General features: G+C 43.4%; 2 protein-coding genes across 2 annotated transcripts; one reads left to right on the forward strand and one right to left on the reverse strand.

The window, feature by feature from the left end:
- Positions 1-11,704: 11,704 nt before the first annotated feature.
- Positions 11,705-15,693, reverse strand: LOC310951113 (prostaglandin reductase 3-like). The gene is made up of 2 exons (XM_083919202.1): positions 15,120-15,693; positions 11,705-12,722 (listed from the first exon to the last, which is right to left on the reverse strand). Exons 1-2 carry the CDS (start codon positions 15,392-15,394, stop codon positions 11,792-11,794), a joined length of 1,206 nt encoding a protein of 401 aa, XP_083775328.1. The 5' UTR covers positions 15,395-15,693; the 3' UTR covers positions 11,705-11,791.
- An 817-nt stretch (positions 15,694-16,510) lies between these two features.
- Positions 16,511-50,684, forward strand: LOC310950548 (teashirt homolog 1-like). The gene is made up of 3 exons (XM_083918415.1): positions 16,511-16,720; positions 16,924-17,489; positions 45,957-50,684. The coding sequence occupies exons 2-3, from the start codon at positions 17,450-17,452 to the stop codon at positions 49,493-49,495; spliced, it is 3,579 nt and encodes a 1,192-aa protein (XP_083774541.1). The 5' UTR covers positions 16,511-16,720; positions 16,924-17,449; the 3' UTR covers positions 49,496-50,684.
- The last annotated feature ends 21,405 nt before the right edge of the window (positions 50,685-72,089 follow it).

Below are 72,089 nucleotides of genomic sequence, written 5' to 3' on the forward strand. Positions count from 1 at the left end.
GCCATCCAACTCTGAAAAAAAATTATCACAACACATCAGTTGCAGTTCTTTTAACGGGTCTGACTACTGCTATTTGTAATAGGTTTTGTTCAGATATGCTGGGTTTCATGGCTTATTGTTGTTCGGAAGATTATAGCTAACCTGAATGTTTACCGTAGCTATGGCAACACCAACAAGCTAGTGTTTTAACAGCAATAAGCCATAAAGATAGAATTTGGCACTTGAACAAAACCATTTAAAACGTCCAACGGTCAAACCCCTCAGGACCTTAAGGATGTGTTGTCACAAGTTAAAACATCAAAATTAGAAGCATAAATCCCTCTCTGACACAGCACCGTCCTCACAGGCGCTCTCCGGTCGGAGAATATGAAAAAAGGAGGCGTTTCTTCGTTTCTGTCTTTCTGATTTTATATTTTGTTATTATAACAAGGTAAGCAAAAATCAAATACATTTTTATTTTTTGTATTTTAATCTGTTTGTGAATTGAAAATCGAATGAACAAAAGATACACAGACCCAAATCAAACTTGTTTTTTCGTTTTTCGTGTCTTGATTTCCAATATGATTTTGATTGATTTTTCAATATGGATTGAACGGAAGATACACGGATCAGACCTTTCACAGACACAATGAACCCCTCTTGACAGTCTTTGGTTGAAGGTGAAAGCAAATCCAATTCTATTATATCTAAATAGCGTACATTAATTCAATTAAGCTGCCACAAAAAAGAATGTTATTTACACCTTATGAGATTACCTGGACTTAACTTCCTGGGGTTTTAAATAATTGACAAACAGCATGTGCGTACTTAACTAAGCCTCATATTATGCGCACAGTTGAACATGTCATCAGTTAATCTTAATGCTTTTTACTCCTACATTTTCTCTCATTTTTCCCTCTTTGCCTCGCTCTGCAGTTCCATAGTTAACACTTATTAAATTAGCAGTCATCCAGTGATCAAACAACAACCCTTTTCCATCTAGCCGACTAAATGACAGCGGAGGTCTCCTCAGCATCTGGTGAGATGCCTAGTTTGGTAAAGATGAGCACAGAAGCCGTGCTAATTAAGATATTTCAATTCCAGCAAACCATTTTGCAGTGCACTACAAAGCTCTGCTGTTTGGATTTGTTTTTAAATCTGGTAAACAAAGAAACAATGCTGTATTCAAGATGCCTGGCTTCCCCTGCAACTTCTCAAACTGTCATTTATCCTCTCACCTCTGTGGATTGGGTCTGAAACAGTAGAGGAATGGCGGAGATGGAGTGAGCAGAGGGAAAGGGGGGGGGTGAAGGATTATATAAAGAAGAAGCTGCACTTGACGGTAACTGGTTGAGATTAGCGCCTTAGGGGTACAGCAGTGGCTGTGATTTTGATACTGCGCCCCCAGCTAAACGCTGAAGGCCGCCTTGCCTAGAGGAGTCTGCCTTCACCCACAGGCAGTCAAAGATTGTTTTCTTACCAGCATCTCCTCCTCCCCCTCCTTCTCCTCCACCCCACAGACACCTGTCATCTCCAATGTCAAAACTCCGCACAGAAAGGAAAAGACAACGCAAAGAATAAACAAAAGAAACATGCTTTTTTAAAGGCACACTCTGCATACAAATCTGTGAGGATGAGGCCCAGGCTTCACCTGCAGCAGTCTGAACCAAGCATATTCAAAGTCATGACTAACAGGGCTCTGCTGGCTAATCAGGGTGTCTTAACAATAATAAAAAACTATCATTCTTGCGCAGATATAAGTGGAATTATCAATTCAGGCCCAACAAAAACATCTTTTTTGATTTATATGAGTCCTGATCACAAACACGTGCTACACAACTACACGTTATATTTTTGATAAAACACAATCATTATTTGCAACAAATAAAAACTAGATGCATCTTTACCTGAATAAAATGGTATCGAAATGCAATAAAAATCTTTCAAATCTTGATATATGACAACATTCCTGCTACAACCACACTCACAACACATTACTAAGGTGCAAGACTGCAATGAAATTAAGTATGTAGGGGCGCCCGGTGGTTCAGCGGAATAGCAGTATAGCTGGCTCCCCATATACCGGCTTGTGGCCCTTTGCTCCATGACATCCCCTAAATAATAATAATAATAATAATAATAATAATAATAATACAGGGCCAAAAGAATAATCTTTTAAATATATAGAAAATAAGGCATAGGTCCAATGCAGGTTTTGACTGAGAAATGATAAAGGATTAAGTTTTTTGCCCTGATTGTTTTGATCATTAAATACTTACACTGGACCTAGTGCTGTAAATGTTAGAGCCTAATACTTTTCTTATTTCTCAATATTTCTCCTTCTAAAATTATTCCATCATAACTAACAAACCACAATGCCTGCGGACAATACAAGAACAACTACAATATGATATTATTTGGTTTATGTGATGTATTAAGAAAAAGGTCACCAGACATCATCAATTAAGAGAGAACAATGATGCTCCAATTAGCTTGGTAATCAGACTGAAATGCCCTTTCAAGACAAAAACACATCAGAGATGTGGTAATAAGTCAGATGTCTATAGTGAATACTTTCTGTGGGGATTATCATTAACTTTTGATGAAGATGACAAAACTACAAGAACTTGTGAAACTCACGCTGGTTTAGAAAAGTGGATTATTTTTTGTGAGTGTGAACAACCTTTCCTGCCCTGAGAAAACAAAGCTACCTGAAAAGTGTAGTGGCCTTTGTCGTCCATGTAGTTAAGCAGAAGTATGAGATGACGTGACACTGGCAGCCCTGCCAGGCGGTGTCGTTGCAGCCAATGGGGGGCAGAGGACACCACGGAGAGTAATGGCTGCTACATGCGATCAGCCTCACAGCGATAAAAACACACCGCCACGTTTCATCTGCTGTTTTTCTCTATTTTAATTTCTTCTGTTTGTTTGTTTGTTTGTTTGTCGACCTTGCCGTGTCAGCTGACCTTCCTCCATCCAGGACCCTGAAGAGAGGGGAAGGGGAAAAAACAACAATGAGAAGGACGCTGACATTTCTGTGCAGAGAAAGAACAAACAGCACATACAAAATGCCCCCCACTCCCCTCAGACAAATTTACTCAAAAATATGTGTGTGTGTCTTGAACGTCCGAGGCTGTCCGGCTTGCGGCCACCATTGCCAAGGAAGTGTCATGGTGTCGTGACAACTTCAGCGACTGCAGTGCGATGGGTGACCCTCGGCCGGCAGAGGGGGGGTGCTGAATCCTCCACCCACCCTGGATCCTGACAGATGTCATATACCTCCTCCATGGGCACCTTCTGTTTCCTGTTCACCTTTCTCCATCCTGCAGCGTTAGGGCTCCTGTCTCCACCTCGTCAAAGCACACACACACACACACACACACACACACACACACACGCACGCACGCACGCACGCACGCACGCACACACACACACACACACACACACAGAGAAGGAGAAAGATAGACAATGAAGAAGAGACATATAGTTGATTTAGGTTTTTAAACACCAATATTTCTTTTTCATTTTCAGTCGATTACACCAAAATAAACGCAAAGATTGACCATTTCCCTCATAATTAAACTCTTCATAGAGCTTTTACACACATTACACTAAAGCCAGCAGTTTTATTAATAAAAGCACAACATTGGTCTGATACATCAAATTCATTCTCATTGTCTGGCTCTATCTATGCCTTTTGTTTAAATACCGCCTGCTTAACTAAAAAGATGAATGTGTATGCTGCGCTCTCTGGCTTTCATATCACCTTCTCAGAAGGCTTTTCCTGTTATTTACCAAAGGGTTTTCTCTGAGAACAGTTGGTATTTTAGTCTTAGCACACCCCACTCAAAACCTGTTTGCACAGATTTTCCCAATCATCCTTCAGACCATAGTTTGACAGAAACACTTCAACAAAATGAGATTCTGCCTCGTTACATTGTCTTATACTGTTACATCAAAAGTGTCACCAGCCCACTCCATGAATAACAAGTCTAACAAACCAAAAAGCCTTATGATATTAGATTTCCATAAACCTTCTGCTGGCTGCCTCCTCGTAGGGATTGTGTATCATCCACTCAAAATGCTCTCCTAGATGGAAATGTGTAGACTAAATCTGATCATGGCGCTAGATTATGTTCACTTCTCACTCCTGAAACACAGACTTGGGTAGGAAACGGTGGGGATCCTGTGACTAACCCATCAATCACGCTGACGTTGTGCTCGAGTGATGGATATTCTAATTTCCCTTTTATATACAGGTGCACAGGATGGATGGATGACGATTAATGGACGGGCAAGGCTGTTTCCACAAAACAAAGAAAGACGCAGCACAGCCTGCGGCGTCACTTTGGAGGGCAGGGAGCTACATTTCCCTGTGTTTTGAAGATGATACCTTACATTTGGGACTTGATTTCCCTGTAAACACGTGAAGACAAAGTATACATCCTGAGGTGACAAAGGTGTTGCTAACACAACAATTGTCTTCCCTCTGCAGGGACCTACAACAGGTTCTGCAGTCACTTCTATGACAGCCCTCGACACCCTCACCTCATTTTCACACAACCTGTTTCGCGCATTCTGTCAGTGCTATCACCTCTGTAATTATTCCTTAATTTTCACCCCACTGTTCAGTGCTTAGCCCGTAATTTATTGATAAACATCGTCCTCCTCAGGCCAATTCTTCCGACGTAGGGTGCCTATCTGTCAAACTCTTCAAAGTCGAAGTTGTGCCAACCATCCTTTTGATGAAATCTTCTGACGTATCGGCGCTGCAGGCTCGAATCTCTGAAGACGTCTCCTCAACAATCTCTTATCCTTTCCTTTCAAGCAAAACTTGCTCTCTGTTAGGCTTTTAAGCGCACACCTCTTTCATATAGGTCCTTACGTTTAACCGTTTGTGTCAAGCTGAAGGTTAAATGGTTTTGCTCCACTAATTGGCCAAAGTCATCACGGACACGGAGACAAACAAACTTGTGGAAAAGGACACAAATGTGAGTTCACTAAATTGATCTCTAAAATCCCTAACAATCTTTCATTGCGTTTTCAACTAAATGTATTGTTGAAAATGATTTTATTTTACGCAGCAAGAAGGCTGAAGTCATTATGTTTTTACTGTATTAATAGGACAACATGTTTTGTATTATTTTAAGCATATCAGCTGATTTACTGGTGCTATTATGCACTGACTACACTCATTTTTTGGTCTTTTTCTCAGACATCAGTTGCAACCTATTTCCCCTGTGATTTCCAGTTTTTCCCTTCACAGCTGACATTGAACATGGACATTCATAAACCATCCAGCGCTTGAGACTTTTTATAAGACTTAACAACCCAGCCTGAGATCTCTCTTCCACCTCTGTCCTTCTCCCTCTCTCTCTATCTCACTTTATCTCTCGCTCTCCATCCCTCCCTCCCTGTCCGAAGCTGTCCTCCCAGCCATCTGTCATGTGATGTTTATGGGCCCTTTTGCTTTTGTGTCCTGATGACCACTGTCACAGAGAGCTACCCATTACCGATGTGGCCTGATGAACGATGTTACCCAGACGCATTGCTGACACCCCTGTGTCCTTGGCCGCAGAGACGCTGCCTCGCTAGCCAGCTCATGCCAGTAAAGAATGAGGACATGGGGGGACCTGGGGGAGCTGGACTGAGGACCTGCCCGTCATCCCACCGACAGGATGCTCATAGCAGCCCCTCCCATCACTGTCTCCCGCTCCTCTTTATCCAGCCAATGGAAATATGGGGCTGGTCAGCATGGCAATGGCAATGATGTTGTCATTAATCCTGAGGTGGTGAATAGTGCCCTTGCCTTTCACCTGAATATATATCTACATCCGAACAGACAGTGAGGGACCCTTGCTCCCCTCCAGAGGCTACAGAAGGTGCCCTAAAGGGTTAATGTAGGTAGAGAGAGATGATGAATGTTGTTGAGTTTCATTTTATCCATCAAATAGAAATGCTAGTGCTTGTTTTGATATTTTATTCAATATGTTTGCTGGTAGTGCAGCTTGCTAGAATGAAGTGTTATTATACCGTTAACAGTGGTAGATAAACTGTAATTTTTTTCTGTTTTTTTGCACGCTGTTCAATCCTGCTTTTAAAATGGTGTGTGCATTTGGGTGGCTCTTGAACTTGGCCACAAACCTGCAAATTATCGTCTGTCAAATATTGGCAGTTACAATGGTTTGTTCTACATGCCTGGATGTTTTCTACTGTTTGTGTGATCAGCAAGTCAAAATCTGCCTAGATGTCTCAGTTAAAACCAGCTGAATTACTATTTTTCAGAATGTCTTCAAATTGAAAAAATGGTTTGAAAAGAAAAAGGAAATATCTGCTATAAAAGTTAGTTCTTGACAAAAATAAATTCAACTCAAGGTCCACCTTTTAGTTTTTCAGGAGAGCACGTTCTTTCTCAGCAGATGCTTGTATAACAGTCACTTGTGAATGTATTTTTTCTGACTTTTCTCGAATCTATGCCATTTATTGTATAATACTGAATCTCTTCATGAATTCAATGAAACGGTCTCAAAGGGGAACACGTGTTTTTGCTTGAACTGTTCAGATGTGGAGCCTGTGACAAGAGATCACAAGAAGAGGTCGCTTCATTTTATAGTTTCTCAATTGCTTTGGTTCAAGTTTTGAAATGGTCTTAACATTCTCTAAACTGTAAGTGTCAAAACTCTTTCATGGGACCCTACAACTCAATTGCACGTGTTCAAAAGGTAGAAACTCTTATTGTGTCAGTAAACTGACCAACGCTACCAAAGTGAAAGGTTGTTTTGTCATTGTGTGAGCTGTACGTGACAAAATGTTGCAATGTTTTTTCACCATGGCAGTCAACCCTGGAAATGTCTCTTCTATACACATTTCTGTTGATACACTTCCCGTTTTGTCCGTCTTAATGCTTTTGTGTATCTCTCAAAAGAGAGACTCTACATTACAAACTGCAATGTTCAAAACTGTACATTAAAATACTGTAATGCGCAGAAAAACGATACAGTATGCACATTTGAATGTATAACATAGTGAGCATAAAATGTGCAACAAAATGACATCCATGTAAAAAAATACAATGAAAAAACCTTCAATACAGAAGTCACCTGAAAAGTAAATTCATCGCAAACAAGTTTATGGAAAATACATGCACATCAGTCAGATTCAGATACTTGAATGGATCAGTTTGCATGGGATGGCTCAAATAATCAAAAAATGTTTAGAAGTTGTGAAGAGAGTGAGGTTTGATAAGCAAGCCATGTGCAAGTGATTACTGTGCAAATTGTAGACAATTGTGCTGACTTTTCCACACAAAAAATTGGGATTCAAGCAATTGGCTTGAATGAATGAGAAATTAAAATCTATTCTGAACAACAAAGTAATTGTCTGGAGATGTGAACTTGTTGTTTTGAAAAATAAAGATTATCATCCAAGAATTGAGCCAGAGCAAATGCCATTGGCTTGGACTGAGGTTAGATAGATGATATGGAACAACGCAGGTGATTCAGAGGAAAACAACAGAAAAGATAATGCTCTCACAAAAGTGTAACATACTGTGAACAATCTGCTGGACAAAATAAAAATCTAATTTAATCAGTGAGGCCTTCTCTCCTCTTGTGTCACGCACCAACCCTCCCTCCCTCCCTCCCTCTCTCTATGAACGTCTTTACTGGCCGGTGAAGCCGCTGATGAATTCTTAAGCAGATCACACTGATAATTGTATTTCATAACTGTCAGTTGTGCGAAGGCTGCCAGTGTGCCCAGGAGCTATTTGTGTCTCAGTGTGTCCTCCGCACACCTTCCTCCCCCTCCTCCCCCCCACTCTGTCCAACCCTCCAATCACCAGGGATGTGCTTACTGTCTCCGGCCCCGAATTACTCAATCAGGAGGACACATTTACGGATGACACCTTTATTACAATTAATCAGGGGAACTTGATTAAGAAAGTTATTCCTCCCCTTCATTGAGACTTACACAAGTGGCTCTGCTGCATATTGTAATTTATGTCCCACTGAGCTCTCACGCCGCTGATAGACAGAAAAGCCGACAGATTGCCAGCCATACTGAGACATGTGGACGTGTGTGTGATAGAGAGTGGGTATGTGTGTGTGTGTGTGTGTGTGTGCTTGCAACCCCTACGCACATCGACATATCCAGAAACACATGCACAGCCACAAACAAACACATCCCCTATCATTCTGTCATGCACAACTCAGGTTTCGCAAAGAGTTTAATAAATGACTTTAATTGGCTGTAGAGATGTGCTCGCTAAAAGAGGTTTGAATATTCCATTTCCCTTTCTTCTTGTCTCTTCTTTCACTCTCCCTCTCTTTGCACATAGACACACAGGCTCCTGAATGAAGCCATCTCTTTACCTTTACTCACAGTTCCTCGGTCTGCTGTGGCTAATTAGTCGTGTGGGGTTTTAGGTTTGGTAATTAGACGGAGGTAGGAGTGACGGGGGATCGGGGAGTTTGGGAGTTGAGGGGGTCTGACTGACTTACACAAAAAGAAACTGGACTGGATCCTGGCAGCACCAAGCAGCCAGCCAGTGTCCCTCAGGCGCCTAGAGGTAGACTACCATCCCACTATATGAGGGTGATGTCTTTGTTATGTGCCACATGTTCCAGTGATGGGAAACTATGGAAAAAGGAGGTTTAGTGCAAAAAAAAAGAAGAGAGAGAGAGACCTTTGAGGATTTCACTTGCCTGAATGTCAACATGCAACAATGAAAACCAGCTCTGTGCTCTTGGACAAAAGTACAAAAACTTGTGATTTCAAGAGTTTTGTGGATTTCAAAACATGTATGCTTTATAAAGCAGCACCTTTCTTCTTCTTCTTTCCTTTTTCTGTAATCTAGGGGGCGGCAATGGCTTAGTCTGTGGGGACTTTAGGTGGGAAGGGTCCCCACTTCAAGTCCCCTTATGGTGTATGTATGGAATGGGGGGCAGGCCCCTCACTCTGACATCTCTGTGTGTACAGTAGGTCCTGTTTGTGCTTGTGTGTACTATTTTGAGCTTGTGTGTAAAGTGAATTTACCCTCTAGGGACTTATTCGGCTGTTTAGTCTGAAGTAACACCCTTTCAAAATACAATTTCCGGGTCCAAACGCTCCGTTGAAACAAAACAGACACAACGGCTGAACCTGTGAAAAATTACGATCACCTCTAACGGCAGTTAGACCTCTTTTTAATCGCTGCGGCGTTGTAGAAATACGAGGCTTGGAGTGGCTTGGACCATCATGTCATATCATGTCATGTTTTAACAGCCGGATAAAGGTATGCTTTTTTCTGGTCAGGTCTAGATGGTAACCCTAGACTTGCAATAACTCTTGCAAGACTCGTTTTCCGACCACCTAACCTTAGCCATTCAAGTTCAAGCGCTAAAATTTGATACTTGTCTCAATCTATGCCCTGAATTTATATTCACATTTACATCAGGTTAAAAGACTACCCTTTGTTTACCCTACATCACTTCTATGTACATAACTATTTCAATTTAATTGGTGTGCTGATGAACATTTCTGGGAACTGCAGTAAGCCTTGACTAAAATGAGAGACACAGCATAATTCTTCAAATGAAGAGATATTCTCAAAGTTTCTCCATCACACAAAAGTCTGTGAATGCTTTTGTAGAAGACCCTCTCTGTCTTTAATGTCTTGTTTACGCTCCACAGTTCCCTTTTGCTTCAATACGTTAGCAGCCTCCGACTGCAACACAATCCAATTAAATAAAGAGTGTTGTCTCTCCAGGTTCCTGTGTTCTCTAATTGGGGCTGTGACTGCTCACTAATCAGCCGAGGTACAGGTAGGCCCTGGAGGACACCAAGACGAGGCCTCTCCTGTTAATTGAAGAGATGCTAAACCTGGCATCCTCCTCGCCGTGCAACACGGGTGCACACAACGCTCGAGCATGCTAACTTCATCTCGACATCCACGTGCACCATTGCCTCTCACCTTTTGTGTGGCTGGCATGTACCAGCTTGCTTTCGCATCATAATGCCTGACCAAACAGTGAAGTTACGGAAGTTACTGCAATAATTTAACGACGTGTCACGCTAGGGAGATAAACTCAATGTATTTCAAAGTCTTAGTTTGATTTCTTCTTTAATAATAATATTAATTTCATTCAAACCAAGTCACTCAGGCAAGAATTTAAAATCTCATGTGTAAGGTTAAAGGCCATGGGTATGTGCAAGACGTAGCAAACCTCTTCCTAAGTGAGTCCACATTTTCTATTGTATATTTATGAATAGATGTGACCTCTGGGAGAACTCAGTACCCAGTGATTTCTCTGTCTAAAGATACACAATAATAACAAAATCATTCTTTTGAACAAGCAGGCTTGAAAGATTTGGAAGGAAACAGGAATAAAATACACTGAAAAGAAAAATGAATGTACCAGAAGTACTTTTCCAAGCGGATCATTTTAAATTTATTTGTTTAATAATTTAAAAAGGGATAGTTTATTATATCAATTGTTTGGAGTAATACCCACATTATAAACTAAAGACCTTATAGGACTAAGCCTGAGAATGACCACTGCCTATGTGGAAAGACTGTCTTCCTACACTATGGATGCAAAATGGCCAGGGCCTGGTGTGTTTCTGATTTCCTGCACCGTCTGGTGAAGGTAGCAGCTTTGCATGCTGGGGTCACACCTGTAAAGTATTTCACACTGGGTTATTTTGAGTGGCCACCTGGATGAGGAAATAACATGTTCACAGTGCATGAACACTACAGCCCTCCCTGCCAGGTAGGAACAGGTGTTTGTTTTAGGCTACATACAGTACATTAATACACCATGGCCGGCTTCAACATACCGTAGCTCTTCTCCGCTTCTTGCTTTTTAAGAAATCTAGGAAACATATTGAGGTTTTTTAAGTTATAACATAGTTATCTTCTAAGTCTTTTCTTTGGTTTGACAATGATAATCTTCGGGTTTATGTAGAAATGACCTGCCATGTGTGTAAACTTCCTATGCTGTGCTGTTTGGTTTCAAAACTAAATTAAATACAAAAAAAAAAAAAAAAATGGAAATGGAAAAAAAAAATGTCAAAGGACATTCCACAATACATTCACTATGAGTGATTTCTTTACTTGCAGTGGGGAAACGTAATGGTATTTTCTAGTCCAACTCCTGGTTAGCTGGACTAATTTTTTTTTATTATGTGCAGCTTCGGGGCATGTGAATGAAAAGATTGATTGTGTGAATGCCGTTTCTGTCAGCCACAAACAGGCAATGAAATACCAAGCACACCTGGAGCAGCACTCACTTTTGACAAGCACATACCAATGTAAGCCCCTATTAGAAAAACAATGAAGTCTATCATAAAACATTTATGGTAGATAAAGTGCCTGAGAGTGCTAAAAGCAAGCACATCTGCAGCTGCTCTAAATTAATTTCTGAGGTGGACTTTTTTTTCTAGAAAAAAAGATTCTGGGTAAAGCTACCATTTCAGATTTTTTAATCATAATATGTGTGCAATATGATCATCAATGCATAGTTATTGGTTCATTTACAGATTTGTTTTATACGAAATTCAGTCTTACACATCACAGACTACTGGACCCTCATCTAAATAATAAAACACACATTTGTATTGCATGTACTTTTCAAAACCATGAAGCCAGAAAATAAAGTTACTCATTATGTAAAAGCATTGTGTAGATTTACTTATAGTGTTATACCAATTATCTTACAAAGATAAAGAAAACATCTATTCAAGATGATTAAAGCTCAAGTTTTCCATTTTTTATTTAATCATTTGAATTCAAGTATGATTTTTTAGAGAATTACGATCAGAACGATCAGTTAAATCACAGCTTACTGTTGTCAACAGGGGGTGGTGCCACTTCCACCACCACCTTGCCCAGGTTTTTCCCAGCGTACATGTAGTCTACAGCTCGGAAGACTGACTCCAAGCCTACAAACCTCCCCTCCTTTGCCAACTCCCCACAATCCACCTCACAAACTAGTTTCTCCTTTTTAAACATCTGCATCATGCTACCCAGAGCCTCCCTGTAGTCACTGAGGAAGTGGGGCAGGAAGAAACCCTTAATGCTGGCCGACTTTTGGAGCAGCTTGACTGGCAGTGTTCCCCCTCTGAAGGGTGGGATCCCTGACGCCGTTTGGTACCCCGAGATAAAGCCAATCACTATCAGCCGACCTTTAGTGGCCAAACTGTTAACTGCGAGTTCTAAGACGCTGCCTCCGACTGACTCATACACCACGTCTATGCCTTGTGGGTACTCTTTCCTCAGCGTCTTAGCCAGGTCTTCTGTGGTATAGTTGATTGGCCTGTCGCAGCCGATGGATTTAAGGAAACCGGCTTTCTCGTTGGTTGAACAGGTCCCAATCACGTGACAACCTGCCTGTTTGGCAAACTGCACGGCAAACTGTCCTGTTCCTCCTGCAGCGGCCGTGACCAGGACCGTCTCACCTTTGGCCAGGTCGCCCAGACGTTTCAAGGCGATGTAGGCCGTGGCACCGCTGACCAGCAGGGTGAGGAACTCTGGCTTCACCGCAGGAACAGGCACACATTCCTTAGCTGGCACCACCGTGTACTCTGCAAACGCACCGTTGCTGAAGTAGGCCACAGTGTCCCCAACGGTGTAACGAGAGCTGGCGCTAAGGCCGAGGCCAGCAACCTCACCGATACCCTCAAAACCAGCATCGAAGGGGGGCTTCACCGAGGGGTCATACCGGCCTGCCGAGTAATTAATATCAGAGGCGTTGATTCCTGCAAAACTGAAATACAAACAGAGAAAAAAACAACAATAATAGCAGATTAAAGGATTAAAGAAAATTAAACAGTTATATGATGGGTTGTGAATAAAATGTAAACTTATTTCACATTCACGATCAAGCTTTTATGCGGTCACTAGTGTGAGCACATATTTCCTGAATTCTGTCTGAAGGTCAAGATTCGCACTTCCTTCGAGACATGTCTGCACGGGGAGCAAACACTCTGGTTTGTTTTGGCAATGATTCCCTTTTCTCTGGCAGATAGCGGTCCTGCACTGACAGGGAAAGGCCTGTATCACAAAACACATTGCATGATGTCATGATTCATTGTCTTCAGAGACACCCACAACAAACTGCACTTTTAAAATCTTAGAGAGTTGCTTCTTGCCTCAACACGAAGACGGCTGTGTTCATCTTACTTTGGGAACATGTTGGAAACAAATATGTGAGAAAGTAATGTATAAATAAATCATTTACTGACTTTTGGAGCGGTACGCATGCTGAGCCTCATTACTGTGCATGTCACATGTGTACTTTGAGCTTGGAGATAATGCTTCTGTGGTTTATAGATGGGTCACAGAGATATTACAAAACACAGCGATATGAATACTTTACATCTATAGAATCGGTTTCCTGACGGGGAAATATTATGTTATCATCAAAAGGCACAACTATTTCAACGTGCATAACTAAAAACAGTTGGCCATTTATGTTTTGACAAATTAAAATAAGATAAGTGGCCAAAAAAAGTCTGTTCACACATAAAGCTTTGAAAAACTTTTAAATCTAATCACAGCACTGCCAACATGATAAAATGATATCATGTCCTGCAAACATTACAATATATTAACATGATAGATGCTTCTGATATGTGGTGACACTGAAAAACACTGAATTAGATGCTAAGATTTCAAAGCCTGTATTTTTTTATTGATAGGAAAACTTACAATTAGTCCGCAAATTATTTGTTTTGGAGAATATTCTTGTCAAAATAATTAAAAGAAACTGTACAAATGTGGAATTTTGACAGTCACACATGCACATCGTGATGCCAACTCTATCCTTAACGTGCAGATCTATACTGCTACATTTTTAAGTTTTACTCCAAAGTGTTCGCATGGAGGTGCGGAGGTGCAGAGCACTCAGGAATCTAAAGACTTCAGGATTTAATGTATGTTTTTAAAAAAAAATAATCCCTGCTTCAATGATATCATCGGAAACATCCTTGTGAATCCGCCTCTTTCACTGCAGGTGTGATCTTTTCCATTCCTCACTCTGAAATTTGCCATTCAACACTTTCTATGAAATATTTAATTAGTATGCACTCGTGCTGTACAATACGGGATAAGTGTTTCTCAATTTGCACAATCCCGCAAACAGAAATATTTATTTGCTGTTAGTTAAAACTGATCCCATGACTGTGACGCCTCACTAACCTGATGCTCAAAAGTCTTAGTTCACAAGCGACTGAGCTGTCTTGCGAGGCGATAAGACACTATAAGGCACTGTGTTGTACACTCAATCGGATGGAAAATGTATATTTCATTGGCAGTAAATACGACAATAAACCTTGAGCTGCATTTGAGTGTCTCTAATATAACACTTAAAATGAGATCAGGCTTACATACAGTCTATAAGGTAGTAGTAGGGTGAGATATTACCTCCGGCTGGACTCAGAAATCCTGCTATTTTCAAAAAGAGCATTAATGAATTCTTTTTTTCCACCTTACGTGTGTAGTTTAACACTATTGATGTAACAATCATTCAGTCTGTCAGGCTTAAACAGGCACGGATCGTGACTTCAGGTGGGTTCACTCTCCCTCTAACTGTGAATACACACTGCTGGGTTTCTGCTGCTGCTTCTGCCGCTGCGACTGAGAGAAATGATGCTGCAATTCCCGCGCCATGTAACACTGCATCTCCTTCTCCATCATCTCCATCTCTTTATGCCAGTCTGAGCACCCCCCCTACCCCATGACTTTCTGTTTGCAGTTTGTGACGTAGAAAGACAGGAGGACAGAGAGAGAGAGAGAGAGAGAGAGAGAGAGAGAGAGAGGGAGAGAGAGAGAGAGAGAGAGGGAGAGAGAGATGCCGAGATGGATTGATAGACAAATGCAGAGAGGGCGGAACTTGGAATTACAGTAGAGCGCTTATTCCTCACGTATTTTGCCATCTTGTGATGATGACGATGATCGCAGGTGCCGGACATGGGTAAATCAAGGTAAGCGGAGCCCTTTATACAACTTCTCAACATTACCGTGATAGATCGATACCAAATCATGATCCACTAATAGACTCAGAACACGCTTTGGGTCACCTACTGCGATTCCGAATGCGCAGGGAGGGAACATTATTTGCTTTTGTCCACCTTTCAAAATAAAAAACCCCAAAATAACTTACCGATTTCTGACGAGCAAGTCCGCGTCTCCGGGAGTCGGAACCGGAGCGGTTTGCGTAGAAACGGCCTCTCTGAAATTGGGACTGAGCTTGTTTACGACCAGCTTTTTCATGCTGCTCGGTATGGAGGATCCTGTGAAATCCATGAAGTGCGCCGAGTAGGACATGTCTATGATGGAGCGCCGCGCGACCGGATGAACTCCTGAAAGTGCGCCGGTGCTTCCGCGGATCACTGACGCCGCTCTCCTGCCGCTCCTCCCCAGCAGCAGGCTGGACATGACTCGGAAATGTGACAAAGTTCACGGACAACTTAACCTACGTTTCTGGCAGCAATAAGCCCGGCTGCCATTAGCCTGCGCTGTAGGCTTTCCCCCCCTCTGCACATGCACATGCACAGCGCGCAGGCCCAGGCCGGGTCGTGTTGAGCTGTGCAAAAACGCGCTTTTAAACCAAAAATAAAAGCCGCGATGCTTTCTACCACGACTCCCTGTTTCTTAAGCAGAAACAACAAGCGCGGAATCGAGTATTTCGGATCAAAACGGCGCACTGGTGCAGCCCAGGAAGCAGCAGCGCCACAGACTTGTTGTCGGAGTCCCTCCCCTTCCCGGACACAACGCTCACTTCCTAGTAAGGTGAAACAAATCAATCCTCGTCTCCAACATATCCTCAACCCTTTTTCCTCCCACGAACACAACACCAACCCCGCCGGATCTCCTGTTATATCCACAAACACTAAATAAAACCATACAGCGTGTTGTGCAGCTGCGTTTTAGTCGCATTTTTATTCTGAGGGGGGGCCGGTGCCGAAACACGTTTTTGCCCACACGTACACCTGTAACCAAAGCGTGTGTTGTTTGCATTACAGTCTGCTTACGCGCTTCATTAAGGTGTGTTTATCAACTGTTGTCATTTTGGAAAAGCATCTAGGCTTTCCAAAACCATGTAAGTACAGCAGATTGGACCATTGAACCCTCGTCCCACCCCCAGCGGGAGGCGAACCTCTCCAACTCCTTATGTCAGTCCCACGTTTTTCATAAGCTCAGGATTTCATCTAAGTTGTAACTGTAGAGTAGTACTTTGAGATACACGTCCATGTAGCCTGAGTTCGATTTTTAGATAATCTCCTGATAAGTTCCGAATTTTCCTTTCTTTTGTAGGAGCAGGTTAGAGAGAGAGGGAGAGAGAGAGAAAACAAGACAATTAAAAAGATTGACAGGTAGGCTCCTCTGTCAGGGGTGACGCTTGTGGAGAGGGGAGGAGTAAAATGTAGCAGGAAAAGCCACTCGATGCGTCTGTCTATCAGTTGAGACTGTCTGAAACAGCTTCTGGATCCACCGCGTTTCCATTTTTTTCTGATTTTGGGAGACCTCGGATCAGTCCCTGGAGTTCCCTTCCGCTTTTTTTGCCTTTTCAAGAGACAAATATTTTAGTCGATGTGATCCGTTGTTGGCGAAGCTTGGATGCGCCTGCGTCTTGTTTGTTTCCCCTCTCTCTCAAGTGATATCCTCTCCACCGCATCAGCCAACCCCTCCAAAAAAAAAAACCGACTCTGTCCAAGATGCGATGAGATGAGCGGTGGAAATTATTTCCACGACTCTTAAAACGTAAGTAAGAGAGAAAGCCCGACCGTCCCTTTTATTTATTTTTTCAATAGGAGAGGAAGAGGGTAGGAGGGGAGGGAGGAAAAAGTCTCCGCCGGACTGGTGAGGCTGGATTCGGGCTGAGGTGGCGTGGTGGTGACGGGACTGACATTAACCCATCTAATGCCTGTCTGTCTATTTCCCCCTCTCCCCTTTCTCTCTTTCAGGTCTCTGGCAAAAGAAGAGAAGGGAACACAAGGATACATTACTTATCAGAGCTGTGCGGTGCGCTCACACGGGACTTATTTGTTTTGCATCCGCCAGAGTTTATTTATTTTTTTAGTTTTGGTGTGCGTAAAAGGCGCAGCAAAGTACCGTCCCCTTCCAAACAGCACTGGAGATTAGGGAGATTTTTTTTTCCAGGGGGAGTGAACTGAAAACTTGGGCTTCAATGAGCTTTCTCGCGATGCTGATTCTTTTTTTTCGCCGTGCCATGAGAGACATGAAGGAAGATGGTCTTTGATAGACATGAAGGTGTCAGGAGCTGGCCGAATCCCTTCGTAATTTTTGCTCTTATTATCCAAGCCGACCCAGATATCAAGTCCACAAAAGAGCAGGCAGTTTGAAAAGAAGACATTTTCAGCACCGAGATCAAAACCCTTGCCCCGAAATAAGGGATGATTTTTCAGAACTGACAGACTCGATTTGTTTGTAATCCCTGCATGAGAAGCACCGTGGAAAGTGACGGTCACTATGCCGAGGAGAAAGCAGCAAGAGCCGCGGCGATCAGCAGGTATAACCCTCCCCTCCACACACAACGACCATTTCCCACCCGTGCAGCCAACTTGTTTTCATTTACAAGTGTCAAATGATGAATGAAAATATCCCCTTCCGCATGACACTGTTTACCGCACTGCATGTTTACATTGTTGTTTAATTGTTTAAAATTAATTTGTTAACGCGCAACTCAACCCCCTTATACCATAGTTGTGTTATAAATGTGCGCAAATATCTGCGCAGTGACACTTTGAGATTTTTCTTTTTTATCCTCCTTTGCCAGGAAAGTTCTCTTAAGAATGGTGAGATAAACTAAATGGCATGTTATGGGGATAAAAGGGAGCTTTTGAGGTTCTAGAGTGAGTAATGATGAATAATTGACTGGGAAAGAAGGGGGAGAAAACTGGTGAGAGCCGGTTTTCCTTTCTGTTTTATTAGAGGATTGCCATCCTTGATTTGATGCGTGATTGATCGCCTGTCATGTGGCAGTCTTTGATCTATTCATCCCTGATAAACATCAATAAATCCTCCCATGAAGACACGCATGCCTCTGGTAGGTTTAGCCATACACACAACCCCCCTGTTGTCTCAACCAGACCTTGAAAAGGATAAAAAAGTTGTGAATTAGTCTGGAAAATCATCTCATTTTATTTTCAGTGAGGGTACTAAAAGCAGATGAAAGGACGGTGTGTATGTTGAATAGATCACAGGGAAAATCAAACCCAAACACTTTTTTTTTTAATCAGGTGTTTGAGTCTCCTCCTATGCTTTTTCTTCATAGAGAGTTTTTTTTTTGTGCACGTTCCCATCCAAATTCACCCCACACTCACTGTAAGAACCAGTCTTGTAATGAAATCAATATCCACTGCTGGAGGGGAGTATAGTGTTTGCAATGTGACCAACTGATAAAACCGGGTCTTGGCGGAGGACCGACAAGGTTGACTTCTAGTGGTTTGGATTTGGACTCCCCCCTTTTTCCTCTCGTCTCCCTGTAGCCTTTAAACAAATGTAAATGAGTGACAGGGGTTTCTACCTCTGTGCTAATGAGGCCGAGCCTTTGAAGTTAGGCATTAACAACTGGAGTGAACAAAAGACAGTTACAGAATTTTAAAGAGATTTTGAAATATGAGGTGCAAAGCGGGTCGAACAGGAGGGCCAGCCGTCGAAGACTTTGAACTCAGCAGGTCTTTATCATTTTAAGCAGGGAGCTGGTGATGAGGATGAGGAGGAGGATGAGAAGGACTGTAGGATGGAGAACATTCAACCGGTGCTTGCTGTCGGCGTCTCTCTTCTCCCCGTTGCCTTTCTAGCAAAGCATGTTTTGCATGATTTCGGGGCCTACGCTGCGAAGAAAGCATTCAGAAAGATATCGACCCTCGCTTTACTTTTCTGAGTGTGTTTTGTGTGTGTGTGTGCGGCTGTCTAAGTGTGTCTGAGTTTCGGTTGTTGATTTGGCAAAATAGCCCAGTGGAAAAGGTCAGCCATGGTGGGAGCAGAGTGATTCCTGTTAGGTTTTTGCATGTAGATGGAGGCATGAAAACATGACATGACTGTGACCCCTCCCTTCTCTTACCACACACACACACAAACACCATTGATCCATTACACTGTCCACTGAGTGCCATGCACATCATAGGTTGTAATGGTCAATCACAGCTTGGCAGACGGGATGTTTTCCATTCTTTCATGAACATGACAGTCGCTCAGAGATAATGCCCTCCTCTCCGCGCTCCCAGTAGCAACAAATAACTCACATACATACATACACACACACACACACACACACACACACACACACACACACACACACACACACACACACACACACACACACACACACAAGGCTAGCCTGGTGCTCCACTGGGAGCTGGTACTGACCTGTGGCTTCCTCTCTGTGCTGCTGCTCATGGTGGGACTGAGCATGGGAATCAGAGCTCAGACAATTAAAACAACAATAGCAGGCTTGTCTCGACAGGATTCTTTTTCCCCCCTTAACCTGTATCTTTATGGGGAGAATATTATTTGTTTATTAAGTGTTTAAAAGCCTAATCTGGCATAAAATATCTCACAATATTTGGGGACGGATTTCTTTGAGTTGTGCAGTCAGTTGTAGATATTTTTATCTTCCTATAATGTAGGGAGATTTTGATCTTCTTTCACGGTCTTGTAGCAACAACTGATTTTTTTTTTTGTATTCTCCCCTAAATGTAAAAAAAACAAATCTTAGAAAAGTTGCAGATTTTTGGGGGCAGATCTTACAGTTGCATAAAGACAATTCTGATTTTAAATGACATTTCTTTTCTCAAACAATAATTTTCTCAAGTACTGTTTTGGAGCTTGTGTGTGTAGACCCACAGAAAACGGCAAAGATACAAGCAATTTCTTTCTTTCTTTTTTTTCTTCTTTTAGCTTTTTTAGCTGTAGCTCTCATGGCACTTTTAAATTGTTTTAGTTTTTTTTATAGTTTTCATTCAAGAATCCGTGTTTTGAAATTCAAGTAGTAAAACTCAGATGGAAGAGAAACCTTGGAAACCTGCATTAGAGAGTGTGTAAAAAAACAACAACTATATTTTCCTTTTTCCAGAATGCATTTTAGTGTTCACAGATGCACGCTCCTGTGTGTCATTACACTTGTAGCCTCACCTCATCATTAAACGACTTGGTGGGGGCAGGAAGGAAGGCAGAAACAATAAAAAGCCAGAATAAGGTGATGCCGTCTTTGATCCAAGGCAGGCTCAGATAGTCTTACAGGAGGAAGACGAGGAGGAAGAGCACATAGGATAGTCGCTATTATTTTTGTGGAGCACGACGGTTAATTATAAGAAAGACAGCGTGTGTGTGTGTGTGTGTGTGTGTGTGTGTGTGTGTGTGTGTGTGTGTGTGTGTGTGTGTGTGTGTGTGTGTGTGTGTGTGTGTGTGTGTGTGTGTGTGTGTGTGTGTGTGTGTGTGTGTGTGTGTGTGTGTGTGTGTGTGTGTGTGTGTGTGTGTGTGTGTGTGTGTGTGTGTGTGTGTGTGTGTGTGTGTGTGTGTGTGTGTGTGTGGTAAGGTTGCTTCCCGTTGGCTTCATTAGAGAGAGCCCTAATTATCTGTGGAGCTGATGGATTTGTGACAGGCCCTAACGATTAATGCTGACAAATTCAGTAAGGTGTCAAGTCCGCAGCTGCCTTGATGTAATCAAGTTGATATTATACAGTCCCCATAGCCCCTAGTGCAGCACCAACTCAATTTGCCTGTGCAGGTGACAAATGGACTTTGCTACCTGACTAATCACGTCAGGAGACAATGCCAGTTAATGACCTTAGTGAGCCCCCTTCACCCCCGCCCGCCCCCACCCCCAACACTCTTATAACCTTGTAATAAGCTAGAAAGACCATCTCCACCACATTGCAACCTTTCCCTCTGTTCTCCTTTTACTTCCTACCATCTCAGTCCTTTTTTTAATTCAATCCCTTTGATTACAGAGCTTAATTTCTGCGTTGAAGCAGCGGCACATTTTCTGAAAGTGTCCTGTTGTTTTCCGCTGGAACGTGAGGCTGGAAATGGTTCAACTGTTGCAGGAGATTTATTTTTATATTGATGACACGGCTCAGGCCTGTTCTAACCACTGGACGTATCAGCGACCCAACGTAATCCCAGCGACCGTTTAAAAAAAAAAATAGACATTCAGTCGGAGTTTTTACACTTTTGCATGTGTTGCAGCCCGGCTTGTAAATTACCACCACATCATAACAGGGTCTCCATGTACTTAGGCTGAATGTCCCCCCAAGTCGTTGAAGGCCTCCAGTTTATTTCCGAGCTGGAGAATCACTGTGCCCAGGGATTAATGATTTTGCATGCCCGGGGTAGCTAAGATTACACAGCGACCTTTGTGCTCTTACTTGACGATGCTGTTATGTGATATTCTCCCCTCGAAATAATCAGCATGCTGAGATTTATGTGCCCCCCACCCTTCTGTCTATACCAGCGTCCTGAGGAGTTCAGCAGTGTATAGCCTCTAGGTGTGTTTTTTTTCTAACTTTTAATGTTGCCGGATTCAAATACCACCCTCCTTCCTGAGAATTAGAACAGTCTTGCTTTGACAAAAAAAGCTGATTTCCAGCAAAGGAACTAGTGTCTTTGGCCTGAAAGTTGCAGCGGCTTAATACTTCCGATGGCTTAAAGGCTCCACAGCTTCTGAGAAATGAGAAGTTTATGTTCACTGAAAAAAAGTATGTGTGTTTGTGTGTGTGAGAGAGTTCGAGAGGGTGAGAGAGACAGAGGCGAAGAGAGCGTGTGTGTTTTTGTAGCTTAGCACTGAGCGGTGTTAGTTTTCTTGGAATGAATAACTTGAACGAGTGTAACGGTAACCACGGCGTTAGTCATCCTCTTTAGAAGGGCCAGCCTTCAGATCCCCTCTCTGTTCCCCCAGCAGGAGCAGGAATACAACCTTTAACAGCAGCTCCACATAATTCTCACTTCTGGCTGTCATATCTGGTCACTATTACCAATCAAAGCCAGGGGTATCAGACAGAGCAGAAACACATATTGATCCACAGTGGACAGTTTTATTCCCCTCTATGCAGTTGCGCTGTATGCTTCCTGGGCATTCCCTTTAACGTGTGTGTTTGGTTTCGGACTTAGCTAGAGGTTACGCTAATTGGAGCGGTGGTGTCGTTAGCAGGTGGCATCGATCGACCTCGTCGATAGCCACTTTTGCTCCTGCGCCACCCTCTGAAACTATTAGTTAAATTTACATCAGGGATTTGAGGCAGTCAAAGGTCAAACGTGCTCAGCCACTCTTCTAATGCCTGCAGCCACCACAAGTGTGTGTCTGTATGTACGTGTGTGTGTGTGTGTGTGTGTGTGTGTGTGTGTGTGTGTGTGTGTGTGTGTGTGTGTGTGTGTGTGTGTGTGTGTGTGTGTGTGTGTGTGTGTGTGTGTGTGTGTGTGTGTGTGTGTGTGTGTGTGTGTGTGTGTGTGTGTGTGTGTGTGTGTGTGTGTGTGTGTGTGTGTGTGTGTGTGTGTGTGTGTGTGTGTGTTAGTATTAGTTTCTTAGTTACAGACATTAGCTATATTTTTTATCCTGGCAGATGCATTCCTTTTGCACAGGCATTGCACAGAAAATTCTCAACATTTCTGTTTACAAAACAGCTTCAAGATCAGCATAAAAAGGTTTTTCAGTACTGATTATTAGTGAATAACTAATATAACCAAAAGGCATTAACAAGGTTTAGGCAGCACGTGTTAAGCTCACTCTGTTCACATAGATAAGGATATATTTCACACCAAAGCAATAATACCCCTCCTTGTCTCTTTTTCTTTCTTTCTGATTCTTTCCGGGGCATTCTCAACAAAAGCTGCCCTCGGGGCACGCTGCTACCATCACTAGCAGTGTGTTGCCCTTGCTGCACTGTACACACACACACACACACACACGTACGTACACCGTCAACCATAAACACAGGCAGTCAGACTGACAGACCGATAGACACACACACACACACACACACACACACACACACACACACACACACACACACACACACACACACACACACACACACACACACACACACACACACACACACACACACACACACACACACACACACACCTACACCTAATGCTTAAGTGCAGCCAGCATGTCTCTGTGGGAGGTCATAATGGAGGTGGCTTAGTATGATGGGAAATCATATCATTAAAGCAGCCAGATGTGCTTTGTTGCCTGCCTTGCAGCACATAAAAACAGCAGCAAGTCATGGGATCCAAAAGAGGAAAAAAAAATCCAAGTCTGAGAAAATCAAGTCTGAAACAGATAGAAAGCAGCCCTCTGGGACTGGGCTGACAAGCAGTCTTACTCCTGACTGCCATAGAAAAACAATTTCCCCCAAATAAAGACATTTTGTTCTCATTCTTCAATGTTCCAGGCCAGCAGCATAACCAACTCATCTTTTTAACTTTCGTTAAATCCAGATTGGACTCAAAGCTTTGATAAATGGCATGCTGTTGCTGTTATCAGCTCTTTGTTACGGGTGCTTAATTACTATGTAATATTTGTGTTGTGCTGAGTAATTACATTTTGTTAAGGCTGCACAGTGGGGATGTAACGCCTAAGAGCTCATTAATGAAAAATTGTTCATATGTTTTTTTTTCTTCTCCGGCACATAATTTGAATCATGAGGAAGATAAGAGGGGAAGCGTTCAAGAGAAGTAGTCGTGCAACATTTACGGCACAAAAAATGACATCTCAAATTTTCTTAAGTAAAGTATTACATTTGCAGAGGGTAAATTTGCTCTCTTGATCAGTGCCGTGCCTCCTCGAGAGGCTATGGGAAAGTCTGCTAGATCCAAATTTAACATGTTACTTCTATCAATAAAAGATGAGCAATTACAGAATATTTTGTCTAATAAGTATTTGAATTCCTCGGCGCAGAAAAAAAAACATGTAGCTTACTCACTCATTACATCAGTTAGCAGGGGGAGTGAGAGGCAGCTCTTTGATGCCAACAAACAAACAAGACAAACGAGATGGGCCCACTACAGAAGAGCAAAAGCCCTATCCAGGGACACCCAACCCCTGCACACTCCTCCCTCTCCTCCGTCTCTTCTTCCTCTCTGCCTCTCTACCGCTCTCGCTCACGTACTTCTCATAATTTCTCGGCACTCCCTCTACCGTTATTTCTTCCTTTTCCCCTCTCCGGCATATTTCTCATCTCACATCCCCCCTCTCTTCTGGATAAATACTCGTTCTTTGCCACTCAAAAGCAAAGAGAAAAAAGAGAGAGGTGTTGTAGGGGGGGTGAAAAACAGGGATGAAAAAAAAATTGCTTTTTTTCTTTTTTAAACTGCTCCATTCTTTCCCCTGTCGGTTGTACCTCATCACACAAAGTTATGTGGAGATCATCTGGGAAATGAAAAGCTGAAAGGGAAACAAATGAGGGAAGGAGTGAAAGACTTAAACTGCGCATTCTTGATTTTTTTGGAGCTGCTTTTCGCCAAATACTTAATCATCTCAACATGGAACATTGAAAGCGTAGAGCTATGTAATGAAATAGGCCTGTTTTGGCATTACCAATCGAGGAAGATGGGAAGAGTGGATGTTGGATGATGGCAGCAGGCACCAATGTTTAGTCCAACAGCAACATCAAAGAAGATGGTGTTAGTGGGTGGTGGTCTGCGTGGGTGGATGGATGGCAAAGAGGTTGGATGGTGTTGGGTGGGGTGGGAGGGCAGCTTTTAGGACGGGTATTAGAGCTGACAGATGAACGGGACGATGGACAAATTCTCTTGCAACAGCTGTGACTGCCGCCATTACCCTGACAGGTGTCAATTAAGAATTACTGCCCGGCCGGCCGAATGCCCCTCTTGACACACACACACACATACACACACACACACACACACACGTCCCTCCATCTCTACAACACCCCCCTCCTACCCTCCCACCCCCTTGTCCAGCTGTCGGTGTGCGGGCGAAATAACACTTTACCCTTGTCGGTGTTGTCACAGGCCTTGCAGCCCTGGTTCTTCTCCCCCTATGAAACGGCGGCCAGCGGCAGAGGCTCCCTGATCAATAGCTACGCATATCAGCGAACATGGTGTCTGTAGGTGGATGCGTGGGGGCGGCCAGTTTTGTGCATCTGTAGCTATACAAATTGGGATTTACAGTTTGAGTCTTTCTCTCCGATCAGGTAACTAAGCATTACAAGAAGAAGCGATGACTCGAACATTGGTGATTTAACTTCAGTATGATTCCATCGGATTGCGTTTAACTCCATTCTACAGGTTAAAAAGCTCCCTTCCTTACTTCCCCGGCCTGTGTTTGTGTGTGGGTGCATTTGTTCACAGTGTGTGGTGTGTTCACCTTTCTCAAAGCCGCAGCAGCAGCAGAGTAACCTAGATCCCTTGATCCTCTGTTGCTCACCCTGTTGGCTAATACAGCGCTGATTTTATTCCACATTGTAAAGTGGGGAGTTGAGGTCAATGAGTGAGAAAATGAACAGTTGCCATTGCCCATCTCGAAGGCTCCCTTCCAGTAAACCCGCTGGCTGACAAACACATTTTTGGGGTCGGGAGGCTTCTGGCTTTACAGCGAAAATAAGGGAATGTGTGTGTGTGTTCTCCGTTTGCCATATTTTCTCAATTTTTAAGGGTTGAATCAGTGCGGTGGCATGCAGTTTAATTTCCCCTTTAATAATTAAAGTGTAATAGAAAGCATCATGTGCATGAGATTACGATTCAGTTGACCAAAGTGGTTTGTGTGTGTGTGTGTGTGTGTGTGTGTGTGTGTGTGTGTGTGTGTGTGTGTGTGTGTGTGTGTGTGTGTGTGTGTGTGTGTGTGTGTGTGTGTGTGTGTGTGTGTGTGTGTGTGTGTGTGTGTGTGTGTGTGTGTGTGTGTGTGTGTGTGTGTGTGTGTGTGTGTGTGTGTGTGTGTGTGTGTGTGTGTGTGTGTGTGTGTGTGTGTGTGTGTGTGTGTGTGTGTGTGTGTAATAAAGAGGGAGACATAAAGTACATACCTTTATTTCTAATTATACACCATAATAATTTACTCTTACATGCACATAGGTTCTATGGATTTTAAAGTTATTTTATGCTTGTGTGCCATGCTGTTGACACTGTGTAGTTATTACTTGGTTTCTGTAATAAATGCAGTTTTCAGTGCCGGCGTAGAATAAACATGAGAAGCTTCAATCGGTAGAAGGAGGAAGCAAAAACAGCAACGCGAAAAAGCAACATGAGAGTGAGCGCAGAAGGCTCCCCAGGAATACACAGATGGATTTGCATGTTCACTTGGGAGTTACAGTTTTGGATTTCCTCCCTAGAAATCATTTGCCACAGAAAATAACCGGGGAAGATAATATCAGTGTTATTTCGCTACCCCTGCACTATTTGCATATCTCTTGTTTTAAATAAGGCAACCCCTCGGAGTGATATTCGGTTTGTTTTTCGGAGCTTCATTCTGCATCAGCTTTTTTTTTCTTTTACTTTTCAACTTCCAATTCCCTTTTTCTCTATTTAATTCTTTCTTCGGGCCTTGCTCCTCTTTTCTGTCTCACACTGGCACTAGACTGCTCTGAGCGATTATCAAACCTGAGAATATTTTCCATCCCCATGCAAATCACCCACCATGCTCTCTTATCATTCCTGCTATCCCCCCCCACCCCAGCCCCCCCAACCCAAACGGTTGTGTGTAATCAAAGTAAACGGCAGCTAAAGCTAAAAGGGAAATGCTCTTTGTGGAGATGGATGGAGGGATTAAATATTAACCGGATGCGGCTGACTTAAGGCAAGTGTTTTACATAGTTGCTCCCACCGCGGATGCCGCGCATTGATCCCCTTGCCTTGGCACCTTGACTTGTTTGGCTGCCTGCCGTTAATTTTTCACCATCATTTCACTGGCCAGGCCTTTAGAACGGAGACCGAGGGGGAGGCCAATGAGTGGTTTACCCATCCACCCCTGCCCCTCCCCTCCCTCATGCCTTTAACAGGGGCAGGTGAGATGGATGATAGCAATTTGAAATTTTGTTTGTGCGTGTGATCATGGAGATTGTTTTTGGTATTACCATGGTGTAACAATTCCAGTGATTAATTGAGGCGAATGCTCGGCTAGGATTGGAGAAACTGGGGTAAGTGGGAGGTTGCGGGTTCTCCACCTTCCACCGCTCTTGACTTGTGAATGTGGTGTTTATCGGCTGACCTTGGAGTCCAACACACTCCCAGTATCCTGCTTGCACACACACTGCCCCTGTTGTCATATCACTTCCTTCTTTTCCTCATGACTCTTTCCTCCTCTCCTCCAGCTGTGATTAAAAGAGAAAATCAAAGCGCTGAAACCAAACTTTGGGCGGAAAGGAGACTAAACAAAAACAAAATGGCTACACTGGCTACACTATTCATGTAAATGGACTTTAGCGATGGGAATGTTCTTCCAGTGGCAGCGGCGCTGTGTGTTTTCAATGTGTTTGTTGTCTACATATGTATAGCAATATCCTGTGGGTCACAGAGGCAGCTTGTTAACGGGGGTGGGGGGCTCATACCAGTGGTGGTTCACCCACCCCCTTCCTCTAACCACACACACGTACACACAGTTGTTGCGCTGGTATTGCTGACAGCATTGTGAAGGCCTTCTGGCATTTATGAATGCAGTGTCGGTCCTGCATCTGAGCTCTACCCTGCAGTCGTCAGACATGGCCACCGCTCATTACTCAGCCCTAATGGTGCCTTGCCCCCCTCCCCCCACTCTCATGCACCCCCCCCCCCCCCCTCCTACCCTGGCCAGAGTGCACATCTGAAGGGGTCGAAGGCAGGTCGTGACCCCCAGGTGGCTGCACTTCTTTACGTGTTTTGGTTTGGTCTCTTTCTCTCTGGCTCAGTTTCTCTCTTTCTCAGTTGACATTATATTCCATTTAGGTTCAAACAGCCTTTTACTGCGGGTATCAGCATTTCGGTGCTGGAAGGTGCAGATAGCAGATATTTATAAAGCTGCACGGTATTAATTTGACAATTTTCATGCCACCAAAAATTCCTAATATTCCCAGTTTCAACCAGAATTATATGATATTAAAATGCTCTAAGCCAATAATAATAATAGCAATGATAATAATAATACTAAAAATATTGTTGCCTTCTGTACCTTCTTTATCTCTTAGATCCTCAACAACTTATCCTTCCTTGTTATTTTCTTTCTACTCGACTCCCTCTTTCGGTGTCTCTCGCTCTTTTGCACTCCTTTAGTCAAAGTAGCCCTGGTCCCCATAGCAACACATAGTGAACTCTTACTCATTAGTGTGTATGCAGCCCCACTGAATGGCCTGAATCCTGTTCCTCATTCCTGTGATTTTATACCAACACATCCATCACCTCATTGTGATTTTAGCAGACAAGACTGAGTAATGATATTTGGACATTTGCTTGATTCCAAATCAATTTGTTTCTCTAGTTGTGTGTGTGTGTGTTTGTGTGTGTGTGTGTGTTTGTGTGTGTGTGTGTGTGTGTGTGTGTGTGTGTGTGTGTGTGTGTGTGTGTGTGTGTGTGTGTGTGTGTGTGTGTGTGTGTGTGTGTGTGTGTGTGTGTGTGTGTGTGTGTGTGTGTGTGTGTGTGTGTGTGTGTGTGTGTGTGTGTGTGTGTGTGTGTGTGTGTGTGTGTGTGTGTGTGTGTGTGTGTGTGTGTGTGTGTGTGTGTGTGTGTGTGTGTGTGTGTGTGTGTGCGCGAGAGAGATCATGTGAAGATTGAGAGGCGACACCGGGACACGTCCCTCCGTCACGCATGACTCACGCTCCGCTGTTTTTTTTTGGCTGTTAAATCTCCAGAGCGCTGATAACAGGTCAGCCGTTGAGAGAGAAACGAGAAGGGGCGTATTGAGAGAGAGAGAGAAGGAGAGAGAGAAGGAGGAGGCAGAGTGAGGAAGTGGAAGAACCAGGATATGGTTAGGGAGAGTAAGAAAGTGTGTATGCAGATGAAAAAAAAGGGAAAGAGAGAGATTGGTCTTCTTTATGCAGGCTCACCCAGTGCGTGGGCGGTGCATGGAGTGGAGGGGTCAATGGGATGCCGTGATAGGCTAATCTGCCAGGAAGGGAGGGTTAGGGCAGGCCTCACGGGAGCAGCTCATTGGCTAAATTCATTTGCCCTATGAAATAAAATCTCATTGCATCTTTGTTTTCATATTCTTCCACTGTTTGAAGATTGATAGTGGGGGTATTGGCTCTGAAATCTGTTTTCAAGTGTGAATATTTATCTGCCTACATCTATACAGTGTGTGTGCCCTGGTAAGTGTTTGGCATACTTTTCCCAGTTTCTGTGGGAGTGTGTGTGTGTGTATGCTATGTGCTCATCCTCCAGTCAGACACATGGATGACAGATGACCCAGTGGGAGACACCAGCCATCCTGCCCAACCGGAATCATACCCCCCTACTAAAAAGTGCATACTTTGTTTACTTCCTTGGCTTTTAGCCATAAATCCTGGATCCACCTCCAAGGTGGCGTTGCCCCCTTATCCTCGGGTTACAGCTTTGTACGCGATCATAATAGCTGCGTCACAGTGAGGTGTGTGTACGGTAGAACAAACCAGCCGCCGTAGGGGGGGAGAGGAGGTGGGAGCTTACTGGACCAGAGGAAACCTAAATCCTCATATAAAAAGGCCATGCACTCAGCCTGGGCCAGGGGAATGAGGGAGGGTGAAAGAAGGGAAGAGAGAGAGACAGAAATGGGAGGAGAGAGAGAGAAGGGAAAAAAGTTGATTTCCTTTTTCAGCAGAGCCATACATCACAGGGCCTCCCAGCTGCAGTGTCACAAGCTGACAGAATGACATGTGTCATTTATCAAAGGGGCCAGGCGGGGGCCTTGGGAAACGTGCACCACAAAGCCTGAGAGAGTTCATTCCAACGCTCAACCCTCCCTCTCTCTCTCTCTCTCTCCCTCCCTCCCTCCCTTCCTCCCTCATCTCTACTCCCTCAGCCCGCCCCCGCCGCCGTTCACTCCTCGTTTTCTCTCCTCTCTACCCCCCCCCCCCCTTCCTCTCCCTTCCCGACCACCTCCACCCTCCCTTCTCACTTTGCCTGGTGCCAAAAAAAGGGCTCTGTAATGTTTTCTGTCTTCCCTGTACTCACACAACCACCATATGTGTGTTTTTGTATGCAGGGCTGCTCCACTCAATACAGGCACTCGATACCTTAAAGCAAAAGTCAGTCCAACTTTGAAGAACATTTGAAGGAATATATCTCCTTAAGAAAGCATTCAAAACCCTTCAAGCTAACAGTTCAACTACCTACACAGATTTTTTTAATACTGATATTCATAAAAATTCTCACCCAATGATGATATTAATAATACTTTAGCCCCAACGTTTTGGTTCTGAAAGATATTTAATGCTGCAACTTTACTTTGATTAGTGAAGTGTGTGTGTGTGTGTGTGTGTGTGTGTGTTATGCTCTACGGTAAGAGTTTGTTTGTGTTGCTGTTGCTGTTGTCTTTATCTGTTATTATTGTAGTCTTATTAGAGCATATTTGTTATCGTTCTCCCCAATATACTTTACCTGCTTTGCTGTCAATTTTATTCATTTGATTTCCTAGTGGTCTGAAAACATTTGTAGGCACACATACGCACACACACACACACACACACACACACACACACACACACACACACACACATATACACACACACACACACACACACACACACACACACACACTCCTCCATACCTACGACTGAAGAGTTCTTTGACAGAGAGATTACAGCCTCCCCGGCTGGTCGGGCCCCAGTCGGAGGTCTGCGGGGTCACAGCACTGCACGCTCGGGGCCCGTTTAATAACGCATTATGCTGCAGAACAGCTTGTACATGGGAACGCCTGTTGTAACTGATGTGTCAGTTACAATTGCAAGCTGTGTCAGTCCAGTCATGGCATGCCTATGTACAACTTTTTGTGTTAATGTCTTACCTCACCGCACACACTCCATTTCCAGCTTCCTCTCATCCATCATTGGCTCACCTTTCATTCTAACTCCTCCTCCACCCCCATCATCAGCCCTGCTAGGGTTAACTCCATACCAGCCACTTGTAGAATCAATAAACTATCTCACCTGTGTGCCCTTCCCTTCCTCCACCCTATCCAGACTGGGCTTCGGGAACACTGTAATCTTCCTCATGACCTGTGTATCTAACAGTAAAAAAGGCCTTGTTCCTAACCATTGAGCAATGTCTTATATTGAAGAACAAGTGCCACAGAATTAGAAGAGATCAAGGATCAAGTAAAATCAGCATGATTTCTGGGGGGGAAATATATATAAATAAATCATATAATTCTTGATCAATGTTATTATTTAATAACCAGCAGTGCATGTCTTATCACCATGAATAAATAAAAGTTTATGTATTTTTAAAAAAAGGCTAACACAACCCTGTTTTGGTTGCAAAACAGTATTAGATGGAAGGACATTTCCATAGGTTGTGACTTATAGAAATACACACACAACGTTTTGTTTCTCGAGGCATTCAGGAGACTTTCAACGCATAGTATTTTGATCCATCTTGCAAGCATCCGTCTTCTTTGAAAACTGTGCCCGCTCGCTTACTTTTACTTTCTAGTTCTAGACTAAACCGAGTATATTTCTACTTCTAGGCGTCAGTGAAAAATCTTTGGGTGACATACTCTGTTTAATAATTAAAATCTAACTCGGGGCAGCACGAGGTGGCGAGTAGACAGAGGGAGAGAGTAAGTGAGGGAAAAAAGAGTAAAAAGGAGGAAGTTGTGGGGGTGCCCTCCCGACAGTATAATGTTTCCTTGCTTTGTCTGCGGGGGTTAAAAGACGTGGTACATCATTAAGAAGCATTTTCAGTGGCGGCGTCACTGAGGAGTGACCCTTCTAACAGGTCATGGATAGTTCACTCTTTAAACCCCCCCAGCCCACTAAATACCCCCCCCCCCCCCCCCCCCCCACACACACACACACACACCCTCCTCCTCCCTACACACAGCATAGGTATGAGTTGAGGGCGGAGAGTTTCAGTCACACAGTGGCCATTCTGATAGCTTTGTTTTCCTTTTTATTCTTCTGGAGAAAATGCTCTTGAGCAGTAAAAGTGTTTCATTGATTGGAACATGCAGCCAAGTTTAGCTAAAGCCCGATAAAACAATCTCCTTTTCACTGTTCTGCTACTGTTCTGAAGCATATCTTCGGCACCTAAGAACAACTCAGCCCATGCTGATGCCAAATGTACATGCGTAACTATTCAACAGTGTTCATAAGGAGAAGTGGCTTTGAGATGCACAATAACTGGGCTCTATTTCTTCTCACCTTTCTTATTCAGCTTCTTCCTCTCTCTCTCTTTGTCTTTTCACCTCCTTCCTCTGTCCTCTGTGCATTTTAGTGTGTCTGTGTGTGAGTGTGTGTCGGGGAGGTGTGTGTCTGTGGGGGGGAGGCCCTTTTTCATTTGTCTTCATAAGGCTCATTTATTTTTGCAGCCAGATGTGAGCTGACAGACATCACTCAGTGCCTCCCCTTCTTCCTTCCATCGGCACCCTTGAGCCCCTCTCTCCCCATACCCCACCCTCCCGACTAGGAGGTCAGGCGAGCACCCCAACACCCCCCTGCCCCAACCCCCCACCCCCACACCCACAGTCAGCATTACAGAAGATGGATGTGTCTTTAAAGCAGAGATTGATTGTGGATATCAGAGTTATGGCGCCATTCATCACGGCCGATATTATTCAGACGAGTGGGATTGAACAAGGAGGTGGGACTCCCTGAGCCCATGGGTGGGTTCATGGGGGGGGGGACTTTAATAGATTGTAGATGAGAATGTGTGTCACTTTGTGTGTGTGTGTGTAGAATGAATGTGTGCTTATGTTTTATACCTTAATAAGTTAGCCTCACTTGGGAATTCTGGCATGTGCTCGCGTCTCACTGTTTCTCGTCTTTATTCTTGTCAGTGTGTGTGTGTGTGTGTGTGTAGCTGTCTGCATTGATCTCCAGTGATGTGATCCTCCTTCAGAGCCTGTTCTCATCGGACTCTGATTTACGGCTTCATTAGGATCCTTGTGCTACCTCCCCTTCTTTTGTCTCCCTGCTTTCGCCAGGTCACTCTTGGAGACACTCAGACGCAGACAACACACACTCTGTAGAGGGAAAAAGCTGCATCTGAAGGACTTTTCATCCCAACTGTTGTATAGTTTGTTTCTGTTCTGTTTGTCATCTTTCCGCATAATCTCTTATTATTCATCAAGGCTCAGCACCTCATTGTGCCCTGAGAGTTGAAGTGCTGTGGCGGTTTTGGAGGTGCTTCCCTACCCCCAGGCAGCCCCACTCGGCTGAAAAGAGCTCTCATTGTGTGTGTCGTCTTTTATGGCGCTGTCTGAAAGAGAGGGATGCACTCCAGTCGGCATTCAAATGCACGTGGTAAAGCAGCCAGCAGAGCAGGACAAACACCACAGGTTGTAAACGCTTTGAAAAGGAGAGTTTGTATGAGAGTGTGTAAGGGTGTGTGCATGAGGATGTGTAAATGTGAATGCGATGTGAGTGTTTGAATGTGTGCAGGCTCCTGACTGAAAGGGTTCCACTCTCTTTACCTCACCTTTTTCTCTCCCGATACAGTTCGCCACTTACTTTTCTCTTCTTTTTTTCTGTCTACCTGTCTTCTGTAGTTGCCTGAAATGACTTCTGTCTTCCTCATCCTCACCAAGAAAAGAAACTCAAAGTTTTTACCCCCCCCCCCCCCACACACACACACACACACACACACCATTATCAGGAGTCAAGTCATGCAGAAATGTAAAAAAATAAGAAGGTAATCACACTTTGTGCTGGTGCTTTTGTCGTCAGTCCGTGATGGAAATGGGTCTAAATATGAGATTAGAACCTGCCGGTGACTGATGCTATTAGGCAGATATGCCATAGACTTTACTATCTCCCATGAAGGATTAGCGCAAATTATACTGGGAGACAGGCTTGATTTCTCCTCTGCCTGGCTGGATGTGGGCATTTGAGGCACTCTAAGTTGACAGCGTCTGTCTCTGCTTAGTTCTCCGAGACAGGTTGTGTGACAGCTGATGCCAGGCGAGGGCTTAAAAAGTGTGTATATGTGGGTATCTATTTGTGTGTTGGACAACGTTTTGGTCTGTGTGTGCGAGTTTGAGTGTGTCTTTGTGTGTGTGTGTGTGTGAGAGTAGGAGAGTTATAAACTGACAGGCGAGTGTGTTTGAATGTGATTGCGCGTCAATGATGTTTTTTTTTCTCGCAAAACAGGTTCTTTTTGAGTTTGGTGACAATTGGGAAAGGCTAATTTTAAGCCTGGTGGCTTCCTCTTTAATTCTACACACTCTTATCTAACGTTATTTGAAATAATTAAAGTGTCTGTAAGACTGTCCAGGTGAAGCTGTTTTTGTAGCTATGAATGAGTAGGACGTCTGACCAGGTGCTGGATGTTTAAATCAATTTGTAGGAAAATGCTGATAAAAAACAAAACCTAGATAACAAGACCCATATGTTTCTCTTTTTATCCAAAACCTCACTTTTCTTCAGAAAGCTCCATCATGACAGCAAGCCGATGGCATCCATCATGTAGTGCATAATCTCAAATTGTTTGAACTCTGTTGATGTAACTGGAGGTAGGTGGTCGAGCGGTTTGTTAACCTCTCAGGAATGTTTGAGGGAAGATGCAAATGCTCCTTGTTTTAGCCCTGCTGTCTCCTCTCGGCCCGCTGATTTAAGAGGGTGACATGTCCTTTAATGTTGGGTAATAAACTGGAGGGGTAGATTTATAGGTTCAAGCCTTGTTTTTCCCCCACTGTTTCTGTCTTCTGGCTCCTATGACGGCAATACAAGTTCCGCCCTCACTACATTTAAGGTATTTTCAAAGCTACAGTAGTCACTTTAGCAGAGCCATTGGTTACTATCTTAGGCCTTGGCTATATGTCATACGGCAATTCTACAGCGAGAAAGTTTCCCAGTACACCCAAAATTAGCTTGGATTGAAAATCACCATGGATTACAGGTTAAAGACCTGAGAATCAAGGACATGAATTTCATTGTGATTTTTAATGATACATTAGCCCTGCTTGACATTTTTACCTGTGAAATACAACCAAAACACCCTCACATAGAACGGAAGGATCTTTACTGTACATTTAAAAAGACATTTATTCACTTGCAGCCCATATTTTGATTCAACTCGTCCTTACTTCTCCATATCCTCAGATTTGGGCTTTGTCTTCCCACTCATCCTCCTCCTTCCTGCTTAGTTTTCGAGGTATGATGCACAGCGGTGCTTCGCTATGTCAGCAGGACTGAAACAGGTCAAAGTGTAGTATGACTCGGATAGGTGTAGCGTCAGACTGGTATATACTTTATGTTTCCAAATATTGTCTGGATTTCAGCCAGACAAGACTGCCCACCTCTGGTATGATGTAGTTCAGACTTCTTCCTGACTACAGCAGGTGAATAGGATGTGTTAGTATTGGGTTTTTTTCAGGTGGCTGACCAGAAAATGCACCTCAGTGGGGTGTGGGAGGATTTACTCACCAACATAAGTGTGTAAATCCTGCCATGAAACCTGCATTCCCTGCCTTGCAGAGCTGCTAAATCTAAAGGACTGTCATTAATTTGGCTTTTTGGTTGAAATGCTGTTCATAGGCTTTTCTGACAAGACGGTAGTACAGTCTGAGGGGATACACCTAATATTGAAATGGTTTGAGCATGGTAGTGTACAAGTCATGTCTGTAACAGTACCAGCATCTTAAAAGGTGTCCTCTACAGAGGGTGCTCCAAATCAGTCTCATCCTCTCCTCCAAACAGTTTGACTGATCAGTCCGAGGCCTACTTTATTGCTGCCAGCATGGGACTCCATGTTCGTTTCTCTATTTATTTCCACAGCCCATGCATTTTTCCCCATATAAAGACAGTCTATGTCCAACAGTGTCACCGTGTGATGGATTGCATAGTCCTCTTCTCTCAGTAAGAGAAAGGGAGGATGGTGGAAAGAAGGAAGGAAAGAAGGAGGGAAAGAATGAGTGAGAGATTAGGAGGAAGCGGAGTGGCGTGGTGCAGCAGTGAAGGACATGGCAGCTTAGCGCTGGCCAAAAAGACTGTGCTGAACACCTGCTCCTGTCTCCAACGCCCCTTCAACCTCCTCATTACCTGTCAATCTATCACACGGCAGCCAGATCAAATGTCTGCAGCAGCCAGGACTCGCACAGGGAGGGAGCGGAGAGGGAGGGGGGAGTGAAGAAAGAAAGAAGGGAAAGAGAGGGACAGATTGCATGTCTGGGAAAGCAGAAAATGAAGGGGAAGTAAATGGAGCAGCTGCATGTGCATATTGAAGTTCTGTTGACAATTTAGAGTAAACTTTGTCCAGGGTGCAATTATTTAAAACTTCTGGAGGTAGTTTATCATGTTTCCTAAATTTAGAATACATGGAATACAGACTGCATGTCAGTCGGGCGTGACATGCACATGTGTTTTATCAACGTCAGTGGAGGGTTAAAGACTAAACGCCTTTATATATTGTCAGCATAATATTGTCACATACCAGACTTGACAACCTTAATCAGGCATTCGAGTTGTGTTCATTTTCAGTATCATTTTCAGTATACTATACCCCCTGTTCTACACAGTAGCATTTAGACCCCTGCTTGGCCTCGATTGGTGCCTCTGTGTGAAAGAGGTGAATCTGTGACAGGAAGGCTGGCCCTGGGGTTTCAGATTACAATGACAACACTGCCAATGTGTTCATGTATGTGTGAGTGTGTTGTAAACACATTTGTATACATGCAGATGTGCATTTTACGTGTTTGTTCAGATACATACAGGTTTATTTTGTGTGTGTATAGTGTACAGTGTGTTTGGTCTGCATTTGTACATTGTGTTTGTGCTTTAAAAGGCAGATGAATTTGAGCTCATCAAGGTACATTAGTGCACACATGACCAGTCCCAGCCCTCTATTTCTGATCCCTTTCAGTCCCTACTCCCTCTCTTTTTCACTCACTCTCTTTCTTTTTCAAGCTCTCTCGCCCCTCTCTCTCCTTTAGTGTGTGAGCTGTGGTGATTTACGGTAATTATCCATCGTTGGGTCATCTATCAGGCTGGCCGTTGCTAGGAGATGGAAGCAGCTGCTGCTAGCTGTTGTCTTGTCAGGGAAAGTGTATGTGTGTGTGTGTGTGTGTGTGTGTGTGTGTGTGTTTCTACATATTTGTGTATGTTTGTGTGGGTTTCCATGGGATTTGGGTGAGGATGCTTGTGGTTGTGTAGGTACGTGCAAGTCCAGGTAAAGTGGTCCATACTGATGTGGGGATTTGAATGCACAGGTGGCATAGAAGACAGATGAAAGAAAAGGAGTCGACGGATGGAGGGAAGGATTAAAGGACAGAGGGTGGGGTCAGAGGTTCGAAAAGGGCCAGGTGGAATTTGAGAGTGTTTGTTTGCTGGTGGTGGTGGTGGTGGTGGTGGGGGGGGGGGGGGTAGCTTGAAAAGCACAGGTGTGTGTGTGTGTGTGTGTGTGTGTGTGTGTGTGTGTGTGTGTGTGTGTGTGTGTGTGTGTGTGTGTGTGTGTGTGTGTGTGTGTGTGTGTGTGTGTGTGTGTGTGTGTGTGTGTGTGTGTGTGTGTGTGTGTGTGTGTGTGTGTGTGTGTGTGTGTGTGTGTGTGTGTCTGTGTGTGTGTGTGTGTGTGTGTGTGTGTGTGAGTGTGTGTGTGTGTTTGGAGCTCTATGATAAATGTGTCCAGGCAGATGGAAGTTGGAAGAAATCGGGCTTTGGGGAATAGTTTTAGTGGCTTTGAAAATTGCAAGACTATGTGTGTGTATGTGTTTTCATTGGGGGGGGGGGGTTGAAGGGCTATTTTCTATTGGCAGGTGATTGTCACACAGATGGGTGCTAGTTCAGATCCCTGCTGAGGGGCCTATTTCTCTTCATTTTGCCGTTGTTAACCACGGTAACCCATTGTGTTGCAGCCGTGTTAGGTTTCATGATCTAGGCACGCCATTCATGTTGGAGCAGACATGAATGCATCCAAATCCCACACACACACACACACACACACACACACACATTGAAAGGTCAACTGGGAATATTAAAGTATTAACACTGCATTTAGTGAACATATGAGGGGGAGTTTTAAAGAAAGTATAGGACATTACCATCTCAGCTAACAGTCATCGCTCACAACCTGCAGCGACTGTGGGATTGCTGAAATGTTTACTGCCAAACCATAGGGGAAACCATAAAAGTAATGATAATTATTATATAATTATTATGTTACATATATGATTGCTGAAGTAAATAAATAATATAATTCACTACTCTTTACTACCAAAACTGATAATAATAAAAATATATATAATAATATCAAAAAAAGCTAATTCACAAACTAATTTAAAATACAATAAAGAAGTTTCACAAAAAGTTCTCATTTGCTTGACAGATGTGTCAATGACAGCTAGGTATGATACGATACGTTCATATGAGCAACGGTAACTGTAAATAAAACCTCCACTCTGGGCTCTCCATACTGGCCTAATTATTGCCAGTTAGCATTTGTCATTGCGTTTAGGGGTGAAGATTAGGAACACCTCTCAATTAATCTACAATCAGCCTGTGTGTTAATTAGCTAACCTGTTCTAAGTGGCCTTCAGGGCTCTTGTGTAATTAGCTAAGCCACTGGGAAGCAGGTCTGTGTGTTGACATTGACCTAGAGAGTACACACGCGCACACAATACACACACAAGCACATATATACCGTATAAGACGCACAGTTGTGCAGATGTCTCCAGTCATGGTCAAGAGGGACAAGAACCACTGGCTCCAGATACAAAAGCAAACACACATACTGTGTGTTCAGGTAAAAACAAATGCTTAAACACACATGCAAACACACACACGACATACTTTATTAGTTGTTGGAAGCATGCCGTACTCATCCAAATATACATATTTGCACACGCTCTCAGTGATACGCTTGCACTGATTATTCCTCCCTTCACTATACGGCAAATCTGCATCCCTCAAAAGCATTCTTAGAAAAGGCAGGAGGGAAAAAAAATACATACTGTACTCCCCATGTACGCACCTCTTTTGAACATTTCCTCCTTTTCAAGTGCAACAACATCCCCACCAAACTAAACAGCTTCTCCATTGCTGTGTCGAAGCATTTTTTTTCTTGCTCACTTCAAAGCCATTTGTTTACTCTGCTGCCTCCTGACATTGTCTGTGGTAATTAAAGGAGCGCACTGAAATTTATGGTTTAATTATACAGGCCTTGTTATGCAGAGAAGACCAGGATGGGATGATATGCTCAATAAAAATAAATAAATTCCATGCGGGTTTATTGAACCCGCGTTTGCATGTAGGGTGCAATCGTTTCACGTGTTATTGTGTTTATGTGTTCATGTGTATGCATATGTGTGTATGTTTATTTATGTATTGCATCGCAGGACAGCAGCAGCAGCAGCAGCTCAGTGCGCAGTGTGAGTGGGTGAGAATGAAATAAAAAAATAAAAAAGCAGCCAGATGAATTGCAATCGATTGGCGCTGGTTCACTGTATTGATCCCTCAGCATGTTAAAGCCTGCTGTACTCCATGAAGAACACTCAGTCAGTGCCCCAGCCCCCTACTTCCCCCACCCACCTCCACCCCTTCACCAACTAACACATGGCTGGGTATACTGTAAATGTCTCCCTGTGTTGTTACTGCATGCATGTGTAAAAAGCTGAGATGATTGTGCTTGCAGCCCCTGTGTGTGTGTGTGTGTGTGTGTGTGTGTGTGTGTGTGTGTGTGTGTGTGTGTGTGTGTGTGTGTGTGTGTGTGTGTGTGTGTGTGTGTGTGTGTGTGTGTGTGTGTGTGTGTGTGTGTGTGTGTGTGTGTGTGTGTGTGTGTGTGTGTGTGTGTGTGTGTGTGTGTGTGTGTGTGTGTGTGTGTGTGTGTGTGTGTGTGTGTGTACATGCACAGTAATGGAGCGTGATCTTGGCTGTGGCCCACAAGCTGCTCCTCTGAACTGATCTTTGAGTTGGGTATAAATAGCGCTTGCTCTATAAATAAAACAGCAGAACCTTTCACTCTCAATCTCTCCCCCCCCAACATACACACACACACACACACACACACACACACACACACACACACACACACACACACACACACACACACACACACACACACACACACAGATTCAAACCTGTCCACTTGCCTCTTGAATGTTACACCTGCACAAATACCACAAAGGCATCCCATCAATCCATATATCATTGTGTCAGATAGAAGGATGTGTGTGACATAATTACATGACTGCATGACCTGTACCAGCTAAGCACTGACCTCTGACTCCACCTTACTTTACAGAACAAGGCCCCGCATCGATCAATAGTGTGCATTTTGTTATTTAGTTGATCAAATCGTCGTGCAACCTGAGCAAGTAGATGATCAATATCTTTCCCAAAATGGTGATAAAAGAGCATGAGCTGATCAAGAAATTGAACCTGAACCCCTCTGCTCTGCCCAGGAAGATTTTGTCGATCCGGCCAGTAGTTGTCGAGATACAAACCACAGACTGGCAGGCAATCCAACATTGACATCCTGCTTGCAAGACAAAACATGCTAACAGACTGCTCTCTAATGCCGTGACTTTACATAATGCTACCGGCCAAACTGTAAGTCAACATGACTAGAAGTATTTGCCTGGAGCCATGAGCGTGATCAACGGAAAGGCCGGTGGGGGACTGAATTTCAATAATACACAATTTCACCCCTAATCCTCCTGTTTGTACAGCACTTATTCCCATTCACACCACTTTCTACGTCAGTCCATTATGTAGCTATGTGTCTCAAGAACAACGTGTCCCATCCACCACCGCTGTCTGCTGAGCTCAACTCAGGCTAGAAATGTTTTGAAATGGGGAGGAGAGGGGGGTGAGAGATAAATTGGTACAGCGAGCTGGAATGCTGCAGCAGTTATTTAAGGCCCTGTAGGTGCTGCTTAGGCCATATGCTCCCATTATTCCGCTTGGGAGGGGCCCATGTGGGCATGTGAGCAAGGCTGGAGAGATGAGGAGGAGGATGGGAGAAAAAGAGAATGAGGGGGTGATGGAAGGGAGTGAAGGGAGAAAGGTAGCTGAGGAATTATTTTAAGGAGAGTCCCCCCTATCAAGCGTAGGAGGCATTTTAGGAACGAGATACCTGGAGAAGCCTGAGATGAGATGAGAATGAATTAGCTTCTAAAGTAAATGATCGCATTCACTCTCAATATCCGGCTCTCTCATCGTCGTCTTTGCATAATTCATCTCGTCAAATTCTGAGGTGTGACAGAGTATAATTCATGAACTCCTGAACTTCTCAGGTTGATAGCTTTTCTAAGGTTAGGCCTGCTCAATCATTTTCACATCATGGAGCTGCGCTTATTACGGATCTGTGCGGCACGCCTCCTCAAGTGTGTTTGTTGTATTGTTTGTTGATTTTGAAATGTCAAAAATATGTGACTGTAGCAGACTGTTGTGGTTACATTTTCCCCAAAAAATAATTTCTGTGTTAAAAAAACAAGGCCCAGATGCAGCTTTGTTATTAGCTTCATATCACCTTCTCTCTCTTGTTTCTCCCTCTCTCTCTCTTCTCCCTATCTTTACAGTCTCTTGTCAAACTGAGGCTTGTGTTCCTGATCAGGGCATTGCTCTCATGTTAGCCGCTTCACGGGAAGCACATCCCAGCATTCCCTCTGACACGCCGGCAGCAGCATTACCATAATTGGCTTTTCTACATGACGGGACAGAGGAAATAATAATGTCATTTTATTTACAGCCCTCTTGTCCCGGTCCGAGAGCTATCACCCCTTCCTCCCTCCTCATTCCTCCTTCATCCTCCCTCCCTCCTCACCACCGCACTCTTTCTCCTCTCCGCACATACACTGACATACACCCCTCCTTCTTCCCCTCCTCGTCTATCTCATCTCCCTCTCTCCCTGTGCAGGGCGCGAGTCTCGTTCTGCCACGGCGTGTAGGTCAAGCGATGGCTTTTTGATCAGCTCCTGTCCAAAGCCATCAGGGTTGAGAGGCACGTAATGGAGAGCAGGGTGACAAACAGAATCTGGGGAAGGAATAAGACTGCCAGTTTCCTATTAGGGGCCGGCCTAAACGGCCTCTGCCCCCCCAAACCACACCACCTACCCCACCCCACCCTGCCCCACCATTCTCCGCTGCGAACCCACTCCTACACTGCCTAAATCACATGAGTGAAGGGGCCCGTGATTGGACATTAGTGCTGCAAATGACTGCCGTGATTGCCCCCTCTTCCCAAACTCACATCAAATAAATAAAGAAATGTGTGTAAATAAATAGAAGGAGGGGTGTCAGAGAAATGGGGCTGGTGGTGGAGGCGGTGGTGAGGGGAGGCTGACTGGTTTCATCCCTTTCTTTTTCCTCTCTCTCGTTTCATCGCCTCTCTGCCTTTCTTATCTGGTTTGTTTGGCTTTGACATCGGCCAAATGGTGAAGCTCCGTGAGCCTGACAGAGAGTTTTATTGATTTAACAACCAGCAGACTCTCAGCAAAGCAAAGGGAGGCAAAAACTGGGTAGGGTGGAGAAAGTTTTTTTGAAAAGGAGTGATATGTTTCTGCTTTACGCCTTGCCAAAATGCTGACGTGTCCGCAGATTGTATTTCATTCGGTATCGTTTACAAAAAAATCAAGTCATACACAGTCAAGCTGTGTGTGAGGGCGAATGTTTTCGAGATGATCTGTACTTAGGTTGGTCATGTTGTCCCATTGTGTGGCCCAGTGTTGGGGCGTTCATCACAATCTTTTCATCTGAGAAACAGCATATCAAAATGTTCTCAACTCTGGTCTGATCCCTGAGAACTAGTGCTAAATGGACAAACCTGATCACTGCAAATGCAAAACCTGTATTGACATGTAGCATCCGTTATACAGTATATACTAGTTTTAAATCACAATCAAGGGTGCTTCTTTAAATAAGAATAATACGAAATGAGGCAGACAAGAACAAAACACACACTTGAGCTCTTATGTCTAATAAAATAAAGGTCTGTCACCCAAAGTATATTTGGTAGCCTGAGACATTCAAATCTTTGATTACATCTACTTTACAGCACCATAAAGTGTTTCAATCCATTTGTGCATGATGCATTTTTAAAAAGGCTCTTTTTAACATCCAAAGGGGCTACTACAAACCTTTTTTTAGTACTAATATTTTAGATGCTTTTTGTTAACAGCGTGTTAACCATATGAGTAGGTTGGAGATCAGTGATACACTTGGACGCTAATTCTTGCTTCCTTGGTGTGTATTGTTGGTGATCTTGCATGGCTTGTGGCGGGCTTGATCGCTGCTGCTTCTGACAGTGAGTCTGCAGAGCTATCCTGGCCACGCTGCCGCCTGTCTCCTTGATGGCGGCACGTCCCCGAGCAAAAGTGACAGGCGCTTTGGCGCCCGTGCAGATGGCCCTGCTCACAGCCATCACCTACTCGGCAAACCAAACCGCCAGGGACGGCACGGCAGCCCTGCCCCTTCCCGAGCCCGCCCCTTGCTGCTGGTGTTGCTTTGCATATGTGCGTCCAAGGCAAGAGAAAGCTTAATCTGGTAGGCAGTCAGAATCACACATCTTCAAGTTGCGGTGATTGAACAGATAGAGCTTATATGCGGCTCTCAATATTTTAGCATCCTGTCACAATGGATGCAGCATCTCAAAAGAGATGGGGAGCTAATTTATTTCAGATTAACGTTTGCCACGTTTAATCACTGACGTTTTACGTTTATGGTTTGCGAAACCGTCCACTTGCTGCCTGTGATTTTTACAGATGTCTGTCTCTGCCAGTCTTTTGTCAGTGTGCTTTTGATATCTCCCTCTTTGTTGTTTCCATGACAACATGGCAGGACAGGCATTGATTGACAGGGATCGTCAAAGGGTTCCCTGGCGACCTGCTCATTGTTCGAAGCCCCTCCCTGCTGCAGTCTCTGTTTTGTCACTCACCCAGTGATATTTCTGATCTCCTGCTTCTCATTCCTGCTGTCTGTGTGTGTATATGTGTGAGTGTGTATGTGTTAAGCACTGCCAACTATCGGGGGTTTAGCTATTTTTTGGCTGCAGCCGTTTTGAGTGACTCACATAGGTAATTCCTACTGTATGTTTGCACTGATCGTTTGGGCTTTTGAGGAATGGATAGCCGCTCTGCAGGATACTTTGTACTGTATATTAAATGGCTGATAAGTATTGATAGCCTCCTGTTCTGGAAGCGGGTTAGCGAGAGGGAAGGCACTGTAGTGGAAGACACTCTGCAGATGTGTTGTAGAGAGTACAGCACATAATGCTAATCTGCTGTGTTAGGGATTTTCAGGAGTTTTAGAAACTGTCTCGGTCTCAGTCTGTCAGTGGGATTGAAGCACAGCCAGGTTCTCCTGTAGTGCTCTCATTTCACTGAAATCCTGTCAGGCGTTAGGGGAGTATGTTGCTCATTTGGAGAAGGGTGTATCAGTAGCACACAGCAAACTAGACTTATAGGCAATAGTATGGTCGGTGGGTTTAGGTTTGCACTGTAAGAGCAAACATGCATGAGCTGCAGAGTACGTAAAGTACACACAAAGACACGGGAAGGTGAGCATGCGGGCAAACAGGCATTCGCAAACAGGCACTTACTGAAGCACTCACGCGCACACACATGCACATCATCACGCATTTACAGTGGATGGTGCAGCTGCTCACCTCCCCCACCTCTTCCACCCATCTCCTCTCAGGCAGCAGTAAATGTTGCCAGTGTATATATATCAGGTATTATGTCCACTTAGATTATGATATGACAGGTTAGCGTGCCGTTTGAAGCTGACAGCACATCTGTTTCATCAGGAGAGACTGATACTGGCATCTAGGACACACATCTCACCATGCAGGAAGGAGATAAAGGAAGAAGCTAGGGGGCCGTCTTTCCTGTCTCCCTGCCTTGCTCATCCTCTCTCTCTCTCTCTGTCTCCCTCTCGTTCTCTCTCGTCTTTCTCCCTTTTCTCTTACACCCTGTCTCCCCACCCACCAAATACACCACCTCCTACTCACTTTTTCTTTCTCCCCCACATCTTCTTTTCATTCACTTGTTCTCCCCCTAACCACCTCCTCTCTCTCCTACTTATTGACTCTTGCTTCCCTTGAATGCAAACACACACACAAAGACACACATTTACATACACATACACAGGGTCTAACCTTATATCTAATTTGCCTTTATACATTTTACTGTTAAACATGTTACATTTCAGCATTGTTGACTTCCCTTTGACTTTCCTCTTTGAATCTGTCTTTTGGTTAGGCATTGTCCATGACACTCTGGATCAGAGAACAGTAGTAGTATTTTTGAATGCCCCAGACTCCTTCCTTTAACAATTATTGTGGCATTCAGAATCCAAGTACCATTGTTTTGCCATTTCCTGCTCATCAGCTCAAATGAAAATGACCTTCAGCTCATCAAAGAGGGTTAGGAAAAGCTCAAATATCTTCAAATTAGTGTTTGTTTCTGTCCCTCCCTGATCAGTTGCATAACCTGAACATGTGAGGAGCGGAACTTTACTGACTGGATGAGTGAAAGGCAATAAAGCTAGGGGAAGAGAGCAAAAAAGAGAAGGGGGGAGTTGAACATGCAAGCATGCAGCTGGCTAACAAGGCCAAACAGCCAGTCATTTCCTGGAGAACAAGAGGCATGTGTGGAGGAATAGGGAGTTGGGAAGGAAAAAGGACAACTGTCAGAAGCTCAGTGATTTATTTTTCCCTTGGAGGCTTTTTTCACCACTGGCTTTCAGAGCCACATGTGTGTGAAATACACACAAATTCATGCATGCATGCATACATACATACACACACACACACACAAACACACACACTAACATTGAATGAGAGTAAAAGCTTTCCCATCGTCGAGTATTCATTTCATGTTATTTTGACAGTGGTCCTGTTGATGTGCAGTAAATCTTTAATTTCACTGAGCTGACCTCTTTTTCTTCTCTTCTTTTCTGTCTCTTGCTCTCTTGTTCTATAGCGTACATGCCCGAAGACGAGCTTAAGGCAGCCGATCACGATGAGGAAGAGCACCTGCAGGATGACGGCCTCTCATTAGACGGCCAGGACACTGAGTTTCTGTGCAACGAGGAAGAGGAAGATGTGGATGGAGGCCAGCCATCTAGTTACAGAGACTCTCCACTAAGCAATGGCACTAACCCTGATGCGGGATACGGGTCTCCACTCAGTGATGCCAGCGACCGGCTGACGGACTTCAAGAGCACCTCTTCTAGGGACGGTCAGGAGAGGGAAAGCACAGCTTTGCCCTTCCGCCCCAACAACGGCCTCTCTTTCCAGGATAGCCTGGCACAGATGAAAGCCGTCTATGCAAACCTCATCTCAGATGCCTCTTGGTCTAGCATCACAATGGACATCATGAAATCTAAACCTGCTGCAGCTGGCAGTGTCAATAGTGCCCTCACCACTCCAGAGCCTGCCTCTACTGCTTCTGTCTCCACAACTACGACCACAAACAAGAGCAGTGGGGCCAACATGACTAGCAGTCATCATAATGGCAGGAGCTCCAGCACCGCTGTCAACCACACAGGCAGCGCAAGTGGTAATACTAATGGCACAGCAGTTAGCTCTGTTAGCAGCCACAGTACAACCAGCTGTGGTGGCAGCAGCAGTGGTGGGGTTAGTAATGGTAGTGGTGTAGCCTACGACTGGCACCAGGCAGCGCTTGCCAAAACTCTTCAGCAGACCCCCTACCACCTTTTACCAGAGCCCAGCCTCTTCAGCACAGTGCAGCTCTACCGACAGAACAACAAGCTCTATGGTTCTGTTTTCACTGGTGCAAGCAAGTTTCGCTGCAAAGACTGCAGCGCTGCCTATGACACACTGGTAGGTTTAACAGTCCACATGAATGAGACGGGCCACTATCGAGATGACAATAAGGACAAAGAGGAGGACCAGGGAAAGCGCTGGTCCAAACCACGTAAGCGCTCCCTGATGGAGATGGAGGGGAAAGAGGATGCTCAGAAGGTGCTGAAGTGCATGTACTGTGGCCACTCATTTGAATCTCTGCAAGATCTCAGTGTTCATATGATCAAGACCAAGCATTACCAGAAAGTGCCTCTCAAAGAACCAGTGCCAGCCTTGGCCACTAAACTGATGCCCACTTCTGCTAAAAAACGAGCTATCCATGATGTTATAGTCTCCCCATGCTCCCCAGACTCTGTCCATGCTGGTAGTGGTGGGGGTGGTAGCTTATCCCTTGGGGATGTTGGCAAAGATACAAAATCTGCAGCTAACCCCTATGTTACGCCAAACAACCGGTATGGCTACCAGAATGGTGCCAGCTACACATGGCAGTTTGAAGCTCGTAAAGCCCAGATCCTCAAATGCATGGAGTGTGGCAGCTCTCATGATACACTGCAACAGCTGACTGCCCACATGATGGTTACTGGTCACTTTTTGAAGGTTACAAATTCTGCATCCAAGAAGGGCAAACAGCTCGTTTTTGATCCAGTGGTGGAAGAAAAGATTCAGTCTATCCCACTGCCACCAACCACCACCCGACTCCCTGTTCCCAGTGGTGTTAAGTCCCAGCCAGTGTCCCCTGCCCTCTCCTCTGGCTCGGAGGAAAAGAGGGAAGGAGGTGAGGATGAAAAGGTTGAAGGCCTTGAGCCAGTGGAGAGAAAAATCAAGGAGGAGAGAGATGATTTAGGGGAAAAATCTGAGACTAATGCCACATCATATAAATACCTTAGAGAAGAAGATCTGGAGGAGGCACCGAAAGGAGGTTTAGATATTCTTAAATCCCTTGAGAACACAGTATCCAGTGCAATCAGCAAGGCCCAGACAGGCACACCTACATGGGGTGGCTACCCTAGCATTCATGCAGCCTACCAGCTGCAGGGTGCCATGAAGAGTTCTGCTACTGTTCTACCCCCAATGGTCCAGAGTGTCCAGATGCAGCCAATGTTTAACAGTGGCTTACGAGGCCTGGTGACTGACCCCAATTCAGTCATCCACTCGCCTCGGAGCCCTTCCTCCCCTACACCCCTCAGGAGCAATGTCACTGCCATGGAGGAGCTTGTTGAGAAAGTGACAGGGAAAGCTGCCACTGTAAAGAAAGAAAAGGATGAGAAGATGGTGAGCCTGGAACGATGCCGGCCCCCATCGTTAGTAAAATCCCCCTCTCCTGCACTGAGAGATCAGAGAGAACGATTAGCATCTCCAAATGACCTTTCTGTAGGTAAACCATCTGGTATGAGAAGTAGCAGCCCAGGCAGTGTAGATTCAGAGCTCATCTGCAAGAAGGAGCCAAAAGAGAGCCCAGTAGATGGCCACCACAACCATTCAAAGAACGGCTCTGAAGTGTGCCAATCCCCAGTAACTAATGGCAACAGTCTTGGCATAATCACAGATCACTCACCGGAAAGTCCTTTCATCAACCCTCTCAGTGCACTCCAGTCAATCATGAACACACACCTGGGTAAGGCCTCCAAACCAGTAAGCCCAGCTGCAGACCCTCTATCTATGCTTTACAAAATAAGCAACAGCATGATGGATAAGCCAGCTTTCAACCCAATTCCTCAGGGCAAGCCAGCTGAGCCCATCAACCACTATCCGTTATATGAAAGCAGTGACCAGCCCATAGACCTGAGTAAAAATAAGGCCAACAATAACAGCAACAATAACAATAACAACAGCCCTAGTGTGCTCTTGACCAACAATAGTGTAAATGGTAACAAACCCCTCATTTCCCTCCCTGACTCGGTCTCCTCTCCTCTGAGAGAGAATGCTCTGATGGACATTTCTGATATGGTAAAGAACCTCACTGGGAGACTTACGCCCAAATCTTCAACCCCATCCTCCATCTCAGAGAAGTCAGATGCTGATGGCAGTGCATTTGAGGACGCCTTAGAGGACCTCTCCCCAGTGCAGAAGAGGAAAGGGAGGCAATCCAACTGGAATCCACAGCACCTCCTCATCCTCCAGGCACAGTTTGCCTCCAGCCTGAGGGAGACCTCAGAGGGCCGCTACGCCATGACTGACCTGGGCCCCCAGGAAAGGGTCCACATCTGTAAGTTCACAGGCCTCTCCATGACCACCATATCCCACTGGCTGGCTAATGTCAAATACCAGCTGAGACGGACTGGGGGCACCAAGTTTCTCAAGAACATGGACTCGTGCCAGCCTGTGTTCCTCTGTGGGGACTGTGCCTCCCAGTTCAGGACTCCCTCCGCCTACATCGGCCACCTGGAGTCTCACCTGGGCTTTAGCTTGAAGGACCTGTCCAAACTGTCAACTGAGCACCTTCGGGAGCAGCAGGCTGCCTCAAAGGTGATCACAGACAAAATGACATTCAGCAGCCCCCTGTCAGCCTTGACCACGGCAGAGGACGACACCGGCTCTGTGTACCAGTGCAGACTTTGCAATCGGACATTCGTCAGCAAACACGCAGTCAAACTGCACCTCAGCAAGACCCACGGCAAGTCTCCAGAGGACCACTTGGTGTTTGTCAGTGCTTTGGAGAAACTGGAGAAGCTAGACAAGATGGAGAAGGTTTAGGTGGGGTCTCAAGCTGAGAGTAAGGACTGACAGCTGTGGAACTGACGAGAATTTCATTGCACTAAAATGACATTGTTCACAGTTACTGCACTGGGCCGAACTGAGCCGCCAGAAAAAAATCGGTCTTATTATTTTTTTGTTGTGATAACTGCCTGACTGGACCATGTCTTTTCATGTTGATTTGTTTTTGTTTTGCCAAGCTTTTTTACACTTATTTTGTAATATATTTATATGCTATTTGTCTGATCTGTGCATGTATTTTAGTGAATCAAGGTTAAACACAAGATTTTAATCTTTTCATGGCAAAAATACAACTACTGCTTCAATGGTAAAAGTGGTGAGTGGAAAAATAATTGTGGGAAGAGAAAACTGTATAATACTTGATATGAAGAAGGTGAAAATTAAATGTATACACCAAAAGAATGAAAGAAGACCCTGAAAGACTGAAGTAGCACCTTAGACAGTTGAATTTTCAATCTGTAAAGAGAACATGTTTTGAGATATCTTGCATTTGTCAAAATCAGATTGATTTTAAAAGATCAAAGATGATCATTTCTCCCCCTTTTCCTTTTTGGGTTTCTGTCACTGCAATGTTTCTGATGATGAATGGCCTGCTCATAAATCTGTCAGTGTATTAGAAAAAAGATCATGTGAACATTTGGAAAAACTGAAATGCTGCTTCTGGTTAAGAGTCAATCAGTGAAAATGAATGGCCGTCAGTATGCAAGTTTGCTCAAAAAAACTTTTCCTTGTTGTGAAGTGTCACCTTATAGCAATTTTCCAGTTGTATGGTTTGTTACAACATTCTCTTTCTAAATTGTGCCGCTTTATTCAACTGTAAAGAGAACAGTCCGTTTCATGTAAATGATTACCAGTAAAATGTCAGTACTCCATAAGACATATCTTACCATTTGAAACAGCTCAACATTCTTTGTATCTTAAGGTGTGTGCATTCTCTAACTTTTATATTGTGATTTTATATACAAAAAGGATAAAACATAAAAACAGATGGTGTATATAGATATATGCTGTAGAGCTACAAAATGTCCTTTTTTAAAGAAAATACAAATTTAGCTTCTTTGGCTTGGTTTACAGAAATGATTTTAATTATAATTGCATCCAATTTGATGCATGAAATGGTGTGGAAAATAAATAAGCGATGCACAATGACTATACATTTCAATGTTTTATCGACAATATTGTAAAAAAAAAACTTTTTAGCACCGATTAGTTTGTTTCATTTCTTTCTCAATTGTAAAATAAACCCCAAAGCAGTTGTTAACAGTCATACATTTGTGGTTGTGTGTTCATTTGTCATGGTGGTGCACCAAACTCAACATGTATAAAATTGAACTCTGTAGCATTTGCTTGGCGGCAGATTAAAGCGATCATACCCATATTAAATTCTAACTCAGCGTAATAGGATTTCTTTTTGGGGGGGTTATTCTTGTGCACTGCAGAGGTGAGATTCAGAATGTCCTCGTCTAACTGTTAGAAGATGTTTTGTGTTGTGCAACAGGCCAGCTTTTATGTTTACACATTTTAAGAAAGAAAAGTCACTGGTGTCATACTTATAACTGATGACTGAGCTGCATCACACTGCCGATGATTATTATAATGATGAAGATGACGGGGATGATAAGTCTTTAAGGGTGCCTATTGTATTGTAAGAACCTCATGGTAGGCTTGTGACTGGCCTTCGGAGGGCCCGTTCTCAAAGCGTCAGTGTTATATTAATGACGGCAGTGTTCTTTTGCCTGTCTGCTTGGAACAAAATCAGATGGGTGTCTGTTCTGCTTGATATAGCCTCCTGACTGGCCACACTAAACCAACCAATAATTAACACAACTGTTCATTTGATACATGCTGAATCTGTCCTTTCCTAGAAATTCAGTATATCGTGACATTGCTTTATGTGGTGGAGGGCATAACTGAAGTGAGAATATAATCAAAACAGAATTATAACTTATGCAACTTATACTGTATGTAGAACTTCAATCTGATATTTCAGACTCCTTATCAAGCAAAAGGTGCTCGCATCATTACACCAGAGCCAGAATCTTAACCACACGTACACCCTAAATGCTGCATTTTCAACTGACTTATTTAAGAAGGTTACTTCAAAGAAAACAAGTGTCACTTCAGTGTGAGCGGGTTCATTAGCTGAACCTTTTGATTTCCACAAGTGGTGTGTGATTGTCTGAGGTCTGTGAAAAATGTAGTTCAGTACAGAAAGCTCTAAATAAATGTTTGCATAGTTGCTTATAGAGCATGACAGAGTATGTCTGCACCTTTTGACTATTCAAGCAGCTTCTACATAATCTCAAGCCAAGTCTTTTAAATCCACAGCTTTCTCATCACTTTTTGCAAGTTTTCTCTGCTTTGTGTGCTGTTGTATTTCCTTGTGTTTCTACACCATGGCCTTAGCATTTAGCTTTAGTGAGAGCTGAAAGCAATTTGTTGTGTTCAAGGACCTCTGGATGACCCCAGCAAGTTGAGGGGTATTCTTCCTCAGGCAGCCCTGCAGGTAAAGTGTCTGCATCAGGAATTTGATCTCTCATCTCACCCTCATGTCTCAAGTTTCTGATAGAGTACTTACAGTGCCAGCCTTTGTATGGATGCCGCCATGCTGCAGTGTTATGACTTCCATTTCTTGCACTCACAACATGTCTTGTGTCGGCTGAGTCAGTCACACACATTCACTCTCTCAGCTATATTAGCATGAGTGTCTTTGTGCAATTACACACCTCCTCGATCTGGCTGCACCTCGCTGTGTTGATACATGGATTCAGTGACAAAGGAAACACAGGCAGAGGGCAGATTAGCCCGGCTGAAGATGCAGCTTCCTCAGAAAGGGGCTGCTAGAGTTCGGTTATAAAACAAACAAGGCAGATAAACAAGCAACATTTGGAGGAGATAGTGTTCCCTGCACACCAGAAATAAAAAACACCTTGTAGGTTTAATACCCCACAGCTAAACCTGTAATTTTGCTGTGCCGTCAGATAGCTGCTGAGCCGATAGAGACTCTTTCCTGCTTTGTTAGAGATCAGTGCACTGTTTCCTGTGCGTATTCTATGTAAATTACATGCGATAATCGCCACGCACGGCACAATGCTGGTTCCCGTGGTGCAAACGGAAACCGAGGGTAGATAAACGCAGGCTGGGCCGATTTGCATAGCCTTTGTGTTTTGGGCGCTGCTGAACGTGAGCTCTGAGGATTGGTAGGGATTTCCTGAAGGTTTTGTATAAGTAAATGCCTGCTTCCTCACAGGGCTGGGACCATTATGTACAGCAGACAAGGGTGGGTGTAGACAGAGGGCACAAACGGAATAACAAAATTACCTGGGCTGGTGGGAACACGGGAGGGAGTATTAACCTGCATAACTCGCGTCTGCCTCTGCCTAGATAGAACAGGGATGTATGGGTGTTTGCTTGGGAATGTACTCTTTACACTCAGATTCTGTACATTACATCATTACAAGTATGATATATAGGTATATATATGTGTGTGTGTGTGTATGTGTGTGTGTGTGTGTGTCAACTGTTAAAGACAATGATAGAGAGATGCCACTAGGAGATCGGTGTCAAAGTGATCAAAGTGAAGTTTAATAAGACGGCATGTTGATCCTAGGGCTTCTGGTGTTTGATGTTTCCTCAGATGTTCACTAAAGCTCCAAGGTGTGTTGTATGTATGCTCAGTGGAAACACACATTCGCACCTGCGGTTTCCTGACTGGTCTTTTGTTAGGCTTCATATGTTCATGGTCCCTGCTCCTGGTTTGTATATGATAACGGCATGAAGATCATTGTCAAATCACGAAACAAAGACAAAGCACCTGCTGAGAATACCGTTGCACATTTGCCGTCTGTAAAGCATCCAACTTTGCACACGACTCTGATGTACAGTTTAATACCCTTCGAAAATACCTCAAACCAAACAAACAATGCCTGACAGAGAATCAACAAACAAAGCAACAACAAGAGCCTTTGCACTGGATCAGAAAGTAAAGTCGGAGAAATCTGTTTGGATCCTGATAAAATGCCTCATTGTGGAAATTGCATTCAGGAAGAAGTTATCAGTATTCACATTTTGCTCAGGATAACTGCCTCATTCTATTTTTATGCTGATTTAAGTAAGTTTGTAGACTTGATTAAATTATTTTGCTCAGGTTCAAACTGTAAAATGTGCATGATCTTTGGCAGTTCTACTTTCCATACACTTACCATTAAAAAGGTCTGTTAGTGCCGCAGCCTTCTTTTTCATTTTGTAATTAAAGGAACTTAAAGGGGGTGTATACAATACATTTTTGATTTATTTTTCTTTTCTCATAACAACAGAACTGTGTTTGGTATCTAACACATCAGAGACATTCACAAACGTATATATAGCTTTTAATAGGCCTATCATGTGCATATATAACCACAGGTAACCTAATGAGGTCCATGACAGACAGCACACATTTATGTCAATGGAAATCTTCTGAATCATTTTTATTTATTTATTAAATTGTGTCTTTTTGAGTCAGAAACATTAAAGAAGCAGAAAAATAGAATCATACTTTGTCATATACTGCAGTGGGATACTCATGCCGCTGTAACTGAGAGTGCAGCACTCCAGCTGGTGTCAGTGGCAGTGTATTTGTATTTTTTTGATGGACACGCAGCAGTCTTTCATCAAGGTGGGTTTATTTTGTGGTGGGAGGTTAGATGTGACAGAGTTGTCTTTGGAGAATGATGGTGTTTGACAGCAGCAGGCTAACGGATGTAGGAGATCATCTCAGTCTGCCATGCCTTTAGTTATGATGTGGTGGTGGATGAGAACTGCAGGTGTGAGTCGCCGGGCCCTTCATCCATCACAAGCCCGGACAAAACACAAAGAATACAGGGGATGAAATGTTTCCTCCATCTTGGTGGATGAGGGATGGGGTTTTATAAAAGAAGATGCGATACCTATCCATTCCACTCTTACACTGCACTGGAATTTGTCTCTTTTTTCTTTGATCTTTTTTTCCCCCTTTTTTGGAAAGGGTTTGTTTTTGTGTGTTTCTTTGTTTCTTCATGTCTTTGACTTGAATTTGGACATACAATAAACCATGTTACACCTTTTCATGAAATTCAAAATAATTGTTGTAAATATATCTGTTACATGTTCTTCTATGCATACCCCTCTCTCTCTGTATAGCAGCTAATCTATCTCTATTTGCCTGATCACCCAGGGACATGTCTACAGCTACAATAATAATACACATATGAAAGATTAATGGCATATTTCCCATTTTACTGTGTATATATGTATGATTCAGTCACCCCCCCCCCCCCGTGGTCTTCTGAATATGAGAACTACCATGTCCCTGTCATTTCTTATTTCAAAACAAAGAGGTCAACAGAGAAAATGTCTCAAAACCAATTTGTGTTTCAAAAAGACCCTTGAGAAATAGTAGCTTGTGTTTAGTTTGATATGCACAAAGACACTTATCCCTTATCTATCTTTTCAGAGAGAAAGAGAAGGAGATAGAGGGTGAAGTGCTCCAGGAATCAGTGCTGCCTCCATGAGATATGATGCTGCTTGATTTTGATCATTGACATTTGCTTTTTCATGCATCCGAAAAACAAGGCCTCCCTTCCATTAAGGAATTATTCAAATGACCTTCAACAGTGCATGTTTTCCTACAGTTTTGTTGTGGGAATATGAGAACACATACTGACATCTCAATTACTTATGCAAGGCTTAGAGTAGGTCCAGTGGATGCAATCACCGTGTGTGCAATCCTCAGTCACTCCGAATCACAGAGCCTCCCGGACAGACACACATAATTCAGACAAGTCAGACAGGATTTGCATACAAAGACAAAAAAAAAAGAGAGCATAAATAAAAAATTGCACCATCTTGAGCAGGAAGAGAAGGTAGAGATTTGAGGGGAGGGGAGTTTAGGAAGGGAGGAAGGGGAAACCAGTAAATTGTTTTAAAAAGGTCTTACATGTCATGTTGTGTATGTAAAAGGGTTAGACCGATATATAGAGCTGATACTGGCCTTTGGCGTTTGGTTTAGTGTTGTATACCTCTGAATGAAAATAGATATGTATTTGTATTGAAAATTATGTATTATTACTGTTATTATTATTATTATTATTGATGATGATTAAAAATATTATGTAATCATTCCTGGATTTCAAGGAAAGGTTTAATTTCCTAATTTTTCCATTTTAACAAATAACATTTTGCACTTTTGTTTGAAATGTTTCTTATGAGCAACAATCAACATATTTGATATAGTAAAGAAACTGAGTACTGGTTCTTAATAATGCTTCTGACCTTCAAAAAACCATATTGGTCGAATTCTTCTACCTTAAGGCCCTCATTCATTAACCACCACACTTTCACACTGGACCAGATACTGTTGTCCATCTTTATACCCTTAAAACCTGAGTTTTTTTCCCTTCCACCCTTCTGGAGGTGACACACTGTCTCATCGTTGCGTGATGGGTGGGGGTGGGGGGGGCGCTAGAGGAGTGGGTGAAGGGGTAGAAGGGTTGTGGTGGTTGAGGGCAGGCAGAGAGGTGGGGTGGGGTGCATCGGAGGCTAACCCGGCATCACGTCATTAGCGTTGCACAGCGGAGATGCAGGGGCACCCTGACACATGTCACGGACAGCCAGCCGAGAGCCCACGTATGAAGCTGACATGCTGCGCATAATTTATCCTGTGACACGATCTGCATGCCGAGTTGTTGATCTGTTGTGTTTGGTTTGGACATGGGTGCTCTGGCAGGGGAGACGGGGGGGTTATTATGCAGGTGGGGGTGGGGTGGGGGGCGGTGGGGGGCAGGAAGAGGAGAGCGAGGGTGCAGAGGTGTGAATGTGTGTTTTTGAGGGGTGGTGGATGGCGGCATCTCGGTGTAGCACACACTGAAGGGGCGACACATTTGTCATGTCCACTGAGAAGCAACATATACATAAACAAGTGCATTCAAATTCACTTATTCAGGTACCAAGAATCCAACACACATGCACATCCACGCTTTGGTGATATGCATGTTGAGTCACAGTGAAATCACAGCCATAATCTCGCCCCTAAACACATCTGTTCATGAGTGAAAATGACTAATATTGCTGACATGACCCCCTGTCATTCCTTTGGATGGGATTGTGTTCGAAGCTTCAGCTGCAGCCCTGCTGACACTTAATTTAATCAAATGATAATTAGTTGCGTTATATGTTGACATGTGTTTGTGAGTTGGTGTCTTTCTGTAAATCGGTAAATAGGTGTAGCTCTAAAGGATATGGCACATATGGCTAGATTACGGCTGATTATTGGAATTGGTAAGTGTTCTTCTGTTTTGATGTTTTACAAATGGGTAAATATGAACAGTCATATTTTAATAATTTAGCTTATGGATGAGGTTTGAGGTATGTTTATGTTTATTGGGAAGTGCTCATCACGCATCAACTACTGCTGCCCCCCTCCTTTCCTGGCTCGTTTACATGAATTATGCATATGACCAGTCTTGTTAGAAGAGCCCCTCCCTCATCATTCTCCTAATCCCTGCCGTTGCCGCAGTAACCAAAATAAGACATGACTGTGAGGTACAGTATGGACCCCCTGGGCCCTTTTTCTGGACAGGCCTCATCCCGACAGGATGAGGATCTGTAGGTCCTAGAGGCCTGTAGGTCACCTGTCCACTGATATTACTGTACTGATGCTGGTGCTTGATGGGAAATATAAATTTAATTCAGACTCAGTCTGTTACTATGAACCGTAAAGCAGATCAGACACTGGACGGATTCATTCAGATTGGTTGCCGTTTGATGTGCAGTTGGAGATGGGGTCATAACGCCTGATTAATTATCTGAACCATCAATTATCTTGCTCTCATCGTGGGTTTTTCTGGCATGTCAGAAATTTCTCGCAGTTTGAGCAGTTCCATGGTGCGATTTCCCTCATGGCTGCTGTCAAAAGACGCGTTATAAATTGTAGCAAGCTTTTTTATTAGGAGAATAATTGAATATTATTTTCCATGTTGCCGCTTGAGACTGCTGGGATATAAAACTGAACTTTGCTGCCGGACATTATGTGCTGTCATGTTATGAGGGTCTTGTGCCACTAGGTAATTTTGTCCTGTCCTGAATCTTGTCAATTTCCAGATTAATCCAGCTGGATCCAATTTATGTGAACCTTATATTCCTACATCGTGTTAGGAATCAGAATTGACATGACGTTTTTTTGTGTCCGTCAAAGGAAAAAGTTATCTTATGGTTAGTATAGGCATTAGTAAGCAAACAACATCGTATTCAAAACTTTTTTTCTATCGACATCATAGCCATGGAATTAGAAAAAAATGCAGCTTTGTTAAATCTATCAGAGGTTGTAAATGTGACCCAGACTAGTATACAGTTCACACTGAAACAAATTCACATCAATTAAAATTGTAGGCCATTGTGAAAATTAGCTGTAAGCTTTTCAAACTCCAAACTGTGTTTAAAATGGTTGCCAGTAGTAGAAGAGTTTGCTTGTGCTGAATACAAAAATGTGGTACGACAACACAAAAATATCAATTCATTACAACACACAAGACAGGCTACAGATGACCTACCCTCCACAACACTGAGGGTGGTTCCTCCCTGACCACAACTAGTTGATATATTTTGCTAATATTACTTTAAGATCAGATGTGTGACTACAGAAATAATTCCAATGTGGTGTGGAGGATTTTTTCAACAGTCAGAAAACCTGCAATGAAACCTTTTTTATGGAGAGTTTAAGTGTCCAATAAAGCTCTAAATGCTGTTTGTAAGACTTATATAAAATGATTATTTCCCAGAGGATTTGGACCTCAGGGGCATGTATTGTACATTCGTTCTCCATACAGAACTTCAATGTGTTTGTTTGGAAGCAGTATCCCCGCATTACCCCAAACCAGCTCAATCCCTGCTCCCTTGTGACCCTCCATTAACATTATTGTTTTTTGTTGTCAGAGGTTGCTGACAGGGTTTGTTGGAATGCAATGAAGACAGAAGACTATCAAGAGAGGTCTTTTTGTTGCAGATATAAATAACTGACATAAGGCTTTATTTCTGATTCCATGTATTTTCCATATATTTAATCTAGGGCTGGCCCAAAATCTTCTATTCTAATATAGGTAATTTCATATCTTGATAACAATATAGCATGGTTTCTGGTAATTCAGTTAAAAATAGTCCCCATGGTGAAATAACCACATGGTAATGCTTATTTGTGAATATTTTCTCATTTTATTCAACTTCAGTGCAAAATGGTCACAACAGTCTCAAGTGACATTGTAAAGATCCAACTATACACAGAATTTGTTTTACATGCACGGACACAGTGTGATATACATTTGAAAGATATCAGATATGTGTGAGAATTACTAAGAAGTTTGAATTGCAGTGCTTGTTATTATCAATTAAGACGACATAATTGTGTATCATAATATCTCGATACGTGATATCCATCACAATATGAATCCACTGAAAGACGATACATTATCATATTGAATTGTCTTTTAGCCCTTTTTAAATCTGTAAGAAAAATTTCAAAATTCACACTAGATGGTCTATTACTCAATACAACTATGGCAGTATGTGTATTTATTCTCTATCCTTGGGTTCTTTTTTTGAATCAGTCTTAACATTCTCCAAACTGTAAGTGCAACTGCCACAACTGTATAATGGGACATCACAACTCTATTGCATGTAAGCAAAAGGTGTCACAGTTCATCTCTGCCTCACACTCTGCACCTGCTTCAATCTGCCAATCAGACACACCCCTCTCATGCTTAATAGGAAATGCTTAATAAGTTTGTCTTCGTCTACCTCAACGACATCCTGATCTTCTCCCGTTCCATAGACGAACACATCCACCATGTCCAGAGGGTTCTCCAACGCCTCCTGGAGAATTCTCTCTTTGTAAAGGCTGAGAAGTCTGAATTCCACACTACGTCCGTCTCCTTCCTGGGGTACGTCATAGGGAAGGGGACCATCCAGATGGACTCTGCCAAGGTCTCTGCTGTCACCTCCTGGCCCACTCCAGACTACCGTAAGCAGCTTCAACGATTTCTGGGCTTTGCCAACTTTTACCGGAGGTTCATCAGAGGGTACAGCACGGTGGCAGCCCCTCTCACAGCCCTCACCTCCTCCAAGGTGCCCTTCCAGTGGTCTTCGGCCGCCAATGAGGCTTTCCGGTCCCTGAAGACACGTTTTACAACAGCCCCCATCCTCGTAATACCTGACACCGAACGACAATTCGTGGTTGAGGTGGACGCCTCCGACTTGGGAGTAGGGGCTGTCCTGTCTCAGAGGGCCGCCATCGACCAGAAGCTTCACCCCTGTGCCTTCTTCTCCAGGCGGTTGACCCCGGCCGAAATAAACTATGATATTGGTAACAGGGAGCTACTAGCAGTGAAGTTGGCTCTGGAGGAGTGGCGTCACTGGTTAGAGGGGACCAAACTGCCGTTCCTGGTGTGGACGGATCACAAGAACCTAAACCCACACTCCAAGCTCCTGCTGGTCTTCTGCACCCACTACCGATACCTCATCATCCATGGTCACACATCTCCGTGGACTTCATCACCGGTCTACCACCGTCCAACGGCAACACCACCATTTTGACGGTGGTGGACCGGTTCAGCAAGATGGCCCACTTTGTGCCCCTGCCCAAACTCCCTTCAGCTAAAGGGACTGCAAGACTGTTGCTTAAACATGTTGTCCGCCTCCATGGCATCCCAGTAGACGTGGTTTCTGATCGGGGCCCCCAGTTCGCCTCTGTTTTCTGGAGAGAATTCTGCTCACTCCTGGGGGCCACCGTCAGTCTCTCATCAGGATACCATCCCCAGTCTAACGGTCAGACGGAACGCAAAAATCAGGAGATGGAGACGGCACTCCGCTGCATGTCATCCCAATCCCCCTCATCTTGGTCCGAACAGCTCCTGTGGGTGGAATACTCTCACAACAACCTGACCAGTTCCGCCACAGGCCTCTCTCCCTTCCAGTGCGTCTATGGCTACCAGCCACCTCTGTTCCCGACCCTGGAGAGAGAGACTCCGATGGAGTGGACAGGTGATCCACTCCATCGATCTGAACAATTGGATGATGAGTCTGATAACCCTCCCTCGGATGCAGATGACGCATTCCCTACAGTCAGGGATGAGGGGATGGAGGTGGACGTCTCTGACGAATATTAACCCTCCTCCGGACCCCCTCCACCCACCAGGCTCTGCATTGGTTTGTTTGGGTCGCCAGGAGTCTGCCAATCAGACACACCCCTCTCATCAAGCCAACTCCACTCACCTGTGCTCTCTGCTCTGGCTGTATTTAAGCCCCAACTCCACACTCACTCATTGCCAGATTGTTCTCGATGCTTGCACCAGACTCTCCAGCGTTACTCTGCCTGATCTCCCGGTTTCGACCCAGCCTGCCTCCGACTATCCTGCCTGACCGATCTCCTGGAAATCACCTCAGCCTTCCGTCCCTGACCATGATCCTCACCTGTCCCCTTCTGGATTCTGCCTGTCGGCTCCTGTGGCTAACTGGTGGTTACCTGGTTCAGCTCTTCAGAGTGAGTGTAACTCCAGTCTCCTCTGTGGCTACCTGCAGCGCCGTGACTCTGATTATTCCCTGCACCAAAGCCAATAAAGTTTACCAACGATTCCTGCCTGTATTTGTGCTTCTATTGGGTCCTAACCAAACCCGTTACAAAAGGTAGTAACTCATGAAAATATTTAGTTCTTGGTTCAAAACCAGTTATTGTGTCAGTAAATTGGCCAATGCCACCAAAATAAAAAAAGTTGTTTTGTCACATCCCACTGTGCAATGTGACGTTAGATTGACATATTTTCTATGTCATTATCAGTCCACTGAGGCAACGTCTTTTTTTGACGTTTACCAAACGCCCAATGTTGACGTCTATGGGACCTCCGTATAAGGGATATTTATAGTCCATATGTGGAGGTCTTTTCAACATCAATTTAGACATATTTTAGACTACTTCTATAATAGGGTGGGTGAAGTGTCTTGCCCAAAAAAACTCGGTAGTATTTGACTGTCGGACTATCTGTTTCTTCTATCATAATAAGGTAGATAGGCTACCATGAAATTATTTTCCACAAATTGCATTTCCAAATTAAAAAGAAAACAGATAAATGCAAAATTACATACATGCATAAATTACGTCCAAAAAATGTACCCAGTTCAAAGGTCAAATGACAAACGTCAATATGACGTCCAAGTTGGGTCATGGTTGGACGTCCAAACTAGGTCCACTATTTGGACGTCCAACCATGACCCAATAGATGTCCAGAATTGGTCATGGGCCAACAGACCCAATATAAACATGATCTGCATGTCTATCCAACGTCTAATGTTTAGTGGGATAAGAGTCATACTGGTAAAAAGGTTTACACGTTTTTCTGGTTTATTTTACTTTCTTGCTTACACTGACTGCTTACTGTACTATACAAGAATATTGTCTAGCTAAATGGTTTTCTCTATCACAATGCTTTTTAGATTCAGATTTCAACAATATGTAAATGTTTACTGGGGAAAGTCAGTACTGTCAGTCACTACTGTACAATACTGTATGTATGTATGCAGTAAATGTATTTGTTTAGCAATGTGTTACATGACCTGTTAACGCAAAATTGTTTGAAGTCATATACAGTTAACAGAAAATGTTCCACAATAACATACATGCCAAATTAAAAAAAACGAAACAATGAAAAAACCTGCAGGAGAGAACAACAAATTGGACCTCCTCACAGTATGTAACGCAACAAGTTTTCATCTTCTTGGTGGTTGATTGTGATTCCTAGTTCATTACTGTCATCTGGCAGGTAATTTGTCAATTTAGCAAACATCAGAAACATTCCATGTCATTTATCCTTAAGGAACATTCATGTATATCTGACAGATGAAGATAACTGGATGGATCATTTTGTTTGTGACAGCTCAAATGATGAAAGGATGTTGTAAAGAATCTGACATTCACTGAGATTCAACTCAGTTTTGATCATCAGGCCGAGTGCAAGTGGTAATTGTGCAAATTGTAGTCTGTTGCACTTACTTTTTCCCCACGAGCCAAAACACATTAAATGTGCTTGACTGAATCAGAATTTTAAATTTGTTGACAACAAACTAATTGTACAGTGAAAGTATTTATTCAAGAATTGAGCCAAAGTGAATGACAAAAACTGTAATTCACACTGTAGGTGTTTGGGAAATAAAGAAAAACCTATGATTACAACAGGCATTTTTATATACTCGAAATGTCACAGTCCTCATTTTGGAGGCCCCAAGTCCGTACTTTGAGATCCCCTGACACTGTAGTATCTGTGGTAAGAAACAAAAGTAAAATTAAGGGAAAAAGAAGCAGACTGCCATTGCAGGCAGCTTGCATATAATTGTCCCGTTGTTATTTCGAGCCTGTTAATTTCACAGCACCAGTTGGAGTTGTCCATCTGTTTATCAAAGGTTAACTGCCTCCACACTTATGAAGCTTACATTTGTCACGATACTCACTGTTTATAACATGCAGTGGATTGTCTCTGACGCATCTGAAAAGTTTGTCTTCTCCTGTGATAAAAGAGTAGGCTAAATGACAGGTTTTGCACAGTATGTCTGGTATAAATAACTGAGAAGGAAAATGTAAAGTCAACCTGAACTTGAGAAGAAATTGAAGCAGAGAAATGAGAAGTAAGAAAGTAGCAAATATAGAGACACGTATAAAAGTTCATATTTATTATATACATATATATACAGTATATATATATATATATTTATCATTAGTATAAAATGGATTGACAGGTCAGACAATCAGAGAGATCCATTACTGTGTATGATCTATTTCATATTGGTCTGCCCATGGAGGTGTCTGCAGATGAGTGAAAGCTTTGGTGAACGTGGAGAGTACAGATGGGCAGACTGTCCAGTTAATGGCCATGCATCACTGTAGTAGGAAGGTAGGAAGTCGCAGTTCCTGGGTGTTAATATAATGGACAGACTGTCACTTCCTTGTCACTTCACCAAGATAATTTTACTTCACTTTCTGTGTGTGTGTGTGTGTGTGTGTGTGTGTCTGTGTGTGCGTGTGTGTGTGTCTGCTATATGTGTATTTCCAACAGCCGATACAAGCAATTTCAAATGAAGCATGCTGATTCAGAAGTATGCCAAGGCCACCCTCTCTGGGCATTTTCGCTCCTAGAGTAGTTGGCTTGGGGAAATTATTTCCAACGTGTATGCGGTTTTGGGAGGTTTTTCCAAACCCATATACAATAACATGGCAAAGAAAGAGGCTTTTTCATAGGTTTTCCTAACCGGTGTGGCTTTGTTTGGACAGAGAATCGTGAAAAGTGGCTTAAGGCAAGTTTTTACAAAAGTCCTTCCCCATACCAAATTTCTGACCAGAGAAAGACATGACTGCTCCCACATAACACTTGTTGATAATGTCAGGTTTCTTTGGTATCTTTGTCATGTGAAACACAGCTGAACCAATGCATAAATGCCGCGAAGGGTGCAACTGTTCTGGTTGCTGGATTCTCATATGCCAAATGAAGTTGACAAACCTGCAGCAAAGGAAACAGCTATTGTAAACACATTAAATGTGCATGAAATATTAAACATTAGTAAACTGTGTTTGTGCTGCAGCAATGTGCAAACATACAAGAAGAAGAGTTTAAAAAAGAAACTGGTTGCCATGGCGACTTTTTTGGCCCAAAGAGTTTGTGAATTCTCCTTCCTGTTCCTGCACCGTGGATGGAAGTGACACCATGCAACTGCGCTACCAACACATTTTCTCCATGGCTAGCCCCACCCAGCCTCCGACATCCGGCACCCAGTACACCCCCCACCCCCTCCACCTCACCACCCTGTTTCTCCTTTGTTAAGCCAAGCTCGGAGTGCCATAGACACAGATGAAGGCGTGGAGAAAACACATGCCAAAAAGGCCCCCCTGCCACTCTCACTCTTGCACAGCGACAATGATAGGCTGTCATCACACAGCGATCAGCACTGTCACCCACAACATTGCCGTGCACAAACACACACACACACACACACACACACACGTATACAAGTGCAGGCATTCGCACAGAAACACATACACAAACACACGTATACACAGGCATACACACACACATACACAGGACCCACGGCTGTGAAAATCCGCACCAGCCTCGACAACACTGACAACCAAGTCACTGCTGTCACTTCAGTTATTTTTACACTGGGGCCTGACAACACATCAAAAATCCCTCTCGCTATGGGAACAACATGAGACCACTGCATCAAGCCCATTAGACGCCACGTGTCACATCAAATATCTAATTATCTGCTATTCAATATTCCCAATTAAGTTAGAGACGTTCACTATGCACATTCATACAATAATCCACCACAGTGTTGCGTATGCAAACTGGGATGATAAAGCTGGCCTAGCTGTGAAAAAAAGAAGAAAAAAAACCCACAGCTGCATTGCTGTCCTGGTGACAGTGAGAAGGCTGAGGTGGATCCTGGAGAGAGTGATCACTTGCTGTGGTTCAGTCCTGTTTTCTGCAGATACAGTCTGACCAGAAACAAAGAGAAAGCGAGACAGAGAAAGGGCCTGTTATTCTAGTATTTTTGTCCAGACTGGTGGAGGAAGAGTTAACTTTCTTGGCCCTGGCTGCTGTCAGCAAGCAGAAGGCAGCTATGTGATGAGTCTGATTGGCGGCCGATGGCAGTGAGATCAGTGGCAGGGCTGTGCGATGGATGCCATCTTGGCCGGCTTGTGATGTGCAGTTTGTCGCCCAGGCTACACTAGGAAGGAAAGCCTTGAAAATACTGCTGGCTGTCACTCAAAGAGAAATGTGGTGTAGTTCCAAAATAAATCTTCACCAAATACCTTTTTGTTTGCTATCTCTCCATCCCACAGCCTCCAGGACGTGATGCACAGAGTTATGGATGGATTTTAAGATAATAAAAAGGTGAGTAAACTCTGCTGTTTCTGTTAATCAGAAGGAGAGCGATTACTATACAATTAGTGCAATCCTCATTAAACTTAGGATACAACTCAGTCCTTGTAAGTCCCACTCCAGACACATTTTAAAGTATTTAAAAAAACACTCTGCTATGATTAACAATTTGTTTAACATGGTTTTGCCCACAGCAGCTTGTGCTTGCACTCCTGCGTGTACTTGCAGTAGCTTGAGACTCTTCGGTAACTACATTCTAGCTTCTACCTGAGGTTGATGAGGATGGCTGAGGTGAAACAGTAGAGCTCAAACGGCTCATCAAGATGACTAAACACATCAGAGAGAATCAGCCATAGGCCTACATGTTTGAGCCGGCTTCAGACAGGAGGCAGCAGGGCAGCGAAGCCTCTTTGGCGGATGGCCCGACTCACAGTATGGCGGATACAACTCGGTGGATGGACACAGAGCCGGAGCTGCCCGTGCATTGATCTAACATTAGCAATCTGCAACTAAGTTATAATTTTGGTGTCCTGAACCTGGCATCAGTCAGACCCAGACTCAGATGAGGAATATGTTGTGCACTCAAATGGTCGAATAGCAGACGTATCAGGATGGTAAGTGTAGTTAGCTTTTCTGGTTTCTGTTGTTTCTGGTTTCTGTTGTTTGTTAGCTGGTTAGCTTGTAAGTGTCAGTGTCTGACAGCTATGATGACAGTGGGTTTTCTGACAGTACTGAGAGTCCGCTCTGAGCTGGAAGTTTCAGATTTCTTTGGTGTGTCAAAGTTGCTACCTTGGCAAATAGTGTTTCACATATTAGACATCGATTGGTTTATGGAATAGTGAAGTAGCCAGCGAAACTTGCCTGACATACGTTTGCATTTCAAATAGCACAGACATCTCCTCCTTGACAGAGGAATGTAACACCGCTCTAGTGACAAAATTTTCACAAATTACTTATTGTGAGACATTAAAAAGGACAGAAAACGAATACTAACACTTTTTTTTGGGGGGGGGGGGGGGGGGGGGGGCTTTAACACAAGGAAATACAAGTTGTCATAGTACCTTAATGACCAAAACTTTGTAACTTCTGAGGATCTTTCAAATCAAACCATAACCGTTTTTCACATATGAACCCTGGAAAAAACATTTGCGTTCTCACATATGGCCTGATAATTTTCAGGGTTTCAATACATGTGAGAATGGCTCACGGGACTATTCCAAAAGCATCTCATATAAGCATTTAATGACCCTTCAACTCTATAGTTAAAATGTTGTTTAAGGTGAGGAAAACTACCTTCAGGTAACTAAAACTACTAACATGGCAGCCTATTTACATCTATGGGGGGAATATCGCCACAGACACATATATTGTAATACCCGACAAAATGGCAGGTAGAGGCACTTTCATTAGTGGGTAATATGAATAATCACAATCTTTAATAAATAGTAACTTACTAGACAATTAAAAACCTTAAAGAAGAACACTTGGTTCAGACAACTGTGGATGATGAAATGTAAATATTCAGGTCATTTCAAGCTTTTAAACAAAAAATTAATGCTGTATTTTTTCCGTGGTAAAGCGACATTAGAGCAACTGATACTTAGAAATATCAATTTTGAAAATCATCAATATGATGAAATCTGCAGGCTACTCTCTTAAGTGTAGAGTACATTGTTTCAGTAAAAAAAATTAAATACACATCATGTCATGAATGGGTGCAGATTTGGTTGTGTCGAAGATGCAAATATCTATGCAAACCACCAGTCAACTGGCTCTCCACACTTCAGGGAAAACCTCTCAACCATCCCTACCCCGGCTCCCTCACCCCATTTTTCCCCATTAGCCCCTTGTTTGCTATGACAGAGTGGGATTAAACACTGTGTAAAATGTTACACTTCTGAGCAGCTCCCTTTTTAAATTTAGTGACAAAACAGGCAAATTAAGCCTTTGCCCCATGCAGTCTTGCCCTCCCACTCTCCCTCACTCCCTCCATCCCTCCCTTGTATGTTTGTAGCCTGAAGCGAGGATCGGCGCCTCATCACAGACAGTCGGAGGAGGACGGCAGGGTCAGCTTTGCCTGGAGGCACGGGGCCCCTCGGAGTTGCAGCAGCCGCTCATTTCATCCCTCAACCAAAATGTACAAGAACAGAGTCCCCGGCTTTATCTGCTGACCAGGAAGTAAAACAATAACATCAGCAAAGCCAAGCAGACAAATGAGCACAGGATCAATGGCTGGCAAAATAAAAAGAGGTTACTTTGCCATTGACCTCAGATAGGTATGAGGAGTAGACATTTATGACATTTTTAAAATATTTGGTAACACTTGAAGAGGTGTTCATTTAAGCCTTACTGGAAAGTGAGTTAGACTGCATGTACCCATGATGCAACCACTGTACAGCCTGTGACCCCAACACAGAATAACACATCTTCCAGCATTTCTTACTGTCGTACTTCCCAAAACATTTATAAAATCCCATGTACAGTAACAACCAGTTTGGGATTAACTAAGTGCTTTTCTTAATTTATTCAGCCAAACATTGTGTTCCTATTTTCAGCCTGATCTCACAGACCACATGACCAGAACCTTCTAACACTACATTATGTGGTGATGGCACATAATGTGTTAAAAGTACATACCAGCACCAAGGAAACAATGCCAACAGAAAGTCAATTAGGATCCTTTGTGGCGGTGAGCACGAATGCCCTGGTTTAACACAGCCTCATCTCAAAGTCTTCATAGGGAAGAGGTCAGGGTGGATGGATGGGTCAAACAAACATGGGACTTTCACCCAGGAGACAGCTGTCTGTGTGATACCAAACACTGACTTATTTTAATGTCTGTGACTTACATCATGTAGCTATATGTAACAATTTAGATTAGATTTTCCCTAATTTTTTTTTTTCCTAAGATTTTTTTAAATCAGCTCTGAATCACTGTAATGTGGGCAGTAGGGCTGCCCCCAAACAGTCCACCAGTGCTACCAAAAAATCATTAGCAGACCAAAATTCATTAGTAAGTTGGTCGCAGAAAGAAACAACATACATTTGGAACGGCTTCTTGTCAAAATTAAGTGAAAATCTATATGACTGAAGGCTGGAGGGCTTTTAATTTAAAGGGCCAGATACAGGAAGTTGTGACACTCACTCACTGTCATAGACTGTATAATTAATTAATTATACAGTCTTTGCTCACTGTCAGTGTTTCTTTTTTTTAATACGGCAGGTCCCTTGGCTGTACATCGGGGATAGACAGTTAATAATTAATAGCCAATCATGCCAGGAAAGATGTCCAAAATATGGGATCACTTTTGAAAAGAACCAGGATGACCCCAAGAAGGTCACATGCAAACTTAGCAAGAAATACTTTGTCTATCACTCGTCCATGACGAACATGACCCACCACCTTAGACATGTCTAGCTACCTGCCCATGGCGGCCTGTTCCCACAGTCTCCTTGCTGATTTTTTCTGACACATTCCGAATTAGAATCTGAAATAAGCAAGTGTCATTAACAGGCAACAGACTTATAGCGAACGGCTGTGTGCAATTATTATGTTGAATAATGTTATTCAGTCGCAGAGGCTATACTTGGGGGGATATACGCATATATATATATATATATATATATATATAGATATATAGATACGCAGCGATTAGTCGACTAATCACTCTAAATGACGAACACAGGTTTCTTTAGATCAAAAGGGCAAATTTTTAAGGATATTAAATTTAGTTTAGTCTATCACTAGGGTTAAACGACTTAAAATAAGATTAGTGTTATTCTTGTTTCAAGATAACATTCTATCTGGTCCCAAGAGAATGAATCCTAATAACACCACCATTCAACATTGTCATCTATCCTGTGAAATATCTCAACATTTACTAGATCTATTGGGACAGAATTTTGAGGATTATTATCAATTAATTTAGTGATCAGCTAATAAAAGAACGAGATGTAAACCAGTTCAATTCATTACTGATTGTGATCGCTGAAAAGATTAATTTATGATTTTAACGTTACATGTCACAATGTTAAAGTTTGAAATTAGATACTTTGTCTCAAGAACATTTGGTGAGAATATATCCTCATGCAGGCCAAAAGACTAAAACTTTATAGGGCGTAAAATAAGTTTAGAGCGTAAATAACCTGCTGTTGGTGTGTACAACTTCATGATGTGATTATTAGGCATAAAGTGCCTCTTGTACAATCCCAACATGTTGTTAAAAGGCTCTTCGGAAAGAATTTTATTAGGTCTCTATATGCTATGGTAAGATTTATTCATTTACATGGTATGGTATAGTTAATCAAATCGGCGATAATCATTTGGCAATCACAAAAAAAGGCTCTAATTCATATTTTTAACTTACAACTGTTGGCAACACAATTCACAGTCCGAGCTTTTCAATTGTTTTTTTGTTGTCACTAGCTATAGAAACTAGACAAAGGGCATATCTATATGACTTTGGTCCTTAATGAGGCCTGTTCTGGCTTTTTAAAAACTGAGACAAGGTCCTTATCAGACGCTTTCTCCCTGGGGATTGTCACCCTTTGCGGAGTACGTTTCCACGTAAGAGAGATTTCCCTGACACAAAGGCATCTCTCGTCTATCTGCAAAGCTTCTTGAAGTGTTTATCCACCAGAACTGACAGAGAGCTGACTTTAATTAGCACCGTCTCCCTTTTTACCCCCCTCCCTCCCCCTCAAACCCTCCATCCACCGCCCGCCCCCCCACCCTCATCAGATTGCATAACTCCGAACTGAACCGTATATTAGGTTTTATTCACTGATGTTTTTGAAGGACCAGTTCATAGAGAGAGGGAGACCGAGCCGGCTGCTCTCCTCATTTATGGCACATAATTAAAACTAAATGACAATTCCACTCTCCTATTTAATTAAGCACTTTAGATAAAGCAAACACACATACAGTATGATACAGAAAGGCATATGCGGATCACAAACACAATCACGAGTGTGCACACACACACACAGGCACACAAACACACACACACACACACAAACACAAACCATCACACAGAAGCAGGTCACACCCCCAAGTCCTATTAAACCCCATAATATTTCAATCTGGGGCTTTACTGACTTTGATAATATACGGAGGGGAAAGCCGCCCCTCCCTTGACACTTTTTTGGGGGGATGTCAGTCAACTTGATACCCTGTAAATACTCTCTCAAGCTCCTATTTCAGCTATTCCCCCCTCTGTCCAATCATTTGTGAGTTTTCTCAGTGTTAATGATGAAGGGTTTAATTCATCATAACAGTATTCGCACAACCTCTAATTAGCAGCAACACTCGTACAACAATGCCAGCGTTATCGCCTCATGCAAATGAGCTCTCAGTCTGTTGCGTTTGCTAATTTTATGAAACGGCAGGGCGATAACTACGCAGCCTGTGCTAATCTTCCCTGCGTTTAACCCTGGTTTTCTTTTTAATCCGCCATCCATATCAAACAAACAACCAACAATAATCCTATTATCGGCATGATGATTCTTCTTCTTTTAAATTTTTTATTTTTTATTTTACTCTAATTTAATCTCAGTTATGGGCAGAGGAAACACATGCACTTCCTCTATACACTTAGATTTTTACTCCAGATGAATGTATTGAGCTCATCAATATGAGTCCCCTGATAGAAGCCTGGTGATAACATCCATATAATATTATGCCTTTGAAAATGAATGGTTAATTATATGCCATATTGTGCCTTAACACTGTGGTGCCTGGAGTATAATGGATAAAATTCAATTAGCACCAGACTGAGGTGTATTAAGGCGTGTACACACTCATCGCTATTTTATACTATTCTGAAATTATACTCGTTCATACATTCATGTATATGATTGCAGCCAGGCAGTGTATTTATTGTGGCAATGTGGTATGTGTGTGTGTGTGTGCATATAGTGACGGGGGTCTGGCTTGTTATGGCCCTAGGTTCACTAACCTTGTCCATATTGACAGCTCCTGCTATTAGGGGCCAAAACTGTGAGGGATCCCTGTTGTTAGATTAGTGAGAGATGAATGCTGTGTGTGTGTGTGTGTGTGTGTGTGTGTGTGTGTGTGTGTGTGTGTGTGTGTGTGTGTGTGTGTGTGTGTGTGTGTGTGAGAGTGTGTGTGTGTGTGTGTGTGTGTGTGCGTGTGTGTGTGTGTGTGTGTGTGTGTGTGTGTGTGTGTGTGTGTGTGTGTGTGTGTGTGTGTGTGTGTGTGTGTGTGTGTGTGTGTGTGTGTGTGTGTGTGTGTGTGTGTGTGTGTGTGTGAATTCTTTGCTGTTACTGATTACCCACTCTACCTGTTGTCACTGTGGGAGAAAATATCAAATATCTCATTTGCCTGAGCGGCACAGCTATAACACTATCAACACCCATGGTAGTTTATACTCTAATTTGACCATTCAAATACACTCTCGCAGCATGACATCCTTAGTTAGACATCAAAGCATCTTTAAGCCATACTTGATAGATATTTCATTACAATGACTGCATACATTGTGTATGTGTATCGAGGCCTACCTTGCTGATACTCTGCTGTGACAGGTCATTTTCAGTGACCTCAGAGAGAACTACCATCCCCATTTTCACAAAGCCATTAAATGAAAAGTGAGAACACACACTTCCACTTTATTTAT

The sequence above is a fragment of the Echiichthys vipera genome, assembly GCF_963691815.1.
Source record: "Echiichthys vipera genome assembly, chromosome: 8".
Taxonomy (NCBI): Eukaryota; Metazoa; Chordata; class Actinopteri; order Perciformes; family Trachinidae; genus Echiichthys; species Echiichthys vipera.

Bases quoted from the DNA above. Each gene is read 5' to 3' on its own strand.
- LOC310951113 (XM_083919202.1), bottom strand. From the start codon at position 15,394: ATGTCCAGCCTGCTGCTGGGGAGGAGCGGCAGGAGAGCGGCGTCAGTG. The intron at 12,723-15,119 runs GTAAGTTATTTT...TTTGTATTTCAG, and splicing joins GACTTGCTCGTCAGAAATCG to TTTTGCAGGAATCAACGCCT.
- LOC310950548 (XM_083918415.1), top strand. From the start codon at position 17,450: ATGCCGAGGAGAAAGCAGCAAGAGCCGCGGCGATCAGCAG. The intron at 17,490-45,956 runs GTATAACCCTCC...CTTGTTCTATAG, and splicing joins AGAGCCGCGGCGATCAGCAG to CGTACATGCCCGAAGACGAG.